A 72,089-nucleotide genomic window follows, 5' to 3' on the forward strand; every position below is an offset into this window, starting at 1 on the left:
TCTTCTAAAACAACATGGCTAAGCAATGCTCCGGTTTCACGGAACCTCTGTAGACACAACATCAAGTGTTGCAGATGCTATGAATGCCTCCCAAAGACACTGAAGTAATCCACAAAGACCCTTATGAATGTTGTGAGGTACTTATAAAAGATTTCATGGACCATCCTCTAGAATGTGGCTGGTGCATTCTTCAACCTGAAAGTCATTACATTGGAGGCAAACACCGCCCACTCCATGATAAAGCTTGTCTTTTTGTTATCCTTGGGTACTTGATTGTATCCGCATTGAATTCATTCAAGAATGAATACATCTCATGGCCACAAACTACATCCAGCTAGTGAGTCTATAAAACAAAAGTGGAAAAGGATTTGTGACTATGGCCACATTCAAATTTGGGCAATCCACACATATTCTCAACTTTGCCATTCTTTTTGGGAACAATGAAAATTGGAGACACCCATTTCGCTCTGTCAATCGGATAAATGAAGCCTCCTTTGAGAAATTTGTCAATTTCTTCTTTCACTTAGTTGGCATAATTTAGATTCATCTGGTACCTTTATTTTCGGATGGGAACTGCATCTTTGTCGAGATATATATTATGCTACTAAAAACTAGGCTCAATACCCTTCATATCCGTATAAATCCAAGAAAACACATTGGGGAGAGTGAAAATACCAAATCACTCAAAACATCCAACTTAGGACACTCAGTAGCCCTGCAACACTCCTTTGACCCTTTGCTGCTGATGTACATAACATTTTGCTTTGTAAGCAGATATAGTGGACCGTATGTGCCAGATATCTGAGAAACCTTGTATGCCATTTAATATGTCCCAAGAAATTACTTAATTCTTATTATGTAGATATTCAAACGATGATGATCACCTTTCAGGTATCCCTTCCAAGTCCATCTTCTAAAACAACATGGCTAAGCAATGCTTCGGTTTCACGGAACCTCTGAAGACACAACATCAAGTGTTGCAGATGCTGTGAACACCTCCCAAATACACTAACGTCATCCACAAAGACTCTCATGAATGTTGTGAGGTACTCATAAAAGATTTCATGGACCATCCTCTAGAATGTGGCTGGTGCATTCTTCAACCTGAAAGTCATTACATTGGAGGCAAACACCCCCCACTCCATGATAAAGGTTGTCTATTGGTTATCCTTGGGTACTTTATTATATCCACATTAGATTCATTCAAGAATGAATACATCTCATGGCCACAAACTACACCCAGCTAGTGAGTCTATAAAACGAAAGTGGAAAAGGATTTGTGACTATGGCTGTTTTCCATTTTTGGCAATCTACACATATTCTCAACTTTGCCATTCTTTTTGGGAACAATGAAAATTGGAGACACCCAATTAGCTCTGTCAATCGGATAAATAAAGCCTCCTTTGAGAAATTTGACAATTTCTTCTTTCACTTAGTTGGCATAATTTTGATTCATTTGGTACCTTTATTGCCAGATGGGAACTGCATCTTCTTTGATATTAATATTATGCTAGTAAAAACTAGGCTCAATACCCTTTATATTCGTATAACTCCAAGCAAACACATTGGGAAGAGTGAAAAGAATCTGGCCTCCAAAGCATCCAAATCATTCAAAACATCCTAGCAGCCTTGCAACAATCCTTTGATCCTCTGCTAATGAAGTCGGACACTTAACCTTCCTCAACATAAATCAATTGACACACCAAAATGTCCTCTTGGGTGAAACCTAACTTTTAATAACCTTGATGTTTAGTCCTAACAGCTCAACTGGCATCCTTTGATCTATTGCTAATGTATTAACCTTATCTGACCCTTAGCTGACTCCTGTCTAATCCCCAGTGTCTTATCAAACTTTTAGGTATATTCGTGTCCTCTAAACTCCCAGACTTTCCTCCAAGTCCACAACCCTCAAATACTTTACTTTAGAACCCTGCGGATTATGTCAACTGACCTTTACTGTATGCCTGTTGAGATCCCTACCTGATCGAGCCCTCAGTGAGGTGACTGTTTGATTCAACCAACTTTTGACCTTCCTATTTCTATGTCCTCTAACACATACAAATATTCAAACACCTTACATCCCATAATGATTCAGCACTATAGCTCCTTATCTAACATTATTGACTTCCAACTCACAAAAACTCAGTCTGAATTAGACAGTCTTTTTGCTGTCACACAACCCTAAATGACTTCCTCCTAGCCCAAAGAGATTATTCCTACCATTCTACATTATCAATCTTGATAGTTAGCTGATACTATTTGACCACTACCTAACACACTCGACGTACCTTCAACTGACCCTGAGCAGTCCTCAGTTAGTTAGCTCTTAATAGTAACTTAAATATCACTCATATTTGATTACCTCAACAATCTCAATCAAAACAACATAGCCATCGCAATCAAAACACCATATCCCAAACTCAACCATCCACTCACAAGTTCAAAGCCAAGAACTTTGTATTCTTCGTACTTTTTGCAAAATGAAAACTAGTCTCAATAGCCCTGAGACTCTGGGTTCAAACAAGAAATAAAAAACATAAAAGGCACAGGGAATCTATACAAATAGCTCCCTATAGAAGTTCTCTAAACCTTCATCTTCATCTTCATAGCTTCAAACCTTTTGTTGAATTCTACAAGCATCTTCTGTAGATGTCCTTCTCTCTTTTACTACTCACTCTCTTAGAATTCTTCTTCAAACACTAAAAAGAAGTTGAACAAGTACTGGGTGGCACCAAGTTGCAAGAGATATTTAAACAAAGATCCTGGGGTTGCCTTCTGCAATCCTCAATTGATCCTCTGACTCTTTCACTCTCTCTGCTTTGGCCCAATTCACACCTACTCACATTGCTTTGACAACCTTCCTCTTTAGCTCCTCTTCCCTCTAGGTCTCTCCTTTCGCCTCTATGATCTCTCTCCTTTCGCCTCTTTGATATCTCTCCTCCAGCAAAAACATCCTTTCTACATATCAAAAAAAGACTATTTCTACATTTGTTTCTAAAAGCAGCCTATCGCTTGACATCTTTATCTCCCCATTCTCTTTCTTTTTTTGTCGCCTTCGTTCTTTTGGATCTCCCCATGTGTCTTCATGAACAGTTTCCCCTTTTTAGCAAGGGTATGGCTGCCTCAGTTGTTTCATTTCAAACTAAGACAACCATCTTGGCCAACAAAAGCTTATTCTACACCAACATATGTACATTGAAACATCCTATACATCATGACTACATAGGGCACAAAAATCTTATCACATATTTGTCCCCAACCCCATTGTGAAACACTTTCAATTGTTTCACTCTATCTTATTTTCTCTCTTCTTGTTTCTTTTTTCTTGTTATAAATCAAATAATATGTTAGCCCTTTAGTAGCATCCTGAACCGGACTTGTAATAATTTGGTGACTTCTATCTCCAAAATGTGTTTTTGAATAATACCTAGCCTTCTTAGCTTTTGAGACACTGGTTTTGCACCTTTTTTCAGCTTTATCTCATGAACCACACTTGAAGTTCCCCTCATTTGACTGTAATCCTTGAAAATAGCTTTGAATACATGTCAAATAAATCCCCATACTACTGTGACATGAAAAATTGATATTTTTCATTTTCAAATTTGTACATATTTTGATGGTTTCTCAATGGTAATAAGGTCGAAGCTTGTCCAAGACGATTGCGGCGCCCACAATGGAATAACGGCGTGGTGATGCGGTGGCTTGGCGGCTATCTTGATAAAAACATTCTATCTTCAAAAATAATGGTTTTACTTGATTTAGGGTGCACGTGCATTGTAAATGCCACAAGTATGCTTGATAAATACTTTGGTATGGTAGATAGGCTAGTGATGTGGAAAATAAAAGTGGGCCTTCATGCTCACATGGATTTTAATTATATTATTAATATAGTATTCACCATAAGGCTACAAGTTGGGGAGTGTGGAAGGCATGTGGAGGAGTGTGTGTAGGCGCATAATTGGGAAAGATTCTTCTAGAATGCCTACATGAAAGAGGAGAATTCTGCCATGTGTAAGTGAGACTCCAACTACATGCCACTTAGACTTGGCTATTATATCATCACACTTTCAAAGTCAAAAAGCCTTCAATTTAATAATCAATAGAAGACTTAGCCTAAGAGGACAATTGATGGGGTGACATCTACCCTTATGTCAGTGAAGGGTTGAAGATTTTTATGTGGAAATTTGTAACAATGGAAGAGAGGGTGATTCTCCACCTATAAAAAGAGCCCTCCTCTCCCTTTCAAAACAAGGAATGAAGCCTCCTCAATTGAGCATTTTGTGTCATTGCAATTCTCTTATCTTCAAACCCTTATTCAAACACTCTCTTTACATGTGAACGTCTCATTTAGCATTAGCTCCTCATGCTGCTTAACCCAATTTTGGACATCTTTGATGATTCATGATAAGTGGGATAAGGAGTTATTATCTTGGTGGGCCTGTGACTTCTCAAGGTAGCCCTTGCCTTATTGCCACCCTCTTTTGGAGGTACCTTTGGAGGTACCAATGGTTTTAGCGGTAATGAGCATGTGGAAAGACTTTAGGTAAATCTTTACGATTGTCCGTTGAGCAATGTTAACCCTCTATCTTGAATCATGAAGGAGATGAAAGGCAAGAGGCTATGTGAAAATTGAGGTTTAATGCAAAGAGAGGGAAGTGCAGTTTTTATGGTCTAATACCCAAATTTCAACCGATAATTACTCATCACTCGGGTATTGGTTTCTAAAATTGATCATATGGTTAGGAAGCTCTTTATATGCTCTTTCCACTCATGTAACTAATTTCTTAATCCTTTACTTCATTGATGATCAGAATTTCTCCCAAATTTGCTAACTTTTAGGCGAATTTTGGCAGTTTTATAGTCTTGTAGTAAAATGCTCATAATTTTTCGCTCGGTTGCCCGTTTTTGAAAGTTTTTATATAGGCGCGAAGATCTCTTCAAGCTCTACATACCTATGTAATCCTCTTTTGTACTGTGTCTATATGGATTTAAAATTGTAATTCTTTGTGTATCTTTGTTTTTATAGACTTTTGGCCATTATTTCTTCTTAATAATGATTAATTCCTCTTAATCTCTTATCAAAAAGCAAATCCCATGTATCTTATCCTCCTATAAGTGATTGCTATATTCTTTTTCTTTAAGATGTTTTGTCCAAATCGCCCAATTTGAACGGATGAACCTTACCAACATTCCCCGTATATGTTTCCATTCACATAATCCTGAGTCGGAAGATTTTCTTCTAACAAAGGATTGCCCTCTTGTTTGGAGCTGCAAGACTAGCAGAGATTCTTGCTTCTCCTGAGCCTTTTATCTTTCCTTCCATGAATTATGATCTTAGCTTTGATGTGTTTATCTTCATCTTAACCTAGGGAGAGAAAGGGAGGTGAGGAGACAGTGAGGTTTCATACAAGTGTGTTTTGATTCTAAGAAGTGACCGAAGTCAAAACCCCAACTTTGTGTCACATCTTTTGGTGGAGACGGCGGGCAGGTGTTACTTAGAATTATTCTATTTTAACCTCAAGGTCCCGCATGATTAAAGAAAAGTTATTTTGAAATAAGTAAATTTTCCTTGTTGCTACTCATCTTTTGGTGCAAGATGTTCAACATTGTGGTGTTCCAAGGATCGAAAAGAGAAGACCTGGGGAGTTATCTCCGAGAGTTTAACTGAGCATGCTCCTTCACGGGTTGGTCTATGAAGGAGGGGGCAGAAATACTTCCAGATTTCTTGGAGGGTGTGGCCTTAGCTTGTTGGCATGAGGCTTTGCCGCCATAGGAGTCCAAGAATGATTGGGAAAGGTTGACCAAAGCAATGAAGGAGAGATTTGGGACAGTGGAGTCACCAAATGCTTTAATATTGCAATTGGATCAGATTTTCCAAAAGGAAGGAGAGTCAGTTTTTGCCTTTTCAGTGAGGTATGAAGCCTTGTTCATCAAATATCAACAAGCTGATTTACATGTTGTTGCTTCTTCTTTTTCACCTTCTATGGGAGATTCAAAGAGTTCTTTAGCAATGGAGTACCTTAATATGAGCAAGTTTATCATGGCTTTGGATCCCCGCTTGCATGGAAAAGTTCTTAGCAAAGATCCCACTAATTTTAAAGAGGCTCTTCATATTTCTTTTTTGAGGAAGGAGGCCACTCTTCATATTGAGTCCATATTCCAATCTTCTCCGAGTGTGCCGACCCCACCACGAGTAGAGATGGCCTTAACATCTCAGGTACAAGCTCCATCCTTGGATCATAACATTGCACAACTTATGGCAGAATTTGCTGATTTGAAGTTACACTTAGTTAACGCAACGCCACCTAGGGTTCCACGAGTTGAGGATAAACCTAGGGATAGAAGTAGTGTCACATGCTATGAATGTCAAGAGAAGGGGAACTATCGCACTGTGTGTCGAAAATTGAGGAAAAGAGAGGATAAAAGTTTAGCACTTTTAGAGGAAACATGCTTAGAAGAAGAAGAGGAAACATGCTTAGAAGAAGAAGAGGAAACATTGATCCCATTTTAATGGCAAAAAAGGGTCATAAAACTAGGAGCCAAGAAGAAGAACAAGAAGATAAATCTGAAGAAGAAGAAGAACAAGAAGATAAATTTGAAGAAGAGGAGAAAAATAAGAAGAAGAAGAAGTCGTCTATAGGAGAAAAATTGGACAGTCTGACTTTCCTCTTGGATAAGGATCTCTTAGTTATGAACTCTTAATAGATCTTAGGAGAGAAAACGGCACAAATCACATTTGGGCAGCTTTTGGCACTCTCTCCAAATCTCAAAGAGGAATGGGGTAAGCTGGCTAGCACAAGGGAATCTAATAAAAAGAAGAAGAGAGATAATGGGACTCCTATGGCTCAAAAGGTGGATATTGATGTAGGAGATGATGTGCCTGCTGTGATTGATCATTGAGGGGCAAACAATTTCTAATGCATATATTGATGGAGGTGCGTCAATCAATGTCATGAGTGAAAAAACAATGAAAGATGGCGATTTAAAGTTGTCTTCTACTAACTCTCCCTATCGCATCAAACTTGTTGATAATACTAGGGTGAAAACCTTATGAATTGTCAGGAATTTGGGAGTGGATGTATGTGGTATTTCTGTGCCTACATCTTACCCATTGATATTGGGAAGACCATGGCTTCGCCAAGTGAAGGCAATTCAAAAGTGGGAGACAAGTGATCTTATTCTACAAGGTGAGAATAAGAAGGTCCACTACACATCAAGAGTCGTCCTCGCGCAAGAAAGTGGTAAGAGGTGAACCTTAAACTTCCAAAAGTTCAGAGTCAGAGTTATCCGATGAAGAGGAGAAAAGTGGTAGCTCTGAGGATTCCATCTCAGAAGGGGAGGTGGAGGGAGTTGCATTGGTCTTTCCCCCTGGGAACGGATCGAGGGGATGCTGAAGACAATGGAGCCTTGGAAGGGAAAGCTTCTTCAACCATGTTCAAGAAAGGAGATGCGGACCTCACTAGTCTTCACCAGAATGAACTTCTTCTTGATGAGTCCATAGTAGGTACTGAAAGGGAGAATTACTTAAAAATGTTGGATGGATTTCCTAACCTTTTTGCAAACAACTACTCACAAGTACGCCAAGTTACCCTAGTAGAGCACAAGATTGATCTCTCAAGTCCCAAAGTAAGCCAGTGGTACAGCGGCTAAGGCATTTGGGAGTAGTGCAAGCGGAGGTGCTTAAGAATGAGGTAACTAATTTGCTTGAAGCTGGATTTATTTTTCCAGTAGAGAATTCAAAGTGGATTTTCCTTGTTGTCGTCACTCTCAAAAAGGGTGGAAAATGGCGTGTGTGTGTGGACTTTCGCCCTCTGAATGCATGCACAAAGAGGGATTATTATCCTCTACCCTTTCAGGATGAGATTTTGGATCAAGTTGCATGTCATGAGTTGTATTCAGTGTGTGATGGATACTCTGGATACTTTCAAATATGAATTTGTGAAGAAGATCAAAGGAAAACCTCATTTATCACCCCTTGGCGAGTGTATGCCTATAGGGTGATGCCATTTGGCTTGACCAATGCACCAGCAACTTTTCAACGCTTCATGAGTCAGGTATTTGCACCTTACTTGGGAAAGTTTATAAGGGTCTTTTTGGATGATTTTTGCATTTATTCAAGCTGCATGGATCACTTGGAAAAGTTGAGGTTGGCCTTGCAAAGTATTGATGATGCAAAAGGGTGTCTTAATCTTGGAAAATGCCGCTTGGTACGAAGGAAGGTGGTTTTCTTGGGACATGTTATCTCAGAAGAAGGCATAGAGATGGATCCTGAGAAGGTGCAGGCAATTATGGCCCTCCCACCACCTACCAATGTAAGGGAGGTAAGGAGGATTTTGGGTAAAACAAAGTATTACCAACGCTTTGTTGACATGCTCTCTGAGAAGATGTATCCTATAAATCTGTTGACAAAGAAGAACGTCTCTTTCCAATGGGGGCTCAATAAAATTCAATCTTTTTGTTTGCTCAAAGAATGCATGAGTCAAAGTCCAATTGTGCAGCCTCCTGGGGGAGGACTTTTATGTGAACTCAAGTGTCTCATCACATTCAGTGGGGGTGCTATACTCTTGTAAAAGAGAGAGCAAGGGCGTATGCAACCAGTGTATTATGCAAGCCGACAACTCATTGATGTCGAGGAGAGGTATGGTGAAATGGAGAAAGGTGGTTTGTTGTCTCTTGTTTTTGCAGTAAAGAAGTTCAGGTCATACTTGTTACCTTGCCCTTTTTTCTTCCTCACATCTCAACCTTCTTTACAATTCTTGGTCCGCAAACCCAATCCTCCAGGAGGGAAGTTTGCAAAGTGGATTTGTGAGCTTCAAGAATTCTCTTTCACTTTTATTACAGAAAACACCACTAGGGCCTCTCTTGCAGATTTGTTTACAAGCAAGGAAGAGGAAGAAGGAACAGGAACAAAGGAAGAAGTATATGAAGATTTGAAGATTTATTTGATCCAAAAGGAAAAGAGGTATGGGCCAAGGGTAGGGAATTTCCAAAGGCTATATCAAATAATGTGGCTGAGTACAATGCATTAATTTGGGGATTAGAAGATTGCATAAAAGATGGAATTAAAGAGGTAGAGGTTAAAGGGGATTCACAATTGGTCATCCGACAAATGAAAGGAGAATATAAGGCAAGGAGTCCAAATCTCCAAGAATTGTATAAAAGGGCAATGGAGTTCAAAGAAGCTTTTGAGTTTTGTAAATTTATGCATGTTAACAGGAAGGATAATCAAAAGGCTGATGAATTGGCTACTTAAACTTTGGCTTCTTTCAAAGTAGCTATTCTTGCATTAATGGATATAGGTTGGCCTGAGCTCCAAAATGTTCAACACTATTTAGATACAGGATACTTCCCTCCTGGATTGAATCCTCAACAGAAGCAAAGGCTAACAAGGAAAGCTCATCCTTATAAAATTCTAGGGGATGTTCTTTACAAGCAAGGTAAGGATAAGATTCTTAGGAAGGTAGTGAGCCTGGAAGAATCTAAAAGGATTATGGAATTATGTCATGAATGTTCAAGTCACTTTGCCTCAGCCAGCACAACTCAGAGGATCCTTAACATAGGTTATTATTGGCCTTGACTCAGCAAAGATGTCTATGAGTGGTGTAGAAGCTGTGAAGTATGCCAGACATATGGGCATAAGCATTTGGTTCCCAGACCCTTAAACCCTATCCCAGCATATGGTCCATTTGAAAGGTGGGGATTAGATTTTATGGGACCAATTCCTCGTTCCTCACATGGGAAGTATTACATATTGGTGGCCATAGATTATGCAACAAGGTGTGTAAGATCCCTGTCCCCACCGCGCAACAAATTCAGGGGTGCTAGCAGCGAAAGTAGCACTTCTTGCGCAGGTCAGGGTCCCACATTCGGGGCCTCTCCCACGGATATCCGGACAAGAGACTAATCCATCGGTTTTTCCAAAACCAAACCCGGAACCCGGAAAAAACTTCCTTTGCCCGGAAAGCACGGGCGATTCCACCAGGATAAATTTTTCCTAACGTAGTCAAAAGCCTTAACTAACTGAGCTCGTCTGACCGAACCCGTAAGTCCCATAGTAAGATCAAGGAAAAAGACTGTACTTAGATCATAGAGACCAACGCTTTTTCCTCATTGAGAGGCACAACCGTTGATTCTTTTCCATAGAACAATTTTTGTCCGGAATTTACTTCATCTATCAAACTAAACAGAAATTGAGTCTCGATTTATGGATCCATCAGTCCAGCCAGTCCCATGGGTTAGCCAACCGCCCAACCACTATAGTGATGGGATCCCATTAGGAATTTGGTTAGGTTTTGTCTCGCGTACCAGGAAAAAGAGTTCCCAGGCCCACTAGCCAGATTTTCAAGCAAATTTAACTCCAGTCACACCACTTACACACCCACCAATATGAAATTGCCTTTTTCCCAGATTCAGCTGTATTTAAATTAGTCATTTAATGAAATCATAGTGTTACTGATCATAAACTTCCAAGTATCCGGTTGAATCTTAATTTCCAATCATTCCTTCATCGGAGTATCTATGGCATCATTGGCAACCAGAACGCTCACCACCTGTTCACTCAGGGGCCTTTTCGATAGTTCCTAGCTCATAGTACCCGATAATTATTCACTTATAAAAATCAAGATGGAATCCTCGTTGAAGATCAGCAAGATCAACCAACAGATCCATATAAGAGAGCTATGGACTCATTAGTTGAGGACCAACAAGGTCAATCAACCAGATCCATACTCGGTTGTTTCAGAAAACAACTCTTACTCCTTGTTCCAATATCTTCCACGACGCACGTGTGGGTATTTTCGGTGACCCAGAGCCCGAGCACCGTATGGTCAGCACCCTCTAGGATCCTTCGCAGGTCACCTAGCGCTTCACTCATAGGCCGCTTCCTTGGTCCCTCATCCTCAGTACGGGAAGCTCACCATTTAAATCAAACCGAGGCTGGTCAAGACCTGACCATGCTACGCGAGACGTCCTCCGTTGACTCTCCGTCAGCTGTTGCAACTTTATCAGTTAGGTCTCCACAACCTTAATCACAAGATGGTCAAAATGCTTCCCTAGCAATCTTGACATAAAACAATCATTTACAAACAGGTTACAAATACAGTTTCTATAATAAACTCTCATCTTTCCACATTATCCCTCATCAGTCCACATTACTTATTCCACATTCCATTCATATGTGTACTCATTCTCATCTTTCCACATTATCCCTCATCAGTCCACATTACTTATTCCACATTCCATTCATATGTGTACTCATTCTCATCCAATCACATCATTTTCCATCTCATCATATCAGATTCATTCACATCACATATCATTTAGTCACATCCCAATTCACATGTTCATCACATCTCATCCATTCACTTGTATCAACGTCTCATCATTTCACATACACATTCGCATTCATTATTCCACATACACATCCACATTCGTATATCCACATCCATACATCCAATTCCACATCTGCATTCATACATGCACATCCATATCCACATCCATACATCCACATCCACATTCATACATCCATATCCACGTCCATACATCCACATCCACATTTATACATCCATATCCACATCCACATCCATACATTCATTTCCACATCCATACATTCATTTTCACATCCACCACCACATCCACATCCATACATCCATTTTCACATCCACATTCATACATCCATTCATATATCCACATCCACATTCATACATCCATATCCACATCCACATCCATACATTCATTTCCACATCCATACATCCACATCCACATCCATACATTCATTTCCACATCCACATCCACATCTACATTCATACATCCACATCCACATCCACATCCACATCCACATCCACATCCATACATCCATATCCACATCCCACATTCATACATCCATATCCACATTCCACATTCATACATCGATATCCATATTCCACATTCATACATCGATATCCACATTCCACATTCATACATCCACATCCACATTCCACATTCATACATCGATATCCACATTCCACATTCATACATCCATATCCACATTCCACATTTATACATCCACATCCACATCCACATTCATGCATCCACATCCACATTCATCCATTTACATTTATGTGATTCATATCACTTCCATCCATCCATTTACATTTATGTGATTCATATCACTTCCATCCATCCATTTATGTGATTCATATCACTTCCATCCATCCATTTACATCTATCTGATTTCCAGCACATCTCATCACATCTATTTATAGAATGTAAGAGAATTCTAATTTTTTTGATATAAAGATTCTTTACGCATCTAATTAGGCATAAAGACAACTTTAGTAGGAATAACACTTTTATAAGAATCCTTTTATACATCTATTTAAGCATAAATTCAATTTTAAGGAAAATAACACTTTCGAATTAAAAATAAACCTTTTATGCATTTTACTATGCATAAATTCCATTTTAATGAGAATAATACTTTCAAAAACAAAATCTTTTATGTATCTATCTATGCATAAATTCAATTTCAATGAAAATAATACTTTTGAATAAAAATAAATCTTTTATGCATTTTACTAAGCATAAATTTCATTTTAATGAGAATAACACTTTCAAAATAAAAATAAATCTTTTATGCATCTATTTATGCATAAAATCAAAATTGATAAAAATATCTCTTTTGAATTGAAAAGAAAATTCTCAATGCAACTTTCTATGCATAAAATTAAAATTGATAAGAATAACTCTTTTGGAATAAAAAATAAATTCTTTATGCATCTATTTATGCAAAAAATCAAAATTGATGAAAATAACTCTTTTGAATTAAAAATAAAATTCTTTATGCATCTTTCTATGCATAAAATTAAAATTGATAAGAATAACTCTTTTGGAATAAAAATAAAATGCTGTATGCATCTATTTATGCATAAAATCAAAATTGATGCAAATAACTCTTTTGAATTAAAAATAAAATCCTTTATGCATCTTTCTATGCATAAAATCAAAATTGATAAGAATAACTCTTTTGGAATAAAAATAAAATTCTTTATGCATCTATTTATGCATAAAATCAAAATTAATGAGAATAACACTTTTTGGATTAAATTAAATTCTTTATGCGTCTTTCCATGCATAAATCCAACTTAGTGGGAATTACACTTTTAGAATAAAAGAATTTCTCTTATGCATCTAATTTATGCATAAAATCTATTTATGATGAAAATCACACTTTTAATATAAAAAAATCTTTTATGCATATGTTTATGCATGCAAATCATTTATAATGAAAATCACTCTTTTAATATAAAAGAATTTCTTTTATGCATCCATTTATGCATAAAAATCATTTATGATGAAAATAACACTTTTATAATCAAAATAACAATTTCAATATGCTTCCTTCTATGCATAGAATTTAATTCTAAAGGAAGTAACACTTTTTTAATAAAATATTTTTAGTATGAATTTTTCATTACCTAGGATGAAAAATAACACTTTAAGAATACATATACGATGGGAATTACTCTTTTTGAATAAAAAAAGTAAAACTTATTTTACACAATTTTAGAAAATTTTGCCATAACCTCCTTTGTATGGCTGACCATTTTTCAATTTTTAACTCTCTAAAACTAATTAGAATTTCACCAAGAGTATTTAAATCATTCTAATGTAAATATTTTCTACTTATTTAAGAGAAACATTATGAAAAACTTGATTTTATCCATTAATCATTCATCTAGGATAAAGAATGGTTGGATTTACTAAAGAAGAGAGGGGAATGCCTTTTTTCAATGAGGCATAATATCATATTCATTTTAGAGAAGACAAAAATCATAAAAACCTTAAAATGGAATAGAAAAGAAAAGAATCTCCAACTTACAAAGGGATTTGAGAGCTTTCCTTTGGCTTGATGGTTTGAGGGATCTACTCTTGTTTGAAACAAGAGTGGCCACCAATCTTTAGAAGAGGGAAGGTAAAAAACTAATGAATTATGAGTAAGTTCACAGTTTTTGGCTCTTGGGAGAAGCAAGGTAACATTTCAAAAATACTATTAAGCTTCAACAAAGGGGAAGGCTTCTATTTATAGGAAAAAGTGAGCTTCTAACCAAGCCAACTGATTCTAGAATTTTTCAGATCAGTTTGGTCAATTTTTGAATATTTTTAGGTCAGTTTAGTCCACGTTTTGGATCTAGTTAAAACAGGAGAGAGGAGAGATAAAAATATCTCATTATTTGGGAGTTTAAAACTCTCCCACACAAGTGAAATAGGCGCCTCCTTCATGAGGGGAATTCCCCCATACTGAGGTGTCAAAAATGCATCATTTCTTCTAAATATCTCTCTTTTTTAACTATTAACCTTATCCTTAGTCAACTCTTCATCTTATGTGAGTATTTACTCATTTTTGGGGGATTTTCCTTTTATTCTTCTATTTATATCCTCCCTACATTTGGATGAATCTTATTGGTCCATAGGAACCTTAATTTAAAATTTTAAAAAAATCTTGACCCCTAGGATAAGGCCTCTTGATGTACTTCATGTTCAGAATATTACAAAGAACCTAGTTTCTGTTGGACAGATGGTTGAGCGTGGTCTTCAAGTGAGGTTTAATCCTCATGGATGTTTTGTGGAAGACTTCAAAAATAGGTGTCCCTTGGTTGCAAAGGGTAACAGAAATGGCAGGATGTTTACTTTGGATGTAAACATGGCTGAGATAAAGGCAACCATGTTTGTGCACATGGAACAGGTGTCATTGTGCATATATTAACATATGGCACAAGCGTATTGGTCATGTGAATGTACAGTGACTGAAGTCTATGCAGGCCCAAAATATTGTTGTAGGTTTGCCAAAGTTTAAGGTTGACGGTATTATTAGGTATGTGAAGCATGCCATCTTGGTCAGCAAACCAAATATGCTTTCCCACATGAAAAACATGTCAGTGCAAGGTCATTGGATGTCATACATTCAGATGTATGGGGACTGACCAAGACTGCAACAATTGTAGGTTGCAGGTACTATGTTACATTCATTGATGACCACACTAGGAAAGTGTGCATTTATTTCATGAAAGTGTGCATTTATTACATTCATTGATGACCACACTAGGAAAGTGTGTGTTTATTTCATGAAGGAAAAAAGTAAGGTGTTTGCTCACTTTCAGAGATTTAAAGCCTCATCGAGAAGAAAAAAGGCATGCAAATAAGATGCCTAAGATCAGATGGTGGGGGAGAATATTTCTCCAATAATGAGTTCAGTGATTTCCTGAGAAAGCAGGGAATCAAGAGGCAGTTTATGTGCAGGTACACTCCGCAAACAGAATGGTGTTGCAGAGAGGAAAAATAGGCACATTGCATAAGTGGCACATGCCTTGATGTGGCTGAAAAGAATATACCACATTACTTTTGGGCAGAAGCAGTAGCAACTGCTATGTACATTATGAACAGGACACTCACTGCAACTATTCATGGTATGACTCCTGAACAGAAGTTTACAGGCATAAGACCGGATGTGTCTCACTTAAAAGTGTCTGGGTGTATTGCATATGTACATGTTCCTGATGAAGTGAGAATAAAGTTGGATCCAAATGCAAAGAATTGCATCTTCATTGGTTATGCTATGGAGCAAAAAGGTTATAGATGCTATAACCCTACCACTCATGAGATGCGAGTAAGTAGAGATGTTGTCTTTGATGAGATGAGTAGCTAGTATACACCAATAGTGAAGGCAATAGAAGATGTAGATGTAAGAAGTGTTGATGTTGCACCACATGTACAGCAGCAATCACAGGTGCTGAGTGGACTTGGGGAGTTTTCAAGCAGTGGATCAAATGTTAGCCCATGGTTAGGCAGGTTGAGGAATGATGCGGGTACACATGTATCAGGGAAAGGGAAGAAAAAGGTAGATCAACCTTTTGTGCCTTATTTGTGATCAGGTGCTTTCTTGCATGGTGATTTGCAAGAAGTGTACATGATGTAGCCACCAGGTTATGAGAGTGATGCACATCCAGATTTTGTGTGCAGGTTATACAAAGCCTTGTATGGCTTGAAGCAGGCACCCAGAGCATGGTCAAACAAGATCAGGGAGTATCTTGTTACCATTGGATTTCAGATATCCAATGTAGATTTTTCACTATATGTGAAAAAGACAGATAGAGGGATCATGCTATCAGTCATCTATATGGATAACTTGGTTATCACTGGTGATAATGATGCAAACATACATGATGTCATGATGCTTTTGAAGCAGAAGTTTGAGATGAAGGATTTGGGTAAGCTGCAATATTTCTTGGGCATAGAGATGGTGAGATCACCTCATGGAATTTTGCTATTGCAGAGGCAGTATAGCTTGAACATGTTGTCCAAGTATGGTATGACAGGCTGTAAGCCTATTTCAGTGCCATTGGAGCAGAACACAAAACTTTTCGCAGATACAGGTGAGCTTTTGGAGGACCCCACTATATACAGGTGCATAATGGGTAGTTTGATCTACATGACCATTACAAGGCCAGACTTGAGCTATGCTGTCAAACTTGTGAGTCAGTTTATGCAGGCCCCTAGGAAGCCACACTTGGATGCGGCTAGACACATCCTTAGGTACATAAATTCCACAGTTAATTATGGACTTTTCTATGAGGCTGGTAGAGAGATACAGTTGCATAGGTACACATGCTGATTGGGCTGGTACTATTGTGTAGACAGGAGATCTAGAGGCAGAGTACAAGGGTGCTGCTATGGCAGCTTCTTGTGAGGTAGCTTGGTTTCAGAAGCTACTTGGTGACATGGGAGAGCCTGTGGATAGGGCAGTTGTCATATATTGTGATAACATGAGCAGCATACGGCTCTAGTAACCCAGTATATCATGCTAGAATGAAGCACAATGAGGTGCATTATCACTTTGTGAGGGAGAAGTTTCTACCAGGAGATGTAGATCTGGTATATGTCAGCACACAGAGGATCAGGTGGCTGACATCTTCACAAAGGCATTGGGCACAGAGAAGCTCCATAGGTTTAGGAGCTTACTTGGAGTGTAGTGTGTGGAGTTGAGCTCGAGGGGGAGGCTTGAGATATCAAGCTCAACTAGTGCTATGACGGCGGACACGCCTGGGTGATAGCTTCCGCATCTACACCACTGGCATGGTTGGTGAGATTATGGGTTATATGCGGCTAGTGGGATGACAGGCTGTGTGATAGCCATTTTGGATTACTAGAGATTGGCATAGTTATAACGCCAGCTCATTTAGTCGAGTTCACATTATGGACCGACCCTTGTATGTTGTAGTAGTTGAGTACTAACCCATATAGTGTGTACTCTTATCTTTATGTTATGTTGGCTGAGTAGAGAATAAGAAGATAGAAGAAAATTCAGCTATCCATCTCCCTCTTGTGTCTTTCTCTCTCTTGTGTGTTACTCTCTCTTGTGTGTGTGTATTTGCTTGCTAGGGTTTGAAGTTCTCCCTCTCCCCCACATTCTCTTTACCCCCACTGAGGATCCATCTTCAAGTAACTTTGGTGTGCGAGTTCAGTGGATTGGAACAAGATGACTCGGGATTTTCCAAAGTTTCATGGGTTGTTAGAAGAGGATGTAGCCAAATTTATGGATGAGTTTAATTTCACTTGTCTTATTAAGGACAGACATGATCCAACGATTATGTTGAGGCTTCTTCGCTATTGTTTGCATGGAGAGACCAAGACATGGTTTAGATGTTATGAAGCCACTCAACAAGCAGCTCAGCCTCCGGCTGCTTTGGAATACTGCCTTATTGAATCACTTCAGGAGAGTAGAAGACCCGAAACAAATATGGCATGAGATCTTTGGCCTTACTGAGAAGGAGAACCAAACAGTGGATACCTTCTTGCATGAATTCAACCAACTATGGGATAGATGGTGTGCATCTTTAGGGGCTGAATTTCCCCCAGCTATGCTTAAGAAGGCCAAGTTTATTGCTAGTTTGAAAGGGAATCCGAGGTTAAAAGTGGAATTGAAGAAACCTTGGACTTTTGAAGAGGCAGTACAGATAGTAAGAGAGAAATAATCGAAGTTACACATAAGCAAATGGAGTTTGGTATGGTGATCAATGACAAGGTAAAGACCCCGTTGAGCCTTGATGTGAATTTGATCAAAGCATGTGGAAGTGGAGAATCTAGAGGGGTGCAGCATGCACGTGCCAAGTGTCAACAGGTTGAGAGAGGGATGTACTATGTACCCCCAATTTCTTTGCTAAGATGGAGACAATGGTGCAGCCAAAGAAGGAGGTTAAAGCTATGCAGGTAAAGGAGGAAGAGATAGCTACAATTTGTGCAGTACAGGCTAAAGATTTTGAAGATGCCAAGAAAGCTAGGAGTGAAGTCTCCATGGAGAGCAATGTCCAAGATGAGGACATTTGTGATGCTACTATCAGAGAAGAAGAAGAAATTCCCAATAGGTGCCTCTACCCATAGAAGAATTGAAGACTAAAGCCTTGCCAGATCTCGTGTGCAACTTTGCATGAAGAAGATGATGTCCTCACCGATGAAGAAAATCTATCAAAGGAGAGGAAGGATGTGATGGAAGAAATGATAAAGGAAGAAATAGAGGAAGAAGAGCAAGAGATGGATGTGCTAGCACAAGTTGGTGATATGGAGGATGGATATGCTGATTTAGATGCAAAGAAAAAGAAGTTTCTTGATGTGAAATATGTGCATGAACCGGTGATTGAAGAAGCCACTGCTGAGGGTGGGGTTATGACTGAAGATGGAATACTATTGGATGAGTTTGGTAAGCTAGATGTGGTTATGGATAAGGAGTTGAAGGAAATCTAGCAAGGATTGCATGACAAGGTAATAGAGGAAGGTGAAGGGTGGTATGCTATGCAGAATAAGGAGTTTCTTGAGGAGATTAAGCAGGTTATGAATGAGGATTTGACAAAGATCCTTCCTATTTAGTAGGGTAAGATTAGTTATGATGCCACTATCATGGATGGTGCTGATTTGGTTGATCATTATGTATGTGTTAGGGATTACACTGTTGCTCGGATTTTGGAGCCTTTGGGCAATGATGAGGATTTTGATTGGGGGTTTGATGTCCCTTTAGTGAAAATGGATGAGAGGATGCAAATGATTATGAATAAAGCCTTATAGGTTGCAATAATTGAAAGAAGGACAACATGTACAGGAAGATGCCAAAGGAGGCTATGATGAGGCCTTTGATGTACTGCTCGAGGATTTTGATGCTTTGGATGACATGTGTTGCTTTGTTATGGAGTGGACTATGCGTCAGCAGATTATGTACAGGGTTTGGAAGAGCCTTGGATATGCCCTTTTGATCCAAGTGGACAAATATGTTGGAAGGATTATGAGTGGGGAGAAGACAACTTGTTTGGTTTTAATCCAAGAGGATGCGCCCGAGAGATACCTTGCAGTGCAGAAGTTCAAGTTCCTTTTGACCCAAGTGGTGGGATAGCTGATTTTTGGAGCTGCTTGAGCATGAATGCTCTAGTAGACTTGGGGGTGGGCAAATTATGTTGGGAATTTTTTGTTGATTCACTTTTGACCCCAGGACAATAGTTTAGCAGGTGTTTCAAGGTTTGTCACTTGTGTTTGAGCTCCAGATTGGTGTTTGCTAAGCTCATGTAGGAAGAGGTGTGTGGTGCAGTTGGATCTTGTATAGTTCTATAGTGTTTGCTTGCTGGCATGTATGTGAAAGCTCAAGAGGATGATGATAAAGGCAACATGAGTCCCTTGGTCTTGATGATGTTGACATAGCATGTAGGTCACTAGCATTGGATCAAAGAAGAGCTATCAACAAAGGGAGAGCCATTAACGAAGAGAGAGTCACTAGAACTTACAATAATTTATTGTATTGGATGTTGCAGGGATTTGGCTTGGTGTTGGATGCTCTGAGATAGCATAAATGCTAGCTACAGAAGATGACTTGCAAAATACATCTTCAAGCTTAGTGTGGACCTGTGTGCCCGCGAGATGGTATTTGATGTGGCATGTGAATAAGAGGTTGTTAAGATGGGGAGTGTGCTTAGTAGGTAGGTGCATGAATTGAAGCTTAAAGCTAAGTGTATAATTTTGGAATGTGATGACTGAGCAAGGACACGTGGTCAGTGCATGTTGTAGATGATCTTACGTGAATGAGCCGCCTCGAGAATCAAAGAATGGAACCACCTTATCATGAGGGGAATATTGACAAGTGACATGCTTTGGACTAAAGCTAAGAATAGAAGCTGCATGGTGAGGTTGGAAGCATGGTAGTCTTCTGCAAACAACCGGGAGTAGACTATGTGCAATGGAAGAAGGAGGGCTTGGCAAAAAGCCAAAGAGGGAGGTATGCTATCTACTACAAGAGAGGAGATGGCGGGACATGAAAGGACGTCGATGGATAGCTGATGACTGCTATAAAAATGGGGAGTTGAGGAGGGGGCAAAGTAAGTGATCATAGAGCGGGGAGGTTGTAGAAGCCTTGTGGAGGCTGGGGGGTTGCTCAGTGGACGCAGATAATGTGTTGCTACTGAGAGGATGCGCATGAGGACAGGTTGCTTAGGAGCTGTGGGGTTGGTGCTGCTTGGCAAACTGAAAGAAGAAGAGAACCCTCCAAGAAAGGTTGACAGACTTGGTGCAGACTGTGGCTAGTGTGCTCGGGGGGGGTCACTATATGTAAATCCTCTATATCACGTGCGTTCAAGGCCTATTTAAAAAGTCCCTTATCTGTGAATTTTTTAGTGAATATAATGTATCCTTTCCTATTCAAATCTGTAAATTTTTTTTAAAATACAATAAATAAATCCCCTCTGTAAATATATTTCTGTAAGTTTTAAATATTTAAAATGTCCTTCTGTTGAACCCACGTGATACTTACATATTTATACGAGTGACCCCCCCGAGCTAGTGTGTCGGGTTTGAAGTGAAGAGGGAACAAGAATAAGCAATGTGGGCTGTCTAGAAACATAGAGGAGGAGGATTTGCTGGGTGGCCTTGGCCTACAGCCTAAGGCGGCTAGAAGATTGCATGTGTGGCTGCTGTGGTTGTGGGATAGTTGGAAACAAGAAGCCTTGGAGTTTTGCCGCGTTTTTCTAAGAGCTGATTGAAGTACTTCTTCTCATCAAGCCTGGCCATGCTGAGTGTTTGATGGTGAATGCATGTATTTGTTATATGAGCACATGTCATGTTGGACTCTTCTTGCAACATCCAAATTCAATGAAGTCCATGGTTGCTCTCCAATCAATTTTGTCTTCTCATTGTGGCCAATCATGTCTTTGAACTTGTTGGAGATCTTGTGGTATGCTTTGTTGTGTATGTGATGTTTCATTCTTGAGTGTTGGTTTAGGATGAGTCTATCCTTTGGCCTGGCCATGCTGAGTGTTTGATGGTGAATGCATGTATTTGTTATATGAGCACATGTCATGTTGGACTCTTCTTGCAACATCCAAATTCAATGAAGTCCATGGTTGCTCTCCAATCAATTTTGTCTTCTCATTGTGGCCAATCATGTCTTTGAACTTGTTGGAGATCTTGTGGTATGCTTTGTTGTGTATGTGATGTTTCATTCTTGAGTGTTGGTTTAGGATGAGTCTATCCTTTGGTTTTGGGTGGGTTGTTAGATGTTAGTTTGGTGAGAGCTTCACGGTGGAGCATTGAGACGGAGCTATAGTGGTTGTCTACCCCTAGTTCTTCATTTGTTTGGTGCTTCCTATACTGATTTTAGTAGATTTTGACCCCCAAGAGTGTCGATGCTTAATGGTGGATCAGTTATAATGGGACGGTTGGGTGGGTGTAGAGTGTAGTGGTGTTATGATCATCGTAATAGAGCTATAGAGTGTAGTGTGAGCTCTACCACTAAAACCTATCACCGTCAGTTTGGCCTGGTCAGCAAATCAGCCTTTGGCTTTTTTCAGTTATTAGCACTGGAACATTCAACATTCAGCTTCAGCTTCAGCTTCAGCTTCAATTGTACTTGATTAATCACCCATTTAGCTGCTTCCTTCCATTTTGCTTTGTCAATTGAACCTTCGACTTTTAGCTTTCAGCATTGGACTTTCTTGTCCATCAGCTATTTCAGTCGGCTTTGCTTGATTAACCGTTCAGTGTTTGGCTCTTCTCATTCAACCATTCTACTTCAGGCATTCCACATTAAAGCATTCGGCTTCAACATTCATCCATTTGGCTTCAGGCTTTCTACATTAAGCCATTTGCCTTCAGCACTCAAGCCATTCAGCTTCAGGATTTCCGCATTCAGCCATTCGGCTTCAGCACTCAGCCATTCAGCTTCAAGCTCTCCACACAACCATTCAGCTTCAGCCTTCAACATTCGGCGTCGGCTTTTTGCTTTCAGCGTTCGCCTAGGCTTTTCGTAGAGTCAGATTTTAACACTTGGCTTCTCCATTCAGCTTTGAGCCCATCATCGTTCAGCATTTGATTGTGGCCTCCGCCGTCAGTAGCTTAGCAATCAGCTTTTAGTGCTTGGAGTTCAGCATTCAGCTTTTAGCCACCATTAGCATTCAGCATTTGATTGCAGGTTCAACATTAGCATCAGACAGCTTTCAGTCCTTTGGTTGTCAACATTTAGCTCTTGGCCAGATTTACCCATCAGTAGTCGCCTTTCTTCTGCTTTTCAGCATCCGTATTTCGGACGTCAACCTTCAGTATATGTACATAATATGACATGCACATAATATGACATGCATATAACATACTTCCCTTGTCTCAAAACAATGCACTCTGGCAATGAAAAGAAGGAAACTTGAGTTGAACGATCTCAACTACCTCCCAAGTCGAATCCTCGATTTCCCTATCTCTCCACTTAATTTTAACCTCAAGAATTAAGCAATTACGAAGCTTTCTTTCCCTGAATTCAAGTACCTTTTCAAGCTCATGTGGAACACAGGATAAATCCTTAACCTCAATGAGTTTGTGAGGATTAATTGTATTATCCTCACCTCCTAGTTTCTCTTTCAGTCTGCTAACATGAAAGACTAGATGAACTACAACATGTGGAGGCTTATACGCAACCGTGCCAATCCGACGTATCACTCAGAATGGACCACAATATCTAGGAGATAATTTTGAGCACTTTCCTGTTGATAAAGTCTGAGAATCTTTAGGAACTTTCAAATAAACCAACTCTCCTAGCTCAAAAAGATCGAGGTGAGAATCCCCTATAAAAATCAACATAAAACCGTGCTTTATCTTGAGCACTCATGAAAGAATCCTAAGCTTGAGTCAGCATTTCCTGCATATCATGCAAGAAATCCCTCGATGCATCAAGCTCAATGTCCTTAAAATCGGCATCAACCTAAGTTGATACCCTTACATAAGCATGAACGGACTATAACTAGTAGCCATATGCTTAAAACTGTTATAGGCAAACTCCATCATTGGAAGATACTTTTCTCAACTCGATGGTTTTCCAGAGATATACGTGTACGAAGCATATCCTCTAAAATCTTATTCACATGCTCTGCGGGTGATCTGAGGAACTCATACTCAAAGTAGTTTTCAATTTCTTAAAAACTTCTTGCCAAAAATGGGTCGTGAACTTAGAGTCCCAATCCCTCACAATATCAAAAGGTAGACCATACAGTCTACACAGTTGCTCGACAAATTGGTAAGCCAATTTTGATTTGTGGGTAAAAACCTAGCCATCTTTGTCAATCTATCCATGAATACCCAAATGGCATCGTCACCCTTTTGCTGGTACGTAGAAATCCCGTAATGAAATGCATGGAAATACTTTCCCTCTTTGGAGACTAAATATCCAAAGGACGTAATAACCCAACACATTTCAGGCGTTCATCTTTGGAGACTAAATATCCAAAGGACGTAATAACCCAACACATTTCAGGCGTTCATCTTGTTGATCTTTAAAAAATTATGAAAACACCATCTAGAATTAATCTAAATGGAAATAACTACTAATATGAAGCACACTTACATTAATTATATGCAAATAACCCGCATCTATCTAATGTCAGTACGTGAAAACGTACTTCAACACTAAATAACCCCCAAAAAATATTAAATTCTCAAGAAAAAAGAATTATCATGATTTTTTTTAAATTTTTCTAGGGCCTCAAAATTTTCTAATTTTGAACTCCACCAAATCCTATCTTATGGCACTCCAAATATAAATTTGCGATAGAATTCGCCAAAATACAATTGGTATACAAAAAAGACCAATTTCTAAGATTTCTGAAATATTTTTTTAGAAATTTTCCTAAGTCTGGTAATTATGAAAAAATTGCCACGAGAATCCTATCGAACACAAATTTTTTTTATTTCGCCCAACAATTTTCTTATTTTCTGGGGAAAAAATAGATTTTTATATGAAATTGAATAGTCACGGGTGCTCGAACGGACATACCACATACCGAATGACAAACCCAGATATTCCCAAAATTGGAAAATTCCTTTGTCTAATTTTCCACAAACTTTTTGGAATTTTTCCAGAAATGTGATCGTACCCCAAACGCACGAGAATACAAACGGAAAAAAATTTCAGAACCCGAACAACGATCCCGGAATGCGGACAACCAACGAACGCGGAAAATGAAAGGACATGAAATTCCTGGAATTTGAATGGTTAAAAAAAACTTTGGACTTGAAAAACCAAAGGATGCAAGATGAATTGATTTTTTTAAATCATGATTTGTTAAAACCGCATAGATCTCTCTACCTAATCACTATGCATAAACACACATAATCCAAGCATATACTCATCCACTCGACCACCCCTGAGCCCAAGGGTGCACACATCAAAGTAATGAAGGACCACATACCTAACCTTGGTGTCCCATACCACCAAGAGGTATGTCTTCAATCCAACATCACATAGCTCTAGTATAAAATGACAACAAAGTAGATACTATGCTCTACGCAAGAGAACCTCCCTTGAGAGTGCCCCATGCTCCTATTATATAAGAGAGCTCTCAAGTGACTCTTGACTCTCCATTTCTATGTGTGACCCTTGGTTGCCTGACCCTAACCCCAACCCAAGGTTAGGTCCTTGTCCCACTAGAGCATGTTCCCATGATCCCATGCTCACATGCCTAGGGTGTAAGAATATGGCATTGTGGAAAGAGATAGCAAGACAAAGAACAATAGACAATGCAATAGATACACAATGGAGAGAATTTAAAATTCTGATTATACCAAAGAGGTGTCCACCCGTGTGCTTTCAAGTAGAGCTTAGATGGCCATCTAGACACTCTGGATGGAGTATGTACGAAGTGTAGAAGGGGGTGGATACTCACAAGCATTGGATACCATAGCCCATGGCAACCATGTCCATATATAGTACTGTAGGCAGTGTGGTAGACGCGTATACAATGAGGGCGGTTACACTGCATAGACATGGTCACCGCCCGCATATCAAGAACGTGACCCACCGACCACCGCCCACTAATGATGGACCTAGTATCTGAAGGAATATTCCCTGGACCCCAACTAACGCTCGTACCCCTGACCATCTCCTAACCATCATCAATGGTCACAATAATGATCTCATCGACGTCTAAGCCGGGGTTCCCACTAAAGACATATGCACCATGGCTACTCCTCATAATGGGGGCCTAACAAATGTGCATTATACATCAAAGTGAGATACATGCTAAGAGGCAGGCATTGAGTGTATACTAACATAGGGTGGGTTAAGCCTCCTAGTATATGCACATAATATGATGTGCACATCACATACTTCCCCTCTCTCAAAACATTTCACTCTTCCAATGAAAAGAAGGAAACCTCCGTTGAACGTTCTCAGCTAACTCCTAAGTTGAATCCTCAATTTCTCTATCTTTCCACTTAATTTTAACCTTATGGATTAAGCGATTATGAAGTTTCCTTTCCCTGAATTCAAGTACCTTTCTAGGCTCATGTGGAAAATAGGATAAATCCTTGACCTCAACGCATTTGTGAGGAGTAACCGTGTTATCCTAACCTCCCAGCTTCTCTTTTAGTCTGCTGACATGAAAGACTGGATGAACTATGACATGTGGAGGTAGTTTTAGCTCATACGCAACCGTGCCAATCTGATGTATAACTCAAAATGGACCAAAATATCTAGGAGATAACTTTGAGCACTTTCCTATTAATAAAGTTTGAGAATCTTTAAGAACTTTCAAATAAACCAACGCTCCTGACTCAAAAAGACCGAGGTGAGCATCCCCTATCAGCATAAAACCGTGCTCTATCCTAAGCACTCCTCGTAGAATCCTGAGCTTGGGTCAGCATTTCTTGCATATCATGCAAGAAATCCCTCGATGCATGAAGCTCAATGTCCTTAAGACCAACATCAACTGGTGCCCTGGGTTGATACCCATACATAAGCATGAACAAACTATAACCAGTAGTTGTATGCTTAGAACATTGGAATATAATTTTCCTAACTCGATGGTTTTCCAGAGATATATCCATGAAGCATATCCTCTAAAATCCGATTCACATGCTCTGTTTGCCCATCACACTGTGGGTGATCAGAGGAACTCATACTCAAAGTAGTTTCCAATATCTTAAAACTTCCTGCCCAAAATGAGCCATGAACTTAGAGTCCTGATCGCTCACAATATTAGAAGGTAGACCATACAGTCTAAACAACTACTCCACAAATTGGTAAGCCAATTCCAATGCTTTAACTGTTGTCTTTTTGGTTGGGTAAAAACCTAGCCATCTTTGTCAATCTATCCACGACTACCCAAATGGCATTATGACCCCTACTATTACGTGGAAGTCCCATAATGAAATCCATGGAAATACTTTCCCACTTTGGAGGCGGAATATCCAAAGGATGTAATAACCCAGTAGATTTAAGACATTCAACCTTGTTTATCTGACATTGATGACATCCGACCACGCTAGTAAAATTTCCTTCCAACCAAAGCCAAGGTTCGTTGTATGCCAGGATGGTGCATCATGGCACTCAAAGAGGATCTTGAGTCTAATTTTAGGCACATCCGGCACGCAAACCTTATCATTTAGGAATAAGAGACCATTTTGAATAAAAAATTAGTTAGATTTTCCTTGATTCACCAGGTTTTTATCTACCTCAGAGTTGGAGCCTGATTCTACCAAATTCCAATACTTTCCAAAGAGAATATATGTACTGCATTTTCCCCTGAGTGAATCGTACAAGTTAGAAGTAATTTCCGTGAAACTAAGTTCATTAACTTCACCAATTCAACCTAATGTATCAACAATGCGATTCAAGCTACCTTTCCCTGTATTTAATCATGTATTTAACCAATTCAACCTAATGTATCAACAATGCGATTCAAGCTACCTTTCCCTGTATTTAATCATGAAATCAAAGTCTTGCATGAACTCAGCCCATCTGGCCTTTCTACCCTTTAAGTCTGGCTTATCACAAATGTACTGCAAAGACTGGTGATCTATCAAGACCATAAACTGAGACCCAGAGGGATACTGTCTCTATGTCTTTAAAGCATAAATGATTGCATATAACTCTTTCTCCTGAACTTGGTGCCTAGTATGTGCATCATTGAGTTTCTTACTCTCAAAGGCCATAGGCTTCCCATCCTGGAAAAAAGTTACGCCTATGACTAGCATTAGTCTTCACGACGTAAGGCCTGCTAGGATCCGCAAACCTAACATAGGAGCATCTCAAACTTTATTTTTCAAAGTATCAAAGGTTCCTTGTAGTTTCTCATTCCACACAATTGGAGAATTAGACTTATTATTTTTTCCCTTAAGAAAATTGATAAAAGGCACTATCAACTTCTTATTAAGATATTTTCGAAGAAACACCATGAAACCTAAGAAAGATCTTAAATTCTTGACCATGTGCAAAACTGGCCATTCCAAAACATTTTGGATTCCATCCAAATCTATACTTAAGCCATCTCGAGAGATCTTATGACCCAAGTATAACAATTCCTTCTTGAAGAAATCACACTTAGATAATTTACAATACAGTTTCTCCTAAGTCCTGAGCTTTCCTAAAACCTCTTCAAGATGATCCTCATGCTCAGCCAAAGTTTTACTGTATATCAAAATGTCATCTAAGAAAACCATTATGCATTTTCCTAAAACCTCTTCAAGATAGTCCTCATGCTCAGCCAAAGTTTTACTGTATATCAAAATGTCATCTAAGAAAACCATCACGCATTTTCCTAATAGATCCTGAAATAAATCATTTGTCATTTGTTGGAAAGTTGTTGGTGCATTAGTGAGACCAAAGGGTAACACTAAAAATTCGTAATGGCCGTAAAGTGTCTTAAAAGTAGTTTCTTCCCCTGCAATACAAATCTGATGATAACCGGTTCACAAATCAAGCTTTGTGAAATACTTAGCTCCTTGTGCAACCTATCAATAAGAAGGTCTAATCTAGGTAATGGGTATTTGTTTTTAATTGTAACCTTGTTAAGACGTTTGTAAATACACATCCACCAGGTACCTTGGTCTTTTTTCTTAACCAGGAAAACTGGTGCACCCCAAGGAGACTTACTTGGTCTAATCTGACCCATCCTCAAGTATTCAACTAGTCAATACGTAGGAATATTAACAGGTACTGCACTCGCTACTACTAGCTCAATTTTTTGGTCCACCTCTTGTTTAGGAAGTAATCCGTGAGGTAACGCATCAGGAAATACATCCTGAAATTCTCTCTTAATGGAATTTAACACTTTACTTTCCCAAACGTCTAAAGAAACAGTGTTGACATCAAAATGAACACATGAAGGCACTCGATCCATAACCAATTGGAAAAGTTCATTAGTTAAAAAGATTTTCCATTACTTCAAGCTCATTTAATGAAAGTTTCCTTGGATACAACAATGTTTCCCTTAAGAGTGACAAGGTTTTCCATTACTTCAAGCTCATTTAATGAAAGTTTCCTTGGATACAACAATGTTTCCCTTAAGAGTGACAAGGTTTCCATTGTGATGGAAATACATCAAATGCTTAACCCAATCAATAGGAAAATCTTTATTTTTTCGATGAAACCATTCCATCCCTAAAATGATGTCTACATGACCCAAGCTCATGACATGAAAATCAAGTCTGAGTACAACTGGATGTCTAATGGTAGCTTTGACACCTTCTTGTCCCAAAATTGGACTTGTCCTCCATCTATCCTGACTTTGTACATGTGATCATTCTAAGTGGTTTCCAGCTTCATCCTCTGTACCATAATGTTGTCAATAAAATTGTGAGTACGAACGGGATCAAACAATATATGAACCTGATATTTATTTATTGTTCCATAAATACAAAATTATTTGTTTAGACCAAAAACGTCTTTACTGAAAGTACAATCTAGACATTGACTTCCTTCAAGATCGTAATATTGACTTCAAAAAATTTACATTGAAGTTCTATAGTGTGCATAGATTTCTTTGGTACAAACTTCTTCAGTGCCACCTTTTGCCTTGCCTAGGCGTCGAAGGGGTTACAGCTCCATTCAAAGGACATAATTTCTTCGTGTGTCCCTTTTCTTTACATTTAAAATATGTGAGATTATCTCTATTCATAAATTTTGGCTTCTTGCTGGCGTTGTCGGAAGTTTTTGGTTCTGGTGTAAAAAATATCCTCCCTTTTTGTCCACTCTTTGTAAAAGTAAGCGTGGATTTCTTTTCATTAGACGATGGTTTTAAAGTGTTGGTGCCGACCATTGTCTTATGAAAAACCTGAGCTGCCTGAATAGCATCCTCGAGTGTTTTGACTTTGCATTTTTTAACCTTATACTAATAGTCACGAGCTAGACCGTTGATGAAAATCCCACATAAGGTATGATCATCTAACTTGGCTTTCATAGCCAATTGTCTAAACTTTTGCACATAATTGTCAAATGATTGATTTCCCATGCTATTTTTAACAAGCTTAGCAATTATCTCGAATTCATCCTCTGCTTGGATGAACTCTTTTTTGAAAGCTTCTTTGAAATTTTGCCAAGTGTTAGGAATGGAATCTTCTTTGGGATCCTTCCACCAAGTCAATGCCTTCCCTTTCAATAACCCTTGCGCCATCTACAGCTTTTGCGCATCGCTAAATGGATGAAAGGCAAAGTGTGTAATCCACCTGTTGAGCCAGGCATCTACACATTCTTAAGTCTTCTCCTTTTTCTCACCGTCGTACACCTTTGGTGCAAAGGATGGAGCGACTGTTTTGGTAGGAGCAGGAGGCGCCGCCAAAAGAGCCTTTTGTAGAGTCAAGATCTACACCTTCAGTGACTCTATCTCGTCATAGCATTTGGCAATAGTTGCTTCCAGACGCTCTGTTTATGACAGATCACCAATATTTGTAGTACATTTGTGATGATCAACCAGACTTGAAGGGTAGAAAGTCCAGATGGGCTGAGTTGATGCAAGACTTTGATTTCATGAATATATAGGAATGGTAGCTCAAATCACATTGCTAATGCGTTGAGTCGAAGTGGTGAAGCTAATGAACTTTTCTTCATGGAAATTACTTCTAACTTGTACGATTCACTCACGGGAAAATGCAATACAAATATTTTCTTTGGAAAGTATTGGAATTTGGCAGAATCAGGGTCCAATCTAAGGTAGATCAAAACTTGGTGAATCAAGGAAAAGCCAACCAATTTTTTCTTCGGAATGGTATCTTATTCTGAAATGATAAGGTTTGCGTGTCGAAAATTAGACTAAGGATCCTCTTTGAGTGCCATGATGCACCATCGGGTAGGATAGATATTCTCTTTGAAAAGTATTGGAATTTGGGGTATCTCAAAGGCTTCATCGACGTAATGTTATTTCACATTTCTTCAACAAATAAACTAATTCGACTTTCTTTTTGGCAGATCAATACATACCATTCCCAATGACTAATCCAAATCCCGAAAAATCCATGAAACAACTACCCAAACTACTACAACTTATGGATGAATGCCTCCATCTTGCATACATTTCAACACGTAATACATATCTATTCTAGGCATTACTCCATATATTTAATGATAAACTAGAGAACGAATGGACAAGCAACACATGCGTCTTCCCCAAACATTCAATTTTGTCAACTTATAGAACAACATGGAATTATTCACTTGCGGGTATAGAATAGAAGACGATACCACTATATGCCGTGAAAATTTTCTTGATCACCTACATTTCCTATAATCCGTCCTTCTCCATTAAAAGATCTTCGTCACCATGGAAACAAATATTTTTAGAGAATTGTAGACCCATTTTATTATCCATAACCCATGTCACAACAAAACTTTTTGCTCGACCATATAATATCTTCTCAACTCTTTACTGAATATATTCATTCGTAACTTTTTCTTTTCAGACTAAATTAAACAAAAAAACAAGGCAATGTTTATATCTAGTCAAGTATAAAGGACATCCCATTGCAGATTCTCAATGATTTCCTGATCTTGCCCCCGTCACTTATCCATCCTTGATTGCATCTTACTAGGATACGAGCCCATGGTTATTATTGATGATTTAGTGACAACTGAGGATAGTTGCTTGTCACCCTGGGGCATGTTATTGAGGATGAATTCATGGAAGATTTTATATATTCCCGTGTTGTGTGTTTATGGATTCTTAAAAGAATTCATGAAATATTTTATTCTTAGGTTTTTATGCTATGAATTCTCCTAGACGGGTTTAGATTGGGACTCCTTTCTAAATCTAGGTGATTGTAGCTTACTTTACATGTATGTGGGTGAATTCATACATGCGTGGGAAGTATTGGTTGCATCATTAATTGATTGGCTTCAGTTGATGCAAGTGCAGATCATTGCACTGGATAATGGAGGGGAGCTAGTGTTGGTCATGAATATCTTAAGATGACCAATTTTGAATATCGACAAATAATATTACATTTTGTGATGACAAGCGCCATTAATTTATTTGGACTCTATTCATATTTATTAGCAATGCGTATATGTTAATTGTGGGACATGTGAAGGATCCGTTGTGGATCTTTTATTTTTCAAGACATATGCATTATAAGCTTCAAGACTAAACACACTATTTTTGAGCCCCAAAAGCAACCCATGAAATATATTTAAGTACAGCAAGAGGAAGCATGGGCTCACTCTTGTTGTGTAGGGGAAAATTGGCCCCAATATTGTGTATTGAGTATTTTGTTTGTTATATTTATCTTCAATATCTTGTTTATTGCAATCACTATTATGGGTGGATGTTAACCTCCCACAATATATATAGAGAGAGAGAGAGAGGAGAAAGGGATAAGACGGGGATAGCAGGTGGAGGGGAGAGGCTAGGTTGGGTTGGGTGAAGGGGCAAGTAGGTGGTGGGAGGATTTAAAGGAGATGGGAGGAGCATATGGTGGAGTGGAAGAGAGAGAATGTTAAATTTTGAGAGAGAGAGAGACAGAGAGAGAGAGAGATGGGAGGAGCATATGGTGGAGTGGAAGAGAGAGAATGTTAAATTTTGAGAGAGAGAGAGAGAGAGAGAGAGAGAGAGAGAGAGAGAGAGAGAGAGAGAGAGAGAGAGAGAGAGAGAGAGAGTGAGTGGTTAGGGGAGAAAGCTCCCTTTGAATATGTAATAGAAGAAGATACATGTTGGAAAATCGTTTGCTGCTGTGAAGACCTGGGACACTCGTATTTTGGAGTGTGATTAGCCAATGATTTACATCTCACTGTTGGCCACACCGATGAGTATATGGAACTTATTATCCTTTCACATTTACATTGAAAAAGAAACTTTCTAAAACATTGAGCTTAATTGTTGTCATTTTATTTATTTTGATACTCTTATGGGATGATATAGATAGCGAGAAATTTGACAATAAAATTGCTCAATGGACCACCCAATAGATACTTGATTGTACTCTTATAATAGATATATTTGTAAAGTATTTGATGATATTATATAACGAAATATTTATTGGAGTTCAAGGATTATCCTAGAGATGATGCTCGATGGGACACCCGAGTGGTTTTTCTTTACTTGTTCAAACCTCATATGTTTATATAATCAAACACACGCAACTGGAGTCACTTGAAAACCCAAATAATAGGGATGTTTGGAAGTTTGCTCTATGGTTGATCAGGGATGCCTGCGATACCATTGTACCATGCTGGTAGTTTGGTATTCTGGGTGATACCACATTAGTAATGTGATAGGCTAGAGTTATTGATATATGTATTTGGGGCCATGCTAGTGTTACTGGTATTGTAGGTGATTACTGTGTTAAGTATTACTAAGCTAGTGTATTATTGGTATATATGTATGCCTATTTTACATTGTCATGTTAGGATTGATTGTGTTGATTGTTTTAACTGCCATGGTTAATGCTAGTGAGATGGGTGATGGCGTTTGAGTGAGGTGTTGCATTGTTGATGGTTTGTACATAAAAAGACCATAGTGGTGTCGTACGGAGTATTATCTTAGTTGGCCATGTGCCATGTTTGTGTGATGGCGTTTGAGTGAGGTGTTGCATTGTTGATGGTTTGTACATAAAAAGACCACAGTGGTGTTGTACGGAGTATTATCTTAGTTGGTCATGTGCCATGTTTGTGGATTTGATATTATTTCGCCTGTTTTAAATGGTCTGGTTGGGGTTTTGTGGGGGAGGGAAGCTTACATGCTTTAATCATTTGTTTTATGCAAAACCAAGCTTGATTTTGACGGGCACCCTTGCGCTTCAAAATTGACGAGCATCCTTGCGCTTCGAAAGTGACGGGCTTGGTGGAATACATAGCAAGTTTTTTTGTATTTTAGTGTAATTTTTGATGGGCGTTTGAAAATTTGAAGGCGACGTCACGCCAAAAAAGCAACTATGTTTTGGCCTATGAGATATTAGAAAATGCCTTGGGAATGATGGGAGATGGGAGTTGGGAGGGGACACCAAGGTGCTATTTGAAACAAGGTCGGTGGCCAGTTTTTTTGGTACGGACACGTGTCATCAGTAGGGTAGTGAGTAATTACTGCTTTTCTACTAGGTCATGACAGAAGGCTGTGTGTACTAGGAAGTGAGGGGGCACGTTTGCAATGATTTATGTCAATAAATAAAATTGTGCGCCAAAATTCCAATCAAAGAAATCCAGAAGATATCACACGTGGCAACCAGAGCTACGGTGCCTGTATGCTGACGCGTTACCAATGACGTCACAGGAAGTGCCCACGTGGCGGATCCACTGGGTGCCGAATTGCCAGCTCAGTAATCAGGCCCCAGCGCTGACGAATGGGAGGGGACTACAGGATTTGCATTCAATTTTTGGGCGGCTGCCGCCATCTTGGCAGCCCAGTTGGCAGAGCGTATCTGGACAACCACCCGGACCGTGACGCGTGCCATCACGCTGCCGCAAGTACTAAACCATGGTACTAATCTGTGGTTAACGATGAATTATTAGCCTCGCTGAGAAGACTTTTCAAGAACGTGGGTTCGCTTAATCCTACTCCTAATTGCGCAGACTGCGATTGACTAATTTAAGCACTGATTAGGCTCAGTTTTTACTGCCAGCAAGTAGTTCTTGGTTAGGCAAGTTTAGGAAGCGCAATTAGCCAGAAATCATCTCCTTGTTTTACCTCTTTTTTGGCCAAAGTTAGCAATAGCTGAGCAGCACCGCCCCTTTCGCTTCGCTGGCACGCTAAGGAAACTTTGACCCCCCAAGCTCCCGAAAAATCGTTCTCATTGTGCATAGCCGGCGATCACGGAATAGCAACTTCTGATGGTGAGTTTTTTTTTCCCCACATAATTATTGGCCATTTTCTCTTTTTCTTCAATCATTTACCTTCGCTATTTTCTCTAATTTTTCCCACAATTGCAGCCCAAGTTTAAATTAAAGAAATAAGGGGGAGCAGGGAAGGCTGCCCATCTCTCTAAAACTGAGAACCGATCACTTGAGCTTTTTTACAAATAATTATTTGGAAAAAGGGATGGAATTTCAGAAATGATAAAAATATTGCAGCCCATCAGTTGTAATGACTGATTACAGAAACCCATCAAGGCGAATTTTGGAAAAAAATCCCCAGCGCATTATATGTACTGGCGGAAATGCTGAAAGGGTAAAACCCGGCAGAATGTTGTTCAATAACAGGTGGGCGGTGGTGGTATATTAGTGTGGTAAACAATGACAGGTTTTTCTTGACGGTGCCGCCTTTCTGCCAACTATGTCTGAGCAGGCAGATGGGTTTAATCCTTCCGATAGGCAAGTGGAGAAGGAGGGGGGTGGGATGCATCAAGACCATGATAAAATCAACAATAGTGTCATCGTCAGTAGCAACACCAACATTAATAATAATCACAGTAGCAATCCCTTTGCGGATGATGAGCTTCTCACTTGGCTTCAGTACCCTCTGGATGATGCCTGCCCAGACATCTTCCAGCATTGGCCGCCTCCCTTCCCTGCTGCTGCTGCTGCTACTGGTGGCTCCTCCTCTTCTTCTTTTGCTGTTAAATACTTGCCTCAGCAGGAGGATGAAGCTTGGATGGTGGCCAGAGACGTTGACAAGAGAGCTGCTGAAGGCTGGATAAGCAGAGACCTGGACAGGAAAACTGAGGCCCATTTGAAGCAGTTTCTTCAAGAGGAGGAGAGGTGGGCCGTTAAAGATGCAGCCTCAGAGCAGAGAACTGGTGGTCAAGAGGAGAATCCTTTGATGAAACTTAGAAAAGAGGAGTCTGCTGCGGCTGCTCAATGGCATTTGGGTCAGGAAGAAGAACAAGTAGAAGCAGGAGGAGGAGGAGGAGGGGATGAAGAGGGCGGAAGTTGGGGTAGTAAACAATTTGACGGTAGACAAGGTTTTGCAAAAGATAGTAGGAAGCTTGCTCGATTGAAACTCTTGGCTCAACAAGAGGGGGAAAATAAGGCAGCCAAGGAAGCTCAAGTAGTTGCAAGTGCTGCTGCCAATTCACCGCCAGAGGAGGACCCAGATAACAACAAGATTCAGGAAGAAGAAAGGCAAGGCTTACAGAGAAAAGCCGCTGCCCACTTCAGAAACATGGCTCAATTTACTGAAGAAAGCTGGCTCAGCCATGAACTACGTAAAGAAGCTGCTGCACACCTGCCTCAGGGCAAAGAAGAAAGCCGGATGAAGAAGGAATTGGGTAGAAAATTGACTGCCATGGAGGGCACTCAATCAGCAACAAGCGCCCTAGTAAATCCTGCTGCTGATTCAGCTCTTGCTTTGGGTGCTGGCAGAGCAGCAGGAGTCATAAGGCCATCAGGTGTAGAAGCTTTCAGCAAGGTGAGAAGTGCACTACAACCCAGGCAACCTCCCAAATTGGGCTCTCCCCCATCTTTTAACTTCCCTTCACCCAGAACTCTTTCAGAGGAAAAATCTTCCTGTCTTGGCTCTTCCTCTATGTTACCACCAAGAATAAAAACTTTTGGGTCCTATGGCAGTGTGTTTGGCTCTCAGCCAGCCCAGCAGAAATGTGAGGTGAAACTGCACAATTTGGTTCAGCCCCATCTTTCTAAACCTTGTGTAGGCTTTCCCAGCATTGGTTTTCAAGAGAACCAGCTGAAGTTTAATCCCATAGGAGGAGGCAGCAATGCCAACAGCAGCTCTAAGGATATTCATTTGGAAGCTTCGACCGCTTTGTTGGGTTCTCAGGATATGGAGAAGCTGAGTGTGAGGGTACAGCAGCAATCAAGTGCAGAGCAGGCTATGGAAGAAGGCGGTGGCGGTAGTAGTGTTTCTGTTTCTTCTGGCATTGATACCATTAACATGCTGAAGCTCTCAGGTCTCTCGTTTCCATCCCAAGAGAGGAAATCAGATGGTGCATATTCTGGAGGGTCTCAAACGTGTGGAGGCTTGAAAGAAGCAGTTTCTGGCAGCAAAAGGAAACTGGAAGATTCAGAGTGCCAAAGTGAGGTACAACAACATCTTTATCTGTTTTTCTCATTGTGTTCATTAGATCATGACACAATTCTGCTCTGGACCATGATGCTGACGTCACAGTTGGGTTTAGTGAGTATTTGGACATGGTCCATGATGCCACTCTTTGCATCACTAGTTGGACCTGGGTCTCTAGAATTGCTGCCTAGGGCTCTAACTGTCCGGCCAGGGTTTGCATAATATATTTGTAGCTTGCTTTTTTTCTAATTATACTTGTGGGTGCAGGACGCTGAAGGTGAGTCAGCAGTGAATTCCCAGGCAAGGAACTCCACCTCAAAAAGGACTAGGGCAAATGAGGTTCACAACCTCTCTGAGCGGGTCAGTGCTTCTCTTCAATGAGCTTTAGGGTGCATCCTTATCAAAGCCATAGCATTGTTCTTAATATACGTATGTTTTTATTTTGACACAGCGACGGCGAAATAGAATCAGCGACAAGATGAACGCTCTTCGGGAGCTTATCCCAAATGCAAGCAAGGTGCATGAAACCCGTGCCAAAAGCATGCATTGTCCCCATTTTAAGTTTGAATTCTAAAACATGTTTTTTCTTCTTTGTCAGATACATTTTTCTGCAACCCACTAACTAAATTGTCCCTTGCTTTCAGCAGAGTAACAAGGCTGCATTGCTAGACGAAGCTATTGATTACCTCAAAAATTTACAGCTTCAACTACAGGTGAATTTCAACTGGAAAAACACCAGACATATGCGTGACATGAAAAGTGGAGTCGATGCATATTCAAATGCCATTGGAGGATGTACAAGCGCAAAAGGTTCACTTGATTGGTTCTTGGTTTTTTGGGGATTCCATGTTGATGAAATATATGAATGCAGGTTATATCCATGAGAAGTGGGGTGAACTTGTTGCCCATGGTGATACCTCCGGGTTTGCCGCACATGCAGATTCCACAACTGGGTCCAGATCATCCTGTGGGAATGGGGATGACTGGATTGTCTTCAGGGACACTGGTGGCGGGTGTGGGTCCAACTATGGGCGTAGCTATGCATGACATGACTTACGGTTTTCCAGCCAGACCACTCAGTGGTTTCGCCTCTGTTTCGGCACCGAAAAGCTCTGAACTGAGGCCGCTGCAATCATCAACAGAAAAGGACTCCATCAGTCAGTTTCAAGCATCCACTACCCCTGAAGCTGCACCAATACATTTTCATCACTCCCATGTACAAGCTCCCTCTCAGGTCAGTTTAGTAGTGAGAAAAGCATGTTCCTGCTAGGGCTGTTGTGCTGTTGGTAGCACTTCAAGTGATTATTTTGGCTTTGGCGACGGGGGTTAGATCATACATTGTGGTTGGCGAATGAGTGTATGCTGTTGTAGATGGCTATGAAGGCCCAAGGATCAAGGTTCAAGTCTGTGGGTATAAGATGGCCTGAAAGGGGCCCAAACTATGTGGGGCTTGTAGCATTATTGGTTAGAGTCAGGAGGTTGAGTGTGAAGATCCCTCAAACCCTAACTTTGTGTTTAAATACTTGAAGATGGAATGAAAGATAATAATTCCCACTTCTGTAAAACACATGATTATTCTTGGTTTTATTTTGCATTGTGGTGTGATCACCAGTTGCACGAGGTTTAAATTAAGGAGGCTTGATTAAGTTAGCCATTGATAATAAGGCTCTAATATTTAACTAACCATTCTACACCAAAGCTATATTGTGAATCAAGGCTAACATGAGCAGTGCTTGGGAGGTGTTTCACCTCCATAATTTCTACTTCTGTTTTGTTTTTCCACGTCTTTCATCCCCCCGTCCACCTTTCCTGACCTAACCACCCTACACTATCCCCCTGTTTCAACTCCCCCTCCACCTCTTATCTTCTCCTCCAATTGGCTTTTTCTTCCATTTTCCCCTTCTTTATCTTCACCATCCCTTTCCATTCGTCCCCCATTTCATCCTTTTTATCCATTTCCAAATTCTCCATTCTCCTCAATCCTCCTCCTATAGTCCCCAGTTGCCCTTCCATCACCATCACATCAACCAGGGCTGCAGACACAAGGCTGTGGACTGCCACACTATCACATATTGCTGTCATCGCAGTGTTTTGTGTCATCGCTCTCAATATTGTCCATTGGGTGCAGCGCTCCATTCCTTGTCGTGGGGCGCTGCACTGCTTCTAACTGAAGCCATCGCTCCATGCTTCTGCCTGCCACCTAGTCACCACTGTGTCACTCTGCACTGCTGCTGCCCAGCCTATGCGACTTGCCATGCTGTTTCAGTGCCTTGCATGCTAGCCTCTTATCGCTTCTACCTTTCCCCTATTTTTTTTTTCTATAAAATAATCCACTGTAAAGTCCTCACAGGACCGTGCCCACGGATAATCCAACATAGAACCACTGTGAATCAAGGTAGAGGACATACTTGAGAAACCATAGCAAGGTTTCCATAGACCTGAACTTCAACCATGTGGCGTGACCGCGATAGACTATGGCTAGCAACTCACCACCCAATTGTAGGTTCCAGTACCTCGAACTACCCCCGGGCTTGAGGTCGGATTTGCTGCGAGCCTGCCAGTTAGTGATGACTCCAGCCTGGCATCCCATACCACCAGACTCTAGCCACCCGCTGATAGTTTTGTGGCTGTGAGATCCTGCACGCTCTAGGGTAGCCCCAGGTTACCGTGTGGCTCCTTGATCTCGTGTATAATAAGTGACCCTAAGGTCCCCTATATAGTAATAACCCCGCTATAAGTGGCATGCTTTTATTTATAAAGCTTTCTTGCTTTATGTATAAACTTTTAGCCTTTATTAACCCTAGGCTATTAATTATAAGGTATTAGCCAATCTAGACCTCTTCTTGCTAGTGCCCTTAGCCCATGTGAACCCTCCATGTCCCCATGCCCTTGGCTAAGCCTTAATCCTAATCTTGGATTAACCCTCCATGTCCCCACGCCCTTGGGTAAGCCTTAATCCTAATCTTGGGTTAGTCCACGTGTTAATTCCATGTCATACTCCCCCCCTTAATTTAATTTGCGTCCTCGCGAATGCACAAGGAGAACACCTTGCCACGACAAGATGTCAGCTATAAAAAGATCCACCTTACTTACTGAAACTCATTCAATCGCACACACGACAGTTTCACCAGAACAACCCAAGCATCGGTCCATAGCAATAAACATTGCATGGTATGACAGATGTGTTGTGGTAAACACTAGACCGCTTAACCAAGTCCCGCACTTGTTTCGAGTACTCATACACTATTGTGTTACAACTTGATCTCCACCACTAGGACTGAACGAAGACCATAAGTCTCGACTCTAGAGAGTCATCTATTATACTTTGAACCATCCTTTGGAACATAACCATTCCAGATGTCCATTGCTACATGAGTAATACCTTCAGCCACCCTTTCTCACTCCCTAAATTAGGAATGAACACGTCCTCATGTAGAGGCCCGGAAGTACAACTTAATCCACCCCTAACATGTACGCACCTACAGCTCTTTGAACAAGTGGGATTCCATGTGACCTCAAAATCCTGGAATCAAAATAACTCCATGGCACATCCGTCCACACGGGAGTGTTTTTGACCATCAATATATCAATATAAAACAAGCAATACCAAACCTTGGACATGCAACTGGGTCTTAGGTACTCAGTCCTAGAACAAGAAGTTACAAACTCCTTATCTCTCTTATGTACAATTTCGGTGCATCAATATCACACGGGAGTGTCTCTGACCATCAGTAGATCAATATAAAACAAGCAATCCCAAACCTTGGACACGCAACTGGGCCTTAGGTACTCAATCCTAGACCAAGAAGTTACAAACTCCTTATCTCTCTCATGTACAATTTCAGTGCATCTATATCACTTGGCCATCACAAGAGAGAGAGTGATGAATCACCCTACGGGTAACATGTCATGCATAGATAACCCCTTATCTTGTTGTCATGCACAGACGAGCACTGTTCCTCACAGTTACCTTATATTAATAATGCTCAAGCATAGAGTGTCCTAGACAAGAAACCCACAAAGCCTTAGGAGATCTTACATGAGAGCACTCTCTAGCGTCCCATACCATCAGAGCACATCCCACATAAAATTCCCGTTAAGCATTTTATCATAGGTCAGATGATCGAATTTTCCCTCTATATCGTAGCCTCGAAGCTAGCAAATTCCCCTCTAAACACCAAGGTCAAACCTTAGGTCAATGTAGAGAATCAATCTAATCCATGCAAAGTCAGGGATAAAAGATAACACCAAGTTCTTACCCCAAATCCGTGTCCCTTGCTTTTGTTGTCAACTCCACTGGCATGAAACTCGCGGCGGGTGCCCGGGGGACTAGAGCCTTTTACACACTTGTTGATACCATCAATGCATGTTAAAACACTTAAACATGGCCACAGCCTTAACACATATCCATCATCACTTTGCATAAAACATAAAGCTGGACAAAACATCCACAAATGCTGAAAATGGAGCTTGCACGTGTGACACCGCATAGAGGTCGGAATGGGCCGACCCCCCCCCTTGGAGTATTTTATTACCCAAGGCGAATAATATCATGTACAAGCTTTGAGGGCCTTACTCTCCCCACGGGGGATGCCGGATTATCCATATACAAATGCCATAACACAGCCCAACACAAAGCTACCAAGCCAGAACATAGGCTGTAGAAATGCCGAGCCAACAATATAATCCATATACCTCCGTGTGGGTACTGATTCTTCCCCAAAAAACCACGGGTCTTCATGCAATAGAGTTGGTACAACAAGTACAACTCTCCATTAAGCCAGGTACAATGGTTGGTACAGCAAGTACAGTGGCTGGTACAGTAGGTACAGTGGCTGGTGCAGCCGGTAGGATGGCTGGTACAGCAGGTACAACAAGTATAGAAGCTGGTATAGCTGGTAAAATGGGTGGTACAGCAAGTACAGAAGCTGGTACAGCCAGTACAAGGGCTGGTACAATAGGTACAGTGGCTTGTACAGCCGGTACGGTGGCTGGTACAGCAGGCACAACAAGTACAAAAGCTGGTACAGTCCGTACAATGGGTGGTACAGCAAGTACAGAAGCTGGTACAGCCAATACAAGGGCTGGTACAGCAAGTACAAATGCTGATACAACAAGTACAATGGCTAGAAATCATAATAAATGATTAAATACCCTTGCCTTCAGTATTTCTTTTTTTTTTTTTTTTTTTTTTTTTTCCGGGAGAGAGATCCTACTAATAGTTAACATTACAACTCGCTCAACGTCCCAGCCACGCTGGTGTCGTGAGCTACAAGATCATCTACGCGGCCCTCTGAAGAGGGCGACGAGCACACTCGACCACAGAGAGCGGAGGGGCTACACTGGAGTCCTCCTGGGAAAGGCGGCCAGAACACGATCGACGCCGAAAGGGAAGCTTATGGAGAGCGCGGATGAGAGGTGCCTTCAGTATTTCTTCGCGATGGAAGCCTCCAAAACAGTCCCCAACAGCCGGTATTCTTCATGGGCAGCCTTCAAGAGAGAGAGAAAGAGAGTAGCCATCATTAGGGAAGCCTTCGACGGTGGTAGAGGCTAGTGTGCAGCAAGAGAGCCTCCATTAATGAAGAGAGAGGGCTCCAATTTATAGATTTGGGCCTCCCATGAGCTAAAATGGCAAGAGAAGGCTACGATGACAAGTGGAGAGCCACACAATAGCTGAAGTAACAAGTGTGAGGCCACTTGTCTCACTTTGATCCACTTTCTAACAAATGTCAGGCCACTTGTCTCACTTTGGTCCACTTTCTTGCCACATGTCCCAATCTAAGAGATGGGTCCTTCTATAAACTTTATCTCTAAAAATATCCCAACTGGTAGACATTCTGTCATAGGCACTTGCCAACTCTTGGTATCTCCTCAATTCCAGATGTAATGACGCGAACAGACTTTCCATCGGAGTCGGACCAAAAATAGCAACTCTCCTAAATTTTAGGAGTGTGGTCCTTTGTATTCTAGGATAATCCCCCATTCCCAAAGCTTGTACTTTCTAAATATTTAAACATCCTGGAGTCCACCAGACCCCTTTCAGACTGGGAAATGTCCAGGCAGGTGACATCTTCCCCAGCTTCTTAAAAGTTGTCCGCAACTTTAAGCTTTAAGCCATATATTCAAGATATAATCATGTTCCATTGAGTCGGCGAGACGAGACGGTCTCAAAAATCCAATATAACTGAAGAATCCATGTCCCAAAGAAATGGGCGAGACTAAATAAGTCTCCATAATACCAATATCAAAATCATGTCCCAAGATAAATGGGCGAGACAAAAAACAGTCCCATAAGTCCAGATATCATAATCCATGTCCGAAGTAAATGGGCGAGACAAACCAATCCCATAAGTCCAGATATCATAATCCATGTCCCAAGTAAATGGGCGAGACAAAATAAGTCTCCTACCAACAAGACATCGGTCCACATGACCGTTGGCATAGACATAAGTCCCGTCATGTCCACTTTACTACTTGCACGCCGTGTTGGTACTCTGACCACACACCTTGGATGAGAGGTGGGCTCAAGTAACAAGATAAAACAATCACTCGCAAGCATAGATAACCTGGTGTTCCATAAGCATTTCTGCTACACATAGTTTATAGGCATTTTGGCCACCAATAGTTTGTAGGCATTTCGGCCACCAACTTACACTACCCTCTCAAGTGCCCATGTTCCCTTCCATCTGCTCTGTATTGTTCCACCCACACATGGTAGAAACAATCTTCAAGAGAGCACGTAGGACAAGAGAACACTACACAGGGTATGTTGTGCTTGTCACTACCCTTTGAAGTGCCCATGTTCCCTTCCATCTGCTCTTTATTGTTCTCCCTCACACGGTAGAAACAATCTTCAAGAGAGCACGTAGGACAAGAGAACACTACATAGGGTATGTGAATCATGAGTTTCGTAAGTCCAATGCATCCCAAATAAAGGGAGCCAAAAGGAATAACCCATCCCAGTAAAAGGGAGCCATAAACATAATCCATAAACTTGAGGATGGATCCAAATCCCTAGAAAAGAAGTCCAGGAATCCATAGACCTGTATACCATAACTCTTACCACATACTCCGTGCTAACCACACACCTTGGAGTAGAGGTGGACTTTATCCATAAAAGCATCATATCCATGAGATATTTAAAGATTTCTTCTCTATAAACTCGGACAGATTCGTCCATAGAAATTGCTTGTGAAGCCCAATATCTATATAAATCTCGTCCAAGAAAGAAATCTCCATGAATATAATCCATCCCAATAAAGGGAGCCATGAAAAGAATTCATCCCATTAAAGGGAGCCATAAACAATGTTTCCCTGAAACCATCTCAAGACAAACAACAACACCTTTCTCCTTGCATAGCTATACAAGGGTTAGTGAACATCATAAACACTTCATAGTAAATAGCCAAAGCACCAACTTTGAAACTCAAAGTATACTTAGCTTTTCTTTGCCAGGTTGGTCATGAAACCAAAAAAAATATCTCGTCACAGTATCCTTAAGATATCCTGAGATATATCTCCATATAGCTTGCCTGTAAGCTTGATAATATAATCCACAATATCCATATGGAAAGAGTGCTAAACGTGTGCACATAAAGCCAACTCCATACTTCCAAGATAAATTTTGTGAATTCATAAATCCTTAGATCAACAAGCTGTCTCATGCTCATGCTCATGCTCATGCTCTTGCTTCATAGGCTATGAAGTGACTGGCCATGCTTAATAGCAATGATGGTAAGTGTGGTCCCCACTTGAGATCTTTTCTCTTCCTTATTGATAGAAGGAAGCCTCCGCTTCCAAGAAAGCCTATGCTCTGATACCAATGAAACTCGCGGCGGGTGCTCGGAGGACTAGAGTATTTTACACACTTGTTGATACCATCAATGCATGTTAAAACACTTAATCATGGCCACAGTCTTAACACATATCCATCATCACTTTGCATAAAACATAAAGTTGGACAAAACATCCACAAATGCTGAAAATGGAGCTTGCACGTGTGACACCGCATAGAGGTCAGAATGGGCCGACCCACGGGAGATGCCGGATTATCCATATACAAATGCCATAACATAGCCCAACACAAGGCTACCAAGCCGGAACATGGGCTATAGAAATGCCGAGCCAACAATATAATCCATATATCTCCGTGTGGGTACTGATTCCTCCCCTAAAAACCACGGGTCTTCATGCAATAGAGCTGGTACAGCAAGTACAACTCTCCATTCAACCGGTATAGCAGGTACAATGGTTGGTACAACAAGTACAGTGGTTGGTACAGCAAGTACGGTGGTTGGTACAGTAGGTACGGTGGTTGGTATAGTAGGTACGGCAAGTACAGAAGCTGGTACAGCCAGTACAATGGGTGGTACAGCAAGTACAGAAGCTGGTACAACCAGTACAAGGGTTGGTATAGTAGGTACAGTGGTTGGTACAGCCGGTACGGTGGTTGGTACAATCGGTACGGTGGCTGGTACAAAAGTTGGTACAGCCGATACAATGGGTGGTACAGTAAGTACAGAAGCTGGTATAGCCAGTACAAGGGTTGGTATAGCAAGTACAGCAAGTACAAATGCCGGTACAACAAGTACAATGGCTAGAAATCATAATAAATGATTAAATACCCTTGCCTTCAGTATTTCTTCGCGATGGAAGGCTCCAAAACAGTCCCCAACAGCCGGTATTCTTCATGGGCAGCCTTCAAGAGAGAGAGAAAGAGAGTAGCCATCATTAGGGAAGCCTTCGACTGTGGTAGAGGCTAGTGTGCAGCAAGAGAGCCTCCATTAATGAAGAGAGAGGGCTCCAATTTATAGATTTGGGCCTCCTATGAGCTAAAATGGCAAAAGAAGGCTACGATGACAAGTGGAGAGCCACACAATAGCTGAAGTGACAAGTGTGAGGCCACTTGTCTCACTTTGATCCACTTTCTAACAAATGTCAGGCCACTTGTCTCACTTTGGTCCACTTTCTTGCCACATGTCCCAATCTAAGAGATGGGTCCTTCCATAAACTTTATCTCTAAAAATATCCCAACTGGTAGATATTCTGTCATAGGCACTTGCCAACTCTTGGTATCTCCTCAATTCCAAATGTAATGACGCGAACAGAATTTCCATTGGAGTCGGGCCAAAAATAGCAACTCTCCTAAATTTTAGGAGTGTGGTTCTTTGTATTCTAGGATAATCCCCCATTCCCAAAGCTTATACTTTCCAAATATTTAAACATCTTGGAGTCCACCAGACCCCTTTCAGACTGGGAAATGTCCAGGCAGGTGACAGGCTGCTATCTATAAGTTCTCCCAAAACCTTGGCCTAGGCGTCTCTGAGTATGACCAACTCCACAGGACAGCTTGACTTGGCACCATGTTCTGGGTTAAGTCAACTCCTAATAAGACTGCTTGACATTAGGCAAGCTAGTGGCTATCCGGATAACACCAAGGGTTCATGGTATGTCTTAGTCTACTTGATAAAAAATTTAGAGGTCTTTTACCAAACTGCTATGGAATTTATTGTCTTGCAATGCTTTCTACATGAGTAGTTAGAGATTTTTTAAGAGGCGACCATGGGTTTTACAAAAAATAGAGTAAACACAAATCAGTCGGTGAAGTCAAATCTGTTGAGCCATTCTTGGACCCACCAATGCATGTGTGAATTCTGACATGAATCCCACATAGATATAGTCTCCTAACACCGCTGGTCAACCTTAGGGTTATCGTTTGGTGAAGGCATGGAGCACCCATCAACCTAGGCTTTGACATCATCCTCCCTTCCGAGATATTGGATAACGTGCTCCTGACTTGTGATCTCAGCATCATCATCCCGCATGGGACCCTCGACAAAGCTTTCGTGATCACCCGCCGCTAGCATATCAATTGGCGGAGGATATGGTCCAAGCCAACCTGGTGGATTCACATGCTCAAACTTGTCTTTCTGACTTCACGGAATTACCGTCCATTGATTCCACATAAACACTATCCTCCGAGTCCATGAAGTTTCGCCAAATTTGTGTACTTCCCTTAGAAAATGTGATAGTAAAAGTTGAGGTTTTGCAGGTTGGAAAGAAGTGAAAGGTTAAAGAATAGTGGGTGAGAAAGGTAAGAAAAAAAGCCTTGCCGCCGTCGATATAGAGAGAGTGTTTTGAGATAGGTAGTTTTTACCCCACACACACACAGGAGTTACACTTGCCCTTTTAGGGACCTTGAGAGAAAAAAAAGGAAAAAAAACTTACTTTTTCTTAAAACAATTTCCTATGCTTTTTTTAAAGAAAAGCTTCTAACACTTTTTTTTTCCCTCTCTCTTGCAATCTTTACTGTACTCTCTCTTTCTCCCCATTGGCTGCGACAGCCCATTCTCTCTCCCTCTCTCCCTTTTTGTCGTTGGCCATGTTGCCAGTGCTTTTACCAGCCCACATAGGCGGTCATCGCACTCTGCTCCCTCTGCTTCACGTGGACTTGCTGCGCCGCAGCCTATGCATGTTCTCTTGTGGCCCACCTGAACCGGCCTGTGGTCGCTGCCTTCTGTGCACAGCTATGCAGGCTGCTGGCTGTGTTAAAAGCCCATGCTGTCTGCCGTAATCATGTCTGACCCTACTCTAGCATGTCCTGAAGACGGCACCGCCGACCCACTCCTATGACCATATCTCTGTAATGGTACTGTCTCTGAAGCTCCTGCACATCTCGGACAAGCTGGGCTAGCACCAACGACCGATATCCACTGGTTGGTGGCAAGGCCACCACATAGAGAAAGCCAAATAAAAGAGGAAATCTTCGTTTCCCTATACGAGTGCCACAACCTCTGCTAAAAATCTCTCAGAATGTCAAGAGTGATTGCATAAGCCTCCCAATGCGGTCTAGAAGTAGGGACTCTTTGGATTTGTCCTAGAACCAAGTGTGTGGCATTCCGCACAGTGTAACTGAAGAAGGGCATGTTTTTCATGGGGTTAAAAGCATCCCTCCACTCCCACTCATTGGGTCCCAGTGCAGGTATCTGATAGGATACCCATCATATAACCAGAGGCTCCAAGCGTTTGTAATCATCCCTTGAGGGGGACCAATATGGATGTGCTTCCTTGCTTTGCCCACACACCACTCATCAGCTGGATGGCCGGACCCTCAATGATATCCTGCCCAAGACTTCCGTCCAAGAGCCATCTATCCTGGCTTCTTGATCTCTTGTGTCTAATAAGTGACCCTAGGTCCCTTATATAGTAACCCCGCAATAAGTGACATGCTTTTATTTATAAAGATTTGTTGCTTTATTTATAAGCTTTTAGCCATTATTAGCCCTAGGCTATTAATTATAAGAATCTATACCTCTTCTTGCTAGTGCCCTTAGCCCACATGTGAACCTTCCAAGTCCCCACGCCCTTGGCTAAGCCTTAACCCTAACCCTAATCTTGGGTTAGTCCATGTGTTTCCCGCCCTAGGCGGGTTGGGACGTAACACCCCCTCCCGCTTTCATCAAAACCTCCTTGTCACTTCAACCCCCTTAATGTATTATTAAACCCAACTACTTCAGTCCCCCGCCTTTTTTCAACCATGGCACCTGTTTTTCCCACTTAAATATTAATCACTTATTATGCATGTTTAACTTAGTCAAACCTGCTACAAGCGTGATGACATTGACACTCCATTTGGCTTTGTTTTCAATTCCAGTCCATTTCTCCTGTAAAGATCGACATGTACAATACTTATCTTCAACAACAGCAGCTTCAAATGCTCCAGCTTCATCATCATCAGGAGCAGCAGCAGCAACAACAGGGGTTGCACCCGCCATAGGCCCCGCCACCACTGCAACAGCCGCAGCATTAATAGTGAAATCATCTTTAAAAGGTTTGTGTGCTGTTGTCAGTATAGACCTTATTAACTATTGGAACTGTTCATCTATCTAGTTTTTTTGTGCAGCTGCATAAGAGTGGGTATGCACATACATGGATGCGAATGGATGTGGATGTAAAAATGCATATGAGCTTCCATGTGGATGTACACATTTTTCAGGAGAGAGAGAGAGAGAGAGAGAGAGAGAGAGAGAGAGAGAGAGAGGTATATTAACATCTACAAAATATCCAAAGGGCCCATGAGACCAAAAAGTATTGCAATAATTCCATGAAGTAACCATAACTCCGAAAAAGAAAATGAAACAACTAGCTACGAACATAATAATGATCATGTGAAAAGAAAAAATAGTCATGTGAGAAAAAAACAATATATATATATATATATATATATATATATATAGAGAGAGAGAGAGAGAGAGAGAGAGAGAGAGAGAGAGATGGGACCATATACCATGAGAATTGTCAATCTAGTCATTGAAGAAAAGAAAAGAATTAATGCAAATTGTTAAAGCAGATTACACTTTTATCAACTTCAGGTTGGGGTCAGTGGTTTCGGCTTCAAGAAATCTCTGATAAGGTGTCACTCATATTGGAGAGAGAGAGAGAGAGAGAGAGAGAGAGAGAGAGAGAGAGCTATATTAAGGTCTAGGAAAGGCCAAAAATGACCCATGAGACAGATATATAACATGAAGACCTTAGAGGTCTTGAGCCAAAGCTGTGGTCCAGCAAAGAAAAAGCATTTAAAGAAAGATCCTACTAATCATCTAGGAGAGCTATGATGGCAAGAATCAGAGAGAGTCACCAGCAATCTATTTCTGGTTCTATTTTGGGTTTTGGTTTGGTTTTGTGGAAATTGTGTGTGTGTGTGAGAGAGAGAGAGAGAGAGAGAGAGTTGAATGTGTGTTTTCCAAAATTGTCTTTTAGTATTGGTACAGAACTTGTCTTATATCGAAGGTGGGTGTTTCAGATGAAAGGCTGCATGATGGATGGATGATACCAGCAATGGCACCAACATGTCCGACATAAGATTGGGCTCATTCCTTCTTTTCCTCATGCTTTACCATCACATAGCTTGAGGATCTTGTAAACTCTTGCATGAAAGAACAAGTCTTTCATATTAGGTAGAGGAGCTTTTATAGTCTAGTTCACCCTCAAGGATGGTACTGATAAGCCAGTGCTTTATATACTTACTCTCGATGAGGGCACAATCTTAAGTATCTCTCAACAATTTTACATTCCTTTCAGTTCATGTCATTTGGGGACAAAGAAAGGAAAAGCAGTGTAAACATTTTTTCCAGGCCAACAAAGGGTCTTAAATGTGGAACGGTCTCATAAGTGTCCAGACCACAAAAGTGAGCAATAATGAGGTGTTATCAGCAATGTGTTAAGACAATGTCTCTTCAAGATGTGTTTTACAAGTGTCCTTATTTGGGAAAGAGAAGATGGGTATTACTGTTTTTGGGTGCTAAAGTATTAGAAGATTCTTCGGTTTTTTCGAGATAGAAAGAGAGGGAAAGGGTTTTTATTTTTGCCAAATTCCGGTCACTCAGAGTAAAGGCTGATGTGTCACTTGCGCTTCTGTTGGGTCATTCTTTACCAGTTTCTGTTGCGGTTCACTTGTTCTGAGGCTATGTATTGCAACCAACCCTCTCATTCTCTCTGACTGCACGTGTGTGTGTGTGTGTGTGCACATGAGCATGTGTATGTGTGTGTGCATGTGCGTGCCTACATTTGAGGATAAATTCAAGTGCACTTTGCTTATGAAGAGTTTTGTGAGGCATTCACCTTCTTATGTGCAGCGAGTGCTGTTAGAAGTAATCTCCTGTCTTTATGTTGACACCAGGGCCTCTGTTGTGCGTGTGTCCGCCCTTTGTAGGTGTCTTATCATTTTTCCTCACTCCCCATATTTTTCCCTATTTTTTTGTGGCATGGGAGGCAGTCTTGTAGTGGTGGCAGGAGGACCTAGAACTTGGCCGACTGCATCTGTGGAGACACTGGAGGTGGCCGACTGCTCTGCACAGGTCATGTACCTCCTTGATGCTGGCTGACCCCAGACTATCATTTCAGCAGTCGTGGGGTTTTTGTGTCCTGTCAGCTGCCCTATAGCAGGCCGACTGCTGTTGGGGGGCCATATAAAATGGCCCCCAGTCCCCTTGTCACCATTGTATCAATTCCGGGATCTTCCTTGTGTATATAGAGCAGAGTTACAAGCCTCTACCTCTCTATCTCTTGTGCTTTTATTTTCTTCATTGCGTTTTGCTCTCGTGTTCCCAGATCTGGTCATCATCTCCGCTGCGTATTCTGACATGGTTTCAGAGCCTAGGCTCTAGATAGTTCTTGGGATTTGTGTGAGCAAGAGGGGGACTATTGTGTTGCTGATTGGTGGACTGTTCGGGACTGTTCGGGAAGAGGAGAAGCAAGAGGACGGCGGGCTGATTTGCTGGACAGCCACTTGTTGCAGGTGTTAGTTCTTCTTTGTTCCCACCCACCCACCCTTTTCAGAGTACATCTCCATAATGGCAGATCTGTTAGAGATGGCCGAGAGGCATGTGAAGATCCCGACTCTCCCCACGTTCCCAGTGGACCATCAGTTGGACGGGAGCAACTACGGCATATGGAAGATTATGATGGAATCTGTTCTGGAGTCTTATAACCTTGCTGATTTCGCTGTTGTTGGGGTTCCACAGCTGGAAGTAGAGAAAGGGGAGTTACCGTCAATCCGAAGGGACCGGGAGGCATAGGCACAGATGTGGGATCGTGTCAATTGCACACCGCAGGTAATCAATCATGTAAAGCATATGACGCGCTAGAGGTATATGGCAGCATTTGGCTTCTCTTTACAACAGGGTATCGCCCATGAAGAGGATTTCCTTGGAAGTACAGATGCAGGTTATAAGCCTTGCAAAGTCGTCGACGATGCAGGAATATATTAACAAGCTGCAGGCTCTTCAGCAGGAAGTTCTTTAGGTTGGGAAGGAGATATCATCAGAGGACATGGCCATAACGTTGCTGTCACACTTGCCCTCTCAGTACTCAGCATTTTACTCGTCTTTGATTACTAGTGGGGCAGGCTCAGCACCATCACGTGGGAGGAGCTTGTGCCCATGGTCTTGGACCAGGAGGAACGATTCACGAACCCTCCTCAAGCTGGAGGTTCGGAGGCCTTAACTGGCCAACGGTCGAAAGGCCGTAACACTAGCAAAGGGAAGGCTTCATCGAAGAAGTCTTTTGAGAAGAAGTCCGCTGACCACGAGAAACTAAAGGCAGAGAGGACCTGTAATGATTGTGGCGAGAAAGGCCACTATTGGAGGCAGTGTCCCAAGCGGAAGACCGAGAAGGGTGAAGATTCCTCAGCTGCAATCATGAAAACTTTGGCTTTTGTGCACCTGGAGGTGATGGACACTGATGTTTCATTTTCTTCAGGCAGGGAGGAGATCGGAGGAACGGATACTCGAGAGTGGATTCTAGACAGTGGTGCTTCCAGGCACATGACTCCTTTCCGTTCAGATTTACAGGATCTCTGCAAGTATTCTGGTCACATTTTTACTGGTGATACATCCACTATCCCAGTTCACAGTGAGGGCAGGATGGAGATAGTTCCCGATGGCAGAGGGTGGAAGCATTCCTCCCAGGTGTTGTATGTTCCGTCACTTGGTTTTCATCAGTTGTCAGTGCACCAGGTTTGCAAGACTGGCGCACGGGTGGAGTTTGATGAGCATTTTGTTGCTTTCCGGGACAAAGCAACAGGCTAGGTAGTTTGGAAAGGCGGAGTGGAGAATGGAGTTTACAAGCTTTTAGCACTCTCTCTCCCAGGTCCTCAGGTTTGTGATGAGTGGTAGTCTGGTAATGGCCACTTAAGTGTGGATATGCTGCAGGTGCAGGCTTTCTAGGACCAGATGGTGGATAGCTTGCCAGTAGATGGCAGCAGTTGGCAGGAACTCTCCAGTACTGATGTTGGTGGTTCTTGTGTTAGTTAGTCAGAGGAAACTGAACAGGTAACTTATGCTCTGATGTCTCGTAGTATTCGGGACAAAGAACCTTTTGTAGTTGAGGATGGTCTTTCCACGGGGACCTTTGGGAAAGCCAAGCAGGTGGCAGTTGATTACTTACAGAAGGAGGTGGTTTCTCCAGGCTTTGTGGTTCCGGATTCAGAGGAGGTGGTTGACAGGTTTCAGAAGGCCTTGTGTGGTCTTCAGCAGGTTTCCAGGACTTGGTTTTGCACCGTAACAGGTTTGTGATGAGTGGTAGTCTGGTAATGGCCACTTAAGTGTGGATATGCTGTAGGTGCAAGCTTTCCAGGACCAGATGGTGGATAGCTTGCCAGTAGATGGCAGCAGTTGGCAGGAACTCTCCAGTACTGATGCTGGTGGTTCTTGTGTTAGTCAGTCAGAGGAAACTGAATAGGTAACTTATGCTCTGATGTCTCGTAGTATTCGGGACAAAGAACCTTCTGTAGTTGAGGATGGTCTTTCCACGGGGACCTTTGGGAAAGCCAAGCAGGTGGTAGTTGATTACTTACAGAAGGAGGTGGTTTCTCCAGGCTTTGTGGTTCCGGATTCAGAGGGGCTGGTTGACAGGTTTCAGAAGGCCTTGCGTGGTCTTCAGCAGGTTTCCAGGACTTGGTTTTGCACCGTAACAGGTGTTGATCCTTGTGAGCAGTGTGATGCCTCTTTGACTCAGAAGCAGAATGGTTCATTGATCTGGTTGATGGACACCAGATTGGACGAGAGCTTCCTGATGAGGCACTTGAGCTCATGGTTGCGGATGACTCTTTGGGAGGCAGGATTTGCGTTTCCTGCGGTTTCTGTGGCATGCGAAGGATCATGGACTCTTGTACACAGGAGGGGGATTGATTGATGGAGTCCGACTTCACGGTTGGAGTGACTCCGTTTGGGGAGGAGATCCGGACACGAGGAGTTCTACTTCAGGCCCAGGAGCAGTTTTTTGGAGGAGTAAGAGGCAGTCATCTTTTGCCTTGTCAACGACAGAGGCAGAGTACCGGGCTGCTTGTGATGCTGCTTGTGAGGTGGTGAGGTTGCTGATGACATCTTGCTAGAGTTCTGTTCGACGGAGGACAGTACGGTGGACCTCTTCACGAAGTCGCTATCTCAGGATTTGCTCAGGCGGCACCCCAGCTCCCTGTGGTTGGTTTCACAGCCAGGAGCTGAGAGGGGGTGTTAGAAGTCATCTCCTGTCTTTATGTCGACACCACGGCCTTTGTTGTGGGTTTGCCCGCCCTTTTTAGGTGTCTTATCATTTTTCCTCACTCCCCATATTTTCCCCCCATTTTTCCCTATTTTTCTGTGGCATGGGAGGCAGTCTTTGTAGTGGCACGAGGACCTAGAACTTGGCCGACTGCATCTGTGGAGACACTGGAGGTGGCCGACTGCTATGCACATGTCGTGGACCTCCTTGATGCTCGCCGACCCCCCCTGCTGGCCGACTATGCATTTCAGCAGTCGCGGGTTTTTTGTGTCCTGTCGACTGCCCTACAGCAGGCCGACTGCTGTTGGGGGGTCATATAAAATTGCCCCCAGCCCCCTTGTCACCATTGTATCAATTCCGGGATCTTCCTTGTGTATATAGAGCAAAGTTACACGCCTCTACCTCTCTATCTCTTGTGCTGTTATTTTCTGCATTGCGTTTTGCTCTTGTGTTCCCGGATCGGTCATAATCTCCGCTGCGTATTCTGACAAGTGCACCCTGCATCACACTTATGTCCTAATTATTGTGCTTTCGTAGTTCTAAGTATTAGGTTAGTGATTCTTCTGCCCACGAGCTGCTTATGTTGTTGGCATATGTCTTTATATAGCCAGTGCTTGTTTCACAAGATTTCACCAGAGTTTTAGGAGACCTGCTCTTTGCAGATCTATCACTATGGAGCTCAGAATTGAGCATACAGGAAGTAGTGATTGTTTTCCCTTACCTAAGGTTAACTCTGTCGATCCATTAGAACTACGCCTTTTTTGGGTGCCTTCTGGTCGAGGCGAACTTCTATGTCCAGGTGGTGGTCCCGCTTTGCGTTTGTGTTCCGCTTTGCATTTGTGTTCCACTCCCACTCATTTTGATGTTGAAGTTGCATCATTTCTTTGCTGCCAAGTGTTTGCTGACAGGGAGTGCCACAATTCAAGACCAGTTCATCAGCTTCTCACAGCTTGTTGGTGGCGACCTTCGTATTTTGGACGCCATCAGCCATGCTTGACAGGTGGCGAGGATTGAACTTGATTACTCGAGTTCGAAAGAGCCTGATGACCCACACGACATGAAGGCAAGATACCCCCACCTCTTTTTCTTCTTCATCATCAGCTTTGTAGCAGAGCAGGGAATTCATAGGTATATGCATTGCGACGATGACCACCCTATTGCTTCTTGGAGTAGTGCCGAGTGGTCCTATCTAGTTGCATGCATCTGAAACTGTCAAGCTCCCAAACTAACAGACCTTGCGATTAAGCATAAGCAAAAAGGAAAACACGCATAAACAAAAAAGAAAACACTAGCATCTAGCTCACCGCCCAACCATAGAGTCGTTCAGGCTCATGTCACCAGCCTGGACATTTCCCAGTCTGAAAGGGGTCTGGTGGACTCCAGGATGTTTAAATATTTGGAAAGTACAAGCTTTGGGAATGGGGGATTATCCTAGAATACAGAGGACCACACTCCTAAAATTTAGGAAAGTTGCTATTTTTGGCCCGACTCTGATGGAAATTCTGTTCGCGTCATTACATCTGGAATTGAGCAGATACCAAGACTTGGCAAAGTGCCTATGACAGAAAGTCTACCAGTTGGGATATTTTTGGAGATAAAGTTTATGGAAGGACCCATCTCTTAGATTGGGACATGTGGCAAGGAGGTGGACCAAAGTGAGACAAGTGGCCTGACACTTGTTAGAAAGTGGATCAAAGTGAGACAAGTGACCTCACACTTGTCACTTCAGCTATTGTGTGGCTCTCCACTTGTCATCGTAGCGTTCTCATACCATTTTAGCTCATGGGAGGCCCAAATCTATAAATTGGAGCCCTCTCTCTTCATTAATGGAGGCTCTCTTGCTGCACACTAGCCTCTACCACCGTTACAGGCTGCCCTAATGATGGCTACTCTCTTTCTCTCTCTCTTGAAGGCTGCCCATGAAGAATACCGGCTGTTGGGACTGTTTTGGAGGCTTCCATCGCGAAGAAATACTGAAGGCAAGGGTATTTAATCATTTATTATGATTTCTAGCCATTGTACTTGTTGCACCAGCATTTGTACTTGCTGTACCTGTTGTACCAGCCATCGTATCGATTGTATCAGCCACTGTACTTGTTGTACTAGTCATTGTACTTGTTGTACCAGTATTTGTACTTGTTGTACCAACCATCGTACCGACCGTACCAGCCACTATACTTGCTGTACTAGCCACTGTACTTGTACTAGCCATTGTACTTGCTGTATCGACTGAATGGAGAGTTGTACTTACTGTACCAGCTCTATTGCATGAAGACTCGTGGTTTTTGGGGAAGAATCAGTACCCGCACGGAGGTACATGGATTATATTGTTGGCTCGGCATTTCTACAGCCTATGTTCCGGCTTGGTAGCCTTGTGTTGGGTTGTGTTATGGCATTTGTATAGGGATAATCCGGCATCTCTCGTGGGGAGAGTAAGGCCCTCAAAGCTTGTACATGATATTATTCTCCTTGGATAATAAAATACTCCAAGGGGGGGGGTCGGCCCATTCCGGCCTCTATGCGGTGTCACACGTGCAAGCTCCATTTTCAGCATTTGTGGATGTTTTGTCCAGCTTTATGTTTTATGCAAAGTGATGATGGATATGTGTTAAGGCTGTGGCCATGTTTAAATGTTTTAATATGCATTGATGGTATCAACAAGTGTGTCAAAGGCCCTAGTTCCCTGGGCACCCGCCGTGAGTTACATTGGTATCAGAGCATAGGCTTTCTTGGAAGCGAAGGCTTCCTTCTATCAATAAGGAAGAGAAAAGATCTCAAGTGGAGACCACACTTACCATCATTGCTGTTAAGCATGGCCAGCCGCTTCATAGCTTATGAAGCAAGAGCATGAGCAGTAGACAGCTTGTTGATCTAAGGATTTATGAATTCACAGAATTTTATTGTGGAAGTGTGAAGTTGGCTTTATGTGCACACGTTTAGCACTCTTTCCATATGGATATTGTGGATTATATTATCAAGCTTACAGGCAAGCTATATGGAGATATATCTCAGGATATCTTAAGGATATGGTGACAAGATATTTCTTTTGGCTTCATGACCAACCTGGCAAAGAAAAGCTAAGTATACTTTGAGTTTGCAAAGTTGGTGCTTTGGCTATTTACTATGAAGTGTTTATGATGTTCACTAACCCTTGTATAGCTATGCAAGGAGAAAGGTGGTGTTGTTTGCCTTGAGATGGTTTCAGGGAAACATTGTTTATGGCTCCCTTTAATGGGATGAATTCTTTTCATGGCTCTCTTTATTGGGATGGATTATATCTATGGAGATTTCTTTCTTGGACGAGATTTATATAGATATTAGGCTTCACAAGCAATTTCTATGGACGAATCTGTCCGAGTTTATAGAGAAGAAACCTTTGGTTATCTCATGGATATGATGCTTTTATGGATAAAGTCCACCTCTACTCCAAGGTGTGTGGTTAGCACAGAGTATGTGGTAAGAGTTATGGTATACAAGGATTATGGTATACAGGTCTATGGATTCTTGGACTTCTTTTCTATGGATTTGGATCCATCCTCAGGTTTATGGATTATGTTTATGACTCCCTTTTACAGGGATGGATTATTCCTTTTGGCTCCCTTTATTTGGGATGCATTGGACTTATGAAACTCATGATTCACATACCCTGTGTAGTGTTCTCTTGTCCTACGTGCTCTCTTGAAGATTGTTTCTACCATGTGAGGGTGGAACAATAGAGAGCAGATGGAAGGGAACATGGGCACTTCAAAGGGTAGTGACAAGCACAACATACCATGTGTAGTGTTCTCTTGCCTACGTGCTCTCTGGAAGATTGTTTCTACCATGTGTGGGTGGAAGGGAACATGGGCACTTGAGAGGGTAGTGTGAGTTGGTGGCCGAAATGCCTACAAACTATTGGTGGCCGAAATGCCTATAAACTATGTGTAGCAGAAATGCTTATGGAACACTAGGTTATCTATGCCTGCGAAACGAGCGACGAGTGATTGTTTTATCTTGTTACTTGAGCCCACCTCTCATCCAAGGTGTGTGCTCAGAGTACCAACACAGAGTGCAAGTGGTAAAGTGGACATGACGGGACTTATGTCTATGCCAAGGGTCATGTGGACCGATGTCTTGTTGGCAGGAGACTTATTTTGTCTCGCACATTTATCTTGGCACATGATTATGATATCTGGACTTATGGGACTGTTTTGTGTCGCCCATTTACTTGGGACATGGATTATGATACCTGGACTTATGGGACTGATTCGTCTCACCCATTTATCTTGGGACATGATTATGATATCTGGACTTATGGGACCGTTTTTGTCTCGCCCATTTATCTTGGGACATGATTTTGATATTGGTATTATGGAGACTTATTTAGTCTCGCCCATTTCTTTGGGACATGGATTCTTCAGTTATATTGGATTTTTGAGACTGTCTAGTCTCACCCAATCGATGGGACATGATTATATCTTGAATATATATGGCTTGAAGCTTAAAGTTGCGGACAACCGGGGAGGATGTCACCAGCCTGGACATTTCCCAGTCTGAAAGGGGTCTGGTGGACTCCAGGATGTTTAAATATTTGGAAAGTACAAGCTTTGGGAATGGGGGATTATCCTAGAATACAAAGGACCACACTTCTAAAATTTAGGAGAGTTGCTATTTTTGGCCCGACTCCGATGGAAATTCTGTTTGCGTCATTACACCTGGAATTGAGCAGATACCAAGAGTTGGCAAAGTGCCTATGACAGAATGTCTACCAGTTGGGACATTTTTAGAGATAAAGTTTATGGAAGGACCCATCTCTTAGATTGGGACATGTGGCAAGGAGGTGGACCAAAGTGAGACAAGTGGCTTGACACTTGTTAGAAAGTGGATCAAAGTGAGACAAGTGGCCTCACACTTGTCACTTCAGCTATTGTGTGGCTCTCCACTTGTCATCGTAGCCTTCTCTTGCCATTTTAGCTCATGGGAGGCCCAAATCTATAAATTGAAGCCCTCTCTCTTCATTAATGGAGGCTCTCTTGCTGCACACTAGCCTCTACCACCGTTATAGGCTGCCCTAATGATGGCTACTCTCTTTCTCTCTCTCTTGAAGGCTGCCCATGAAGAATACCGGCTGTTGGGGACTGTTTTGGAGGCTTCCATCGTGAAGAAATACTGAAGGCAAGGGTATTTAATCATTTATTATGATTTCTAGCCATTGTACTTGTTGCACCAACATTTGTACTTGCTATACCAGCCACTATAGTTGCTGTACTAGTCATTGTACCTGCTCTACCAGCATTTGTACTTGTTGTATCAGCCACCGTACCGGTTGTACTAGCCACTATACCTGTTGTACCAGCCACTGTACTTGCTGTACCAACCATTGTACCTACTGTACCGGCTGAATGGAGAGTTGTACTTGCTGTACCAGCTCTATTGCATGAAGACCCGTGGTTTTTGGGGAAGAATCAGTACCCACACGTGTTGGCTTGGCATTTCTACAGCCTATGTTCCGGCTTGGTAGCCTTGTGTTGGGCTGTGTTATGGCATTTGTATAGGGATAATCTAGCATCTCCCGTGGGGAGAGTAAGGCCCTCAAAGCTTGTACATGATATTATTCTCCTTGGGTAATAAAATACTCCAAGGGGGGGGTCGGCCCATTCCGGCTTGTATGCGGTGTAACACGTGCAAGCTCCATTTTCAGCATTTGTGGATGTTTTGTCCAGCTTTATGTTTTATGCAAAGTGATGATGGATATGTGTTAAGGCTGTGGCCATGTTTAAATGTTTTAATATGCATTGATGGTATCAACAACTGTGTCAAAGGCCCTAGTCCCCCGGGCATCTGCCGCGAGTTACACTCACCCCCGAGAACAGGGGGAAAGTAGCATCCGAGACATGCCTCCACGTGCAAAGTCCTTGGTGTCCCATACCATTACACACCCTTTGGATGTACGCATGGAGTAGTCTCAAGGCCTCAAGTCTAGGTTTGAGGGGGAAAGTAGCATCCCCACGTGCAAAGTCCCTACCGTCCCATACCACCAGTACACACCCTTTGGATGTAAGCACGGAGTAGTCTCAAGGTTCAAGTCCAGGTTTGAAGCTCTCTCCCAAACAGACTCAAAGTCAGTTGTATGGGCCTCCTAGACTACTATGCACCGACTCCGATGTGGACTTGATCTCACACCGTCCTTTCCATTTGATCAAGTACTCATAATAGATGGTATGCCAAGACCGTCTAGTATGTTCATCTAGAATCAGCTTGGGTTCCATGGGAATATACCTAGTCATGTCCTCGAGGTTAGGGATCTCCACCATTAGCACAACTTCATCACCTTCACCCAGACGTTCTTTTGCGTAATATTGAGCTCGATCCTGAGCACTCTTTATGCTTTCCGTTGTAACTTTTAGCATATCCTACATATCTTGCAAGAAATTGATCGCAACTTGAGACCTCTCCCCCCTCCCCCCTTTAGTCCTACGGAAATGGGTGGTTTTGGTTGATAACCATACATAATCATAAATGGGCTAAAACCGGTAGCTGCATTCTTACTACTGTTATAAGCAAACTCCTGTGGAAGATACCTTTCCCACTCAAGACTGTCTCTTGGAGACATACGCCCTCATGATATCATCCATAGTCTGGTTTATCCTCTCCTTCTGACCATCTGACTCGGGATGATCTGAAGATGACATGCTTAATTGTGTTGTTTCCAACTTGGAAAACATTGATTGCCAGAATTGTGCAATGAATTTGGGATCCCAGTCACTCACAATCTCCTTAGGCAGTCCACAGAGCTTATACAATTGCTCCATGAAGAGCTGAGCCACTCGTAACTCTTTACCGACGACTTGGTAGGGATATGGGTGTACATTTTCTCAAAAGCACTATAAATTATACATGAATGTACCGATTGAGGCAATACAATATCCAATCTAGTCGGAAGGTTCGACAGGCAGTGTCGTGAGTAACTGTAGCGAAAGGACTCAAGATCCATGGACCGACATCTAGCCATCTTCATCAATTAGTCAACAACAACCCAGATTGAATCATGGCCCCTACTACTTTGGGATAATCCAGCCACAAAATTCATTGAGAACTCATTTTTTTTCCCAGAAAAAGATCCTTCTATTAGTTACCAAGAAAAACAGCCATGCAGGCTAAGTACAAACTTAGCTTTGTGACTCTTTACCGGCGACTTGGTAGGGATAAATCTAGCCATTTTTGTAAATTAGTTAGCAACGACCCAGATTGAATCATGGTCCCTACTAGTCCGGGATAATTTAACTACAAAATTCATCGAGACACTTTTTTTTAGTTTCTAGAAAAAAGTCCTCCTACTAGTTACCAAGAAGAATAGCCACGCATGCTAAGTATAAACTTAGCTCTGTCGAGGGAGCAACGAGAAAAAAGGGGGAAGGGGGGGCAACTATATTGGTGGTCTATAATGCCAAGTGCGCTCACCACCAATGTCAGTGAGAAAAGGGCCGTGACACCAAATCCGTAGAAAAGAGCCAAGTATAAATTTAGTTCTGTTGAGGGAGCGATGAGAAAAAAAGGGGAAGAGTTTGGGGGGGGGGGGGGGGGGGGGGGGGGGGGGGGAGGGGGAATAACCATACCGGTGGTCTATAATGCCAGGTGCGCTCACCACCACTATCAGTGAGAAAAGGGCCGTGACACCAAATTCGTAGGAAGGCCTTGTGGCCGCTTCCACATGTGATCATAGCCACCGTGAAGCTTCCCCCAGTGTCCCCAGAGGGTGTGAATGACATTGAGACATATATGCTTTGGACGGACTTCGCTGGTGGGGTGGGGGTGCCCTCTATGGCCTCGCTACAGCGAGCTCGCCAAATGTGCCACGTAGAAATATTGATGCAAATCTCCCATCTGTGGCAAGAGCCTGAAGTCTAGGGATTAGGAGAGGGAATCGGAACTGAAACTGACGAGATCCGATGATGAGCAACCTGCAGTGCCAGTCCCTCATATACCATGGGTGCCTCAACCTCGGTGGCCCAAGAAACTATGCCCCAAGTAATTGTACGGGGGGACCGGGTCCATAGTGAAGATGTGGAGAAACCTCAACTGTTGAGCCTTTGGGCAGTCCCAAAGGCAATGATGCTGGGACTCCTATAGATGGTCACATCTCAAAAAGGCTGTTGATCCACCTCTTATGGCCAACCAAGTGCTAACTGCATGGCTCCGGTGGGCTAACATGCTCCTATCCTGGATGAAACCAGTTCCATGGATCAGGTCGGGGAGATGAGGCTCCAGGTGACGGCTGATGGATTTGGCGAGGATTTTCCAAGAGGCTGATGGGGCACCAGTGCTGAATCTCCAGTGGTCACCACCCTCCTTCAAAATCAAGTTAATCAGCCCCTCAGAAACATGTGACCGGAGGTCATGATCTCATTGAAGGCATCCATGAAACTGTCTTGCATGAGATCCCAATAGTGCAATAAGAGAGAGACCGGGATGCCATCCTGTCTTAGACACTTGCCTCGCAGGACTCGGAGCAAATCACGTAACTCGGTTAGAGAGAAGGGGGAGCACAAAAAGGCTTGGAGGCCCTGGGGCACCACCTCCCGTGTATGCTGCCAGACTCTCTTTTCTCGCCTCCTTCACTTTCAGGGTGAGGGAGTCTGCTGAAAGAAGATTTCTGAAGAAACTTGTGGCTTTGGCCCGAACCTAAGTGTGCTCCTCAGTCTCTGGCAGACCCCGTCTCTGCAATAGTGAGGGCCTGGGTGACCCTGTCCCCTGCTTGAGTCCAAAAAGAGGCCTTGGCATGGTATCAATACTCCACCCTACGCTTCTCAATCGATCGAATCTTTGTGCGGGTTGCCTCCAGTTGAGACTCCACCCACGCACTGTTTGGGGTTTGCTCCTGTTGCTGTGGGAGGGAGGCTCGGCCCCTGCGAAAACTCCTCTCCTGCTTTCTGAACTTGGTAAGTCGTCCTGAGCTGCGCTTTGCAAAAGGGTGCTGATCTCTTGGAGTCCATAATCGAGCGCGGCTGCTCTCCCGGTCTAAAAATGAGGGACTTCGGAATCTCCTCGACTCTTCTGGCGATCTTAGGGTCCTAGACTAGGTTGTCAGGGTTTCGGACACTCTGCTGGATGCTTGGTCTCCGAGCATCCCCTAGGAGAAGCACAATTGGCGAATGATCTAACAATGTGGTGCCTTCAAGAATACCAACCAAACCACCTCTGGTGCAAGCGCACTCATCCACGTAAAATTTGTCAATGCGTGAGAGGTTCAATCCCTGGAACCTCTAGTCTGATTGGAGAAGCGAAGGCTTCCTGGCGTTCGTCCAAACTCTGATAAGTGCCTAGGATCCTATCCTCTCAGGGAGAGGAGCAGCTCCTCCCAAGCGGTGTACGCAATCCGAGTGATCGTATCCAAGCCTCCTCTTGCCTGTCCTCAAGGTCCTCCAGCATATTAAAATCTCAACGTGTGCCCCAAAAATCAGCCTGGGGAAGTGCCTATCTCACCTAGGCCTAGCTTTCAATCCACCCCGCCACCCTATTGGGGGCCTAAATGTTGAGGAAACCCACTCGGTCCTCCACTGCGCCCTCACGTGAACGATGATGCCTGAAACCAATATTGACGGCAACATTTGCTTAGTGACCGAAATGCATACCCCTCGGTTCCCCTGGCGGCCAAATGTTGGGGACCAAAAGGTATGGTTGCATCTAGGCAAAATCTTCCTGTATTTGCTGGTACGCCCTACCGAAAGGTGATTTTCTTGCAAAGGAACAAAAGATCAACTGGGCCTCCTACACAGGCTCTCTTAAGTTTCTGGTGAAGCACTCCTCTTCTGTTGTGGAAGCTCTCTCTCTCTCTCTCCCCCCCCCCCCCCCCCCCCGCGCGCGGGGGCAGAAAAAAATAAAAAATAAAAATCCCGTGGACATTCCAAGAGACGATCCACATAACTAAGGATGGGGAAGTGGGACTTGCTCAAGACACCCTTTGAACTGAGGGTCCTCAGGGTCGGTTGGGAGGAGGGAATAATCACAGTCTGACTTGGGCCGGATGAGGGCCAAGTGATCCCTGATCTTGTCCTTCATAAAGCTCTGCTCTTCTTTGGCCCTGCGGTATGCATGCTCTGTGCCCCATCCGTCACAAAAAAGGAAGCAGAGGAAGGGCCTCAAGGGAACCATCACATACAATGTGCAGGCTTTCGTCTTAAATGAGGAAACTCGGTACATGTGTGATTTTTGTAGCACATACCACACTAGATCTCTATTAGGATACAATGTGCATATCTTGCACTATCTCGTGCATCATCAATTTTAAGTTTTGGTCCTAATTTTTCTAGCAATGCTGCATTGAGCTCATCCACACACACATAAGAATTTGGTTGTGCCTTAGGAACTAGATGAGTAGCTCCGGTAGCTTTTGACATAGCTAAAGAAGTTTTCGTTTCCAAATTCTTCTTTCATGTTGTTTCATCTAGTTCCTTGGAACTTCATGAGAGACCGAGGTACGGATTGGAAGTATTGTTCGCTCTGGCCTTTGGTTTCTCTTGCTTTGCCTCCTCATTTTTTATGAAGATTTTCCTCTTTTGGTTGGGCTTTTTCCTGCTGGGCTTTTAAGCAAGCAAGGAAGCGGTACACACGGGTAAGAGCATCATCATCTCTTCCCCTTCTTGTTTAGGTATGGCACTTGTGTATCTCCCTGGCATATCAGGATGTCCCTGATAACTTTCAACCCGTCTTTCGTCCATTTGCCTAGGGGGTGTTTCTCTGGCTTCTCTGAGCTAGCGAGCACGTGTTTCTCCATCTTGTCAATGATTGCATTCAGTTCAGAATGCAGGGCCTCCCATTTTCAGGATGTCTTCATCTTGGTGCAAGCGAGAGAGAGAAAGTGTGCATGAGAGAGGGTGTATGCAGTAGAGATGTGTGTCCGATGGCCGTTCTTGCATGAGGGATACCCTTAGAAGTAGTTATACTTCTTCTCGCTGTTCTTCCGAACCTAAAGCGCAGAAACCCTAGAGAGCTGGCTTGTGTAGAATGCCTCCGCAAGCACCCATATAACATTGGTATCAGAGCGCTAGGTTCTGATGAAAGAAAGGTTGCAAAAGGGCGTGGAGATCCATTGCAAATAAGCCTTTTTTTTAATCGAGGTTGCGTTTTTTTTAAATCGAGGTTGCGTTTTGCAAATTCTGTACGAGATAGCTCGTGTGTGTACAAGGGGCGCTTAGCCAGAGGGCAAGCAAGAGGGCCAAACACACCAAGTAGGCGGTGGACAGAGAAAGCAAGCAAGGTGGCCGGTTGGTGCTTCAAACACAACCAGATACGGGTGGAAGAAGGCTCATCAAGGGATTCTAGCGGTGGGCACTCAAAAGTCCAGATCTGGGAGAGCAAAAGCGCAGCGAGATTCAGCAAAAATGCAGCCCTATTTAGGCTGCAAGACATCACACAGTAGGCAGAAAAAATGCAACCCTATTGAGGCTGTAGGACATCACATACTAGGTGGCCATCTACATCATCAAAATGCAGTAGAAGGGCGCCTCCAAGGGGGAGCTATAGTTTGTGGACAGAGGGGGCAGACAGGGTAGCTGTCACATATCTGGGTATAATCTAGGTATATGTGGCCTCCTTGCCTGAGCCAACTGGCTACACTCACCCTTCATGCAAGGATGAAACCTTAGCCTAGTCCTTGACCACAAAGGTGTGCTTGTTTTTCTCATGGACATCAGCAGGTACACGTGTTATAACATGGAGTTTCGGGAAAGCTGTCAAAAAGCTTATGGTCCACCAACATCAATCTCTACAAGAGCATAGTGGAACCATATAGGATAGAGAGGGGCATGGAGATTATCCAGCCAGTTGGCCGCTTGCCAATAAGAGATCCAAGCAAGAAAGGCAGCACATACAGTGGTAAGTCCATCCATAGATGAAGCTCAGTAGGAGGAAGTGTTTGAGGATGTTGGGATTTCAACAGAGGAAGTGTTACATGTGACAGAGCTCCCAAGTAAGCATAGATGAAGCTCAATAGGAGAGAGTGTCCGAGTATGCCGAAAGGCTTACAAGAGAAAAGTGTTATCAGTGGTAGAGTTCCCAAGTAAAGAGCAGATATGAGAGGACGATCCCAAGGAGCATACACTACCAGGCTTGGAGGTGATCCAAACAGATGGAGGACAACCCATCCCAGAGTCCATTCCAAAATAGGGAGTCGTCATTAAGTGACTTTCAGACTTTTCTCTCTGACTGAGAAGACAGTGGTGCCTACCATGCTAGCTGAGCATCCAGAGGCAGAGGGGCTTGTTCCAATGCCCGCAAGTTCTCTAGGAGGCAGTGGTGGAGACATGGGCTTGGAGTGGTGGAGCATCATTTATCTGTGGGTATGGTGTTCTCTTTGGTTATCACCACATGTAATCTCATCGTCCGATGTCCCCATTATGGGAGTGGTCAAGGTTCTTCCTGACTACAACAATTCCATCCACACTGTGTGTGGGAGACTGTCCCAGTCGTGTTCCGGAGGCTAAAGCCATTGAGGGGAAAGAGTCACACTAGAAAGGGGAGTGCTTACAATGTCTTGTAAACCAACCACACAAGCGAAAAAATTTCTTAATCTTCCCTACCTCTTGGTCAAGTCCCTGTGCGATGAAGCAAGGGCGGGAGGGATGGAATTTAATCACCAAAAGGCAAAGATTTGATACCATTGTAACATGTGGAAGCTTACAGACAACGATTATACTATGATTAACGGAATTCAGCACCTTCAATCTTGACAATGAATAGCAAAATACAATATGAAGAGGATAGAGTGGAGAGAGAGGAAAAGAGAAAACATAGTATTGGGTGCCAAATACCCTCCGAAGGGCTCCCACCACACGAATGGTGTATTTGCTTTATTATTGAATGTGTAGAGGACTGACTGCCTGGCTGTAAACAGCCTGTAGATGACGACTTGGAGACCTTCTTGCTGTGTTTCTGCAAACACTGCTGGCGGCCCTGGATCAAGACCTCTCCTTACGTTTGTCTTGCACAAACCTCACCAACTTGTAGAAACCTTAGATGAATGACCCAAGGGCTAGAGCGATCTATATATAGGGGTGTGGGGCTGTCCCAAACAAGCAGACCTGCTGTAGGCCTGGCCAACCAGCAAAAAAAGGTCAGAATAATCATTTAATGATGTGCTTCTACGTAGCCCCCCCAAATCTGGGCATCTAGGGCTGGTTGCTCCTGTGGGTACCCAATTGGTCCTGGACAAGCCTCCAAGGCTGCCCAAGGTGTCACACCTTGTCCTCAAGCCATGGCTGGTCCACAATCCCCTTATTGGTGTTGCTAGTTACCATAGACCTAGACTGGTGCCTGTACACCCGGTTGCGTACACCTGGTTGCAAGCCTTATAAGTGTCCGGAACACCTCGACATCATTGGAGAGGGTTACAAAGAGGTGGGGGACATGCATTGACAAAGATGTGTGGGACATGCACGACTGACCATGACCATGACCATGACGCTCTACTTGACCATCACGCTCTACAGTGGATCCCTGGCTGACTCATCCTGGACAAGGGCTCACATGGGACCATGTAACCACCATAGGCCTTGCACCTGTCCACATGACATCCAATTGCGGGATGCACTTGAGCTCAGTGTAACATGGGTGCTTACGGAAGCGTGTTTATAATTGATTGATTGCGATTAGGGCCTAATTAGAGGCTTAAACCCATGCACAACAAATTGCCGCTTCTTCATAGAGAGAGATGACCTAATCTAACATGGGTGCTTACGGAAACGTGTTTATAATTGATTGATTGCGATTAGGGCCTAATTAGAGGCTTAAACCCATGCACAACAAATTGCCGCTTCTTCATGCTCAATACACAGTAGAGAGAGAGGACCTAATCTACCATGTATTTGTCACATGCACCTTGCAGTGGAGTGCTATGTGACACACTAGCTGTGGGAAAACAATATTTTTCCCAGCCCTAAAAAGAGGATTTTTCTGGGTATTTTTGGTTTTATTTTGGGTTTTTTGTCTTTGCTGCTGGTCGACAGCCTTTAGGCTGGCCGACCAGCACCCCCCCTCTGTATATATAACCTTGCCTCATCATTCACTACAGTGTACCACTTCATTGCACATATCCGGTACCACTCTCTGCTGCTGCTGCTGCTGCTTCTCCCTGGCTCTACACCTCATAGCTTCATCATCCTCGCCTGACAGGACAGCACATCAGCGTTTCTCATCTCGCCACTACATGGGATAGCAGCCCACTCTCTACTACAGGCCACACTGTGGGACAGCAGCCCCCTCTGCTACCTTCAGCGTTTACATCAGCACTGACATCAGTGTTTATTTTCAGCGTTTTACATCAGCACTTACATCAGCACTGACATCAACATTTATCATCTGCGTTTACGTCAGCCTTTACATCAGGGCTTACATGAGTGCTTACATCAGGCTTACATCAGGCTTACATCAGCGTTTACATCAGCACACCATCTGTGCTTACATCAGTGTTTATCATCAGCAGATCATCAGTGCTTACATCAGCACATTAGCGTTTTCTCCATAGCTCATGGGACAGCAGCCCCCTCTGCTATACATAGAGCATATCAGTGTTTTTGCCTTAGCTCTCACCATCGGGACAGCAGCCCACTCTCTGCTACATCATACCATCGGGACAGCTGCCCACTCTGGTTATCTTCACCATCGACATCACATCAGGTACGCAGCACCCGTGTCACCAAAGCTTGCACCACTCGGGATGGCAGCCCTCTTTGCTCCTCACCACCCTTCAGGTACGCACCAGCCTTGTCACCAAAGCTTGCACCCCTCAGGTACGCAACACCCTTGTCACCAGAGCTTGCACCCTTCAGGTCTTGCAACACCCTTGTCATCAGAGCTTGCTCCACCACCATCACCACCACTTGGGACAGCAGCCCTCTCTGCTCTTCATCAACCGCCTGCTCAGGTACAGCAGCACCGCACCCTTTTCACCAGAGCCTGCATCACCTCATCTTCCTTTGCCACTACCCATAGTAGTTAGGGGATTGTTTGAAACGGGTTTCCTAAAAGTTTCAAACGCGTTTCATAAAATCAGCCCAAAGTTTCTTACAAGTTTCCTACCTACAGCTTTTTGCATGTACAAAATTTCAAATATATACTATATAAAATATGTAAAAATAACACTAAATGCATAGAATACATGGAAACATCAGTATTTGAATCACAAATAACAAAAACCATATAATCGAAACATCAGTCTTTGAATCACAAATAACAAAAACCATATAATTATCCATCATCAATGTCAAATGATCGTGATTTAAAGACCATGGTCCACTATCCATGATCCATGATCCAATCATCCATCATTCCATGCCACACAAAAAAAAAACCCATACATGACACTACATAGGTTAAAACTTATAAGTTTGAAGTGTTCATGTCACATGAATCATGATGAATCCATAGTCATGGCCCAATGCCCATCAAAACAATACAAAATAAATCAGCCTTGATGAGGGAAAGCGGCACACGAAAACCAGAAAAAACTTTATCAAAAGAGCCGCACAAATTTCAACATTAGATTTGGGGAAAAAAAAGTCAAAAATTTGCTTGAAAAAATCGTGTTTCCTACAAGGAAACGTTTCCACGCTACCTTCCTTGTAGAAAACGTGTTTCCTAACTACTATGCCACTACCACCTCAAGGTGTCTCTGCATTCACTGACACGAGCCTTCGACACCGACCACCTCTTCGAGTGCTTGGCCTCACATCGAGGGGAGCCTTTATCACCGACCATGCTTGAGCTTCGACATTATCTCTGCTTTTGCACTGGTCTTTCTACTCAGAGTCACCTCACATCAGAAGGCTCTTGTACATATGTTCACTCACCATTATATATAGAATCACTCACATATTTCATGCTGTGTGGGTTTGCTCTGATCTCTCGTACATCTGGTCCTTTCGTCCTTTTACCCTCACATGGTATCAGAGCTATCATGAGCAAAGGGATTCAAGACCTCAAGAGCACATAGCATGGATCGTCTACCCGCACTCTCGGAGGACGGATTTATCTCACCAGAAGTTGATTCTCCAAACTCTAATCTGGACCACACAGGGAATGGGACTTCTTACTCTGAAAGATCCCTGTCCCCTCCGCGCAACGAATTCTGGGGTGCTAGCAGCGGAAGTAGCACTTGTTACGCGCGGGGCAGGGTCCCTCACTCAGGGCCTCGCCCACGTATTTCGGACAAGAGACTAATTCCTCGGTTCTTCCAAAATCGAACCCGGAAAAACTTTCATCAATCAGAAAGCACGGGCGATTCCTCTAGGATATTTTTACTCTAACGTAGTCAAGAGCCTTAACTAACTGAACTGATTTGATTGAGCCCGTAAGTCCCATATTCAGATCAAGGAAAAGACTTGTACTTGGATCATAGAGACCAACAATTTTTTCCTCATTGAGAGGCACAGCCGTTGATTCTTTTCCAAAGAATAGTTTTTATCCGGGGTTTATTTCATCTATTGTACCATAAAAGAATTGAGTCTCATTTTAGGGATCCATCAGTCCAGCCTAACCCCATCGAGTCCCGTGGGTTAGCCAGCCGCCCAACCACTGTAGTGATGGGATCCATTTAAGAATTTGGTTAGGTTTTGTCTTGGGTACCAGGGAAAAGACTTCCCAGGTCCCCTAGCCGGATATTCATGTAAACTTAAAACTAGTCACACCACTTACACACCCTTTGTGAAATTGCCTTTTTCGCAGATTCAGCTGTCTTTAAATAATCTTTTAATGAACCTATAGTATCACTAATCATAATCCTTAAAATATTCGGTTGAATCCTAATTTCTAATTTTTCCTTCATCGGTATACCTATGGCATCATTGGCAACCAAAAGCTCACCATCTGTCCACTCAGGGACCTTTTCGATAGTTCCTAGCTCATAGTACCCAGCAATATATTCACTCATCAAAATCAAAATGAAAGCAAGATCAACCAACAGATCCATATATAAGAGCCATGGACTCATCCGTTAAAGACTAGCAAGGTCAATCAACCAGATCCATGTCCGAATTCAGAAAACATCTCTTACTCCTTGTTTCGATATCTTCCACGACGCACGTGTGGGTATCTTCGGCGACCCAGAGCCCGAGCACTGCATGGTCAGCACCCTCTAGGATTCTTCGCAGGTCACCTAGCGCTTCACTCATAGGCCGTTTCTTTAGTCCCTCATCCACCGTACCGGAAGCTCACCATTTAAATCGAACCGAGGCTGGTCAAGACCTCAGCCGACCTTGCTATGCGAGACGTCCTCCGTTGACTCTTTGTCAGCTATTGCAAGTATAACAGATAGGTCTCGAAGACCTCATTCACAAGACGGTCAAAATGCTTCCCCAGCATTATTGACATAAAACAATCATAAAAAAAAACAGGTCATAAATATAGTTTCTATAACGAACTCTCGTCTTTCCAAATTGTTCCACATCAATCCACATTACTTAATCCACATCCAATTCATATGTATTTCCATTCTCATCCAATCACATCATTTTTCATCTCATCACATCTTTCCTCATTTATTCTCATCACATCTAATCCACTTGCAGCTACCCATATTCACATCTCATCACACCTCATCCATTCACATCACATTTCATTCATTCACATCTATCCCGTTTCACATCACATCACATTCATTCACATCACATATCATCCATTCACATCCCATATCATTCATTTACATCCTGATTCACATGACATCACATCTTATTCATTCATATCCCGTTTCACATCACATTATATATCATCCATTCATTCACATCTATGTGATTCACATCTATCTGATTCACATGTCATTCACATCTATCTGATTCACATGTCATTACATCTCATTCATTCACATCTGGATTCACATCACATTACATCTCATCTATTCATTCACATCTATCTGATTCACATAACATCTCATCACATCTATTTACATCACATCACATCACATATATTCACATCACATTTCATCTATTCACATCACATCACATCTATTCACATCACATTTCATTCATCCATTCATTCACATCTATCTGATTCATATGTCATCACATCTCATTCATTCACATCTATACTGTTTCACATCACATCACATTACATCCATCCATTCATTCACATCTATCTGATTCACATGTCGTCATCACATCTATTCACTGAGGGACCGCTTCGTCGGTCCTCGCCCATCGTACCGGAAGCGCACTATTTTTCAACCATACTGAGGCTGGTCAAGACTTGGGCACGTTTTGTCGTGTGAGCCGTCCTTTGAACACTCTCCGTCAGCTGATTGCAACCGAACTTCCCTTAGAAAAACATATACCAAATGCTTTCTCCAGCATTCTGGCGTAAGATAGTCCTTTAAGAAAA

At 42.4% G+C, this 72,089-nt stretch overlaps 1 protein-coding gene across 1 annotated transcript; it reads left to right on the forward strand.

Moving 5' to 3' along the window:
- The first annotated feature begins 34,320 nt into the window (after positions 1–34,320).
- Positions 34,321–49,970, forward strand: LOC147627034 (uncharacterized). Its single transcript, XM_086815615.1, has 8 exons — positions 34,321–34,579; positions 34,676–36,722; positions 36,972–37,064; positions 37,156–37,221; positions 37,352–37,417; positions 37,576–37,938; positions 48,358–48,534; positions 49,507–49,970. Exons 2-7 carry the CDS (start codon positions 35,019–35,021, stop codon positions 48,478–48,480), a joined length of 2,415 nt encoding a protein of 804 aa, XP_086671741.1. The 5' UTR covers positions 34,321–34,579; positions 34,676–35,018; the 3' UTR covers positions 48,481–48,534; positions 49,507–49,970.
- The last annotated feature ends 22,119 nt before the right edge of the window (positions 49,971–72,089 follow it).

Source organism: Cibotium barometz, chromosome 21 (assembly GCF_041138505.1).
Source record: "Cibotium barometz isolate CiBa-2024 chromosome 21, ASM4113850v1, whole genome shotgun sequence".
NCBI lineage: Eukaryota > Viridiplantae > Streptophyta > Polypodiopsida > Cyatheales > Cibotiaceae > Cibotium > Cibotium barometz.

Bases quoted from the DNA above. Each gene is read 5' to 3' on its own strand.
- LOC147627034 (XM_086815615.1), top strand. From the start codon at position 35,019: ATGTCTGAGCAGGCAGATGGGTTTAATCCTTCCGATAGGCAAGTGGAG. The intron at 37,418-37,575 runs GTGAATTTCAAC...ATATGAATGCAG, and splicing joins ATTTACAGCTTCAACTACAG to GTTATATCCATGAGAAGTGG. The intron at 37,939-48,357 runs GTCAGTTTAGTA...TTTCAATTCCAG, and splicing joins ATGTACAAGCTCCCTCTCAG to TCCATTTCTCCTGTAAAGAT.